The 64442-nt window shown below is 40.5% G+C and overlaps 1 protein-coding gene and 1 pseudogene across 1 annotated transcript; both read right to left on the bottom strand.

Moving 5' to 3' along the window:
• Positions 1-8125: 8125 nt before the first annotated feature.
• On the bottom strand, positions 8126-19410 carry LOC148128345 (vomeronasal type-2 receptor 26-like). The gene is made up of 9 exons (XM_087935137.1): positions 19335-19410; positions 17793-17906; positions 15314-15558; positions 15168-15187; positions 14958-15061; positions 13611-14461; positions 10191-10409; positions 9663-9792; positions 8126-9030 (listed from the first exon to the last, which is right to left on the bottom strand). The coding sequence occupies exons 1-9, from the start codon at positions 19408-19410 to the stop codon at positions 8126-8128; spliced, it is 2664 nt and encodes an 887-aa protein (XP_087791263.1).
• A 7123-nt stretch (positions 19411-26533) lies between these two features.
• LOC148128344 (vomeronasal type-2 receptor 26-like) lies at positions 26534-61305 on the bottom strand (annotated as a pseudogene).
• Positions 61306-64442: the final 3137 nt, after the last annotated feature.

Genomic DNA, 64442 nt, shown 5'->3' with positions numbered 1-64442 from the left:
GTAGAATCTCAACAATCAAGATGAATATTTTACCCAGAATTTTATATTTATTCCAAACCATACCAATTAGGCTTGGTAAAGATTACTTTGAAGATTTAAATAAAATTGTGTTGAAGTTCATATGGCAAGGCAAGAAAGCCAGAATAAAATTAAAACTTCTGCAAGATGCTAGAATTAGAGGAGGTTTTGGCCTTCCGAATTGGGAGTTGTATTACCAAGCGGCAAATTTAATGTGGGTTAAGGATTGGATAACATTAAAAAAGACTAGATTGTTGACACTAGACGGGCATGATTTATTAGTGGGATGGCATGCTTTTCTGTGGTATAAGGGAACTAAATTGCAGGGCTATTTTAGAAGGCAATATATAAGGGAGTCTTTATGGTTGAATTGGGAGAAAATTAAGAGAAAACGTTATTTGAAAATCCCAGTCTGGTAATCAACTATTGAAGCCTTTTCCTATCCTATAATATATGAGAAGGAACAAACAGTTAGATATGGGGAAATATTGGATGAAAAGAGTGAACTTAAAACAATGCAAAAACTAGAAGAACAAGGCATAAAGATGAATTGGCTTTCATATGCGCAAATACACTCAAGGTATCTTATAGATTCTAAAGCGGAGGGATTTTATGATAAATTGACTGATCTAGACAGGATCTTGACAGGTACTGATGAAAAAATGATTAAAAAATTATACACTTATTTGTTGGAAATTTTATTAGAGGAGGAACAAGTTAAAGAAACGATGATTGTTTGGGGGAAGAATTTTGGATATGGGATTGATTTGGAGAAATGGGAAAAATTGTGGTCTCAAAATTATAAAATGACAATGTCAACAGCTTATAAAGAAAACTTGTATAAGATGTTTTACAGGTGGCATTTTCCCCCGACAAGAATTGCAAGAATGTTTAAGAACAAATCTGAAAAATGTTGGAAATGTCATCAGATACCTGGCTCATACTACCATATGTGGTGGACTTGTGAGGACGCTAGAAAATATTGGACTAAAATTCGCATATGGTTGGAAAAAATGACAAAGACACATATAGACTTGAAACCAGAGATCTTTTTATTGGGAATCTTACCTGATATATATAATAAAAATTTGAAGTATTTGATTGTAAATATATTAACAGCGGCTAGGATTGTATTTGCTAAGAACTGGAAGAGTGAGAAAACTCCATCAGAAGAAGAAACTATTAAGAAAATATTGGATTGTGCTGAAATGAGTAAATTGACATTTGAAATCAGAGAACAAGAAGATAAACAATTTTATGAAGTTTGGGATCTTTTTTATCAATGGTTAGATAATAAAACGTAATGATAGAATATTCAGATTTAGCATAAAAAAATTTTTTTTCTTGATATTATCTTTATAAAACATTATTAAGGTAGATTTGGTATGATCTTATGATTCATTGCAAAATAAATTAAGTAAACTATAGTTATCTTGTTAAAATATGAATTAACAAAATTATAGATAAATGATTTTTTTTAGTGATGATATTAGGTTATACAATTATTGATTGATAATATGAGCTATTATGTAATATAATTATACTAGTGACTAGGAAATGGATGCACAAAAAAAAGTGGTAAACCAATCGATGCACTGTATGTAAATTCATGAAGAAGGATATTTTTTTTGTTGTATGTTTATGTTTATCTTGTTATGTATGTTTATGTTTATCTTGTTATTAAAAAATAAAAAAATTTTTTTTATAAAATAATAAAAAAAAAGATGCAAAGCAAAGGGAGAAAATCTTGAAGGCTGACATGCACTGATTTTGCAAGTTGCTTCAATTCTAGTAATTGATGGGTGCCTTTGTACCCTCTTCATGGATGCCGAAGGGATTTTCCTGCCCCTGCCCCTGCCCCTAACCCTAACTCCTGACCCTTGTCTTGATCACCAATCAAACAAATAAAGTACAGTCTGTTTATTTGTTTGCATGTTTATTTACATTGGCTATTTCAGTTCAGATGCTTTCTTAACAAGTCGAGTGTTCTCTTGTCATGTACTCACCACAAATGCAGCAGAAATTAAGGGTGCCTTTAATACACATTTCAGCCTATTGACTAAAGTGGGTTCTGATTCTATCAATCTTTGAGTGCCTTGAAGCCTGTGAAAGTTTTAGATCAACTACAGTCTTTGACTAATGTTGCTTCTGAAGTTCACACTCACTTCCCAGTGTCTTCTGGTTCTCTCTTCATATGATTCCAGTTGCAAAAGTTCAAGAGGAATAGAAAGTATTAAAGTATTCAAAGTTTTCAAAAATAGACTGGACAGCCATTTGTCTGGGATGACACAAGGTCTTCCTTGAGCAGGGGGTTGGACTAGAAGACCTCTAAGGTCCCTGCCAGCCTTATGATTCTATATTCCAGAACACATCAGGGCTGTTCCATCATTGGCGAGATGTTTCCAAATGGAAAGGTGACTTCAAAATGGAACAAGCTCTTCACTGATTTCAACCTTTGTGGGAAAGCATTACACAATGTGCAAACATGGAGAAGCATGGAGGACACCTGTGAGCCTCAAGAGAACCCAAAAATTTATAATGGAAGAATAATAGAGTTGGAAGGGACTTTAGAAGTCTTCTACTCCCACCCTCAGCTCAAGATATACATGATATTGGTATGTATCATGATATGTAAGAGTCTATGTTAAAAGGTAAAGGTTCCCCTCGCATATACGTGCTAGTTGCTTCTGGCTCTAAGGGGCAGTGTTCATCTCCATTACAAAGCTGAAGAGCCAGCGCTGTCCGAAGACGTCTCTGTAGTCATGTGGCTGTCATGACTAAATGCCGAAGGCGCATGGAATGCTGTTCTCTTCCAACCAAACGGGTCCCTATTTTCCTATTTGCATTTTTTACATGCTTTTGAACTGCTAGGTTGGCAGAAGCTGGGACAAGGAACAGGACCTCGCTCCATTATGTGGTGCTAGGGATTCAAACTGCTGAACTGCCAACCTTTCTGATTGACAAGCTCAGCTTCTTAGCCACGGAGCCACAGCGTCCTCAAGAGTCTATGTAGTAGGATCCACATTTATAAATTGCTGGGAAAAATGATTGAGAATCTGACCAAGGTAAAGACTGAATGATACACTGGCTGCATGATGTGGATTGAACTATCGAAATAGAGCAATGGAAATTCAGTGGATAACTCGGTCACAGCACCACCAACTGGCATAATTAGCGGAGAACAGTGTAAGACTCTTTTTTTCCTCTTCCAGCTATGATTGCTAAAATTGAAATGGCGTTAAAGATTTCAAGATTTATATAACTTTAAAATAGAGGAGGAAAATGTTAGGGAAAAGATGAGACATTGGAGATCATAAGCCAAATTTGATGAATCTTTAAAGAGTGTAAATCTGTTTCGTGGACCAGAAGGGAAGACCTGAAGATGAGTGTTACCTGCCAGGGCTTCACAGAGAAGTGAAGGTGTGGCTTCTCTCTGCCCCTCTTCAATGCCCGTTGTGATTCCCATGTATACGCAGCATGTAATGTGTGTGCCAAAGAATAGGCAGCATTGTAGATGCTGGAGCTGAAACCGGTCATCTTTCCATCAAAGACGGAGGCCGGGAGGGTGTCCAGGTTCTCCTCCCCTGTGCAAACCCTTCGGCCATCAGGTGAGCCCACACCTGCCTTCAAAACCTCACAGTCAAATACAACTTCCCACCAGCTGGAGAGAAAGACATCTCCATGGGGTTTGTGTGGATTCAAAGCCCAGAGATAGTCTTTGAATCCTGGCACTGGGTTTGTATGGACCGTGAAAGACAAAGCGCCATGGAGGGTTTTCAATTTAATCCAATCGTAATGATAGCCAATAGCTGAAAATTCCCACTGGGTGGTCAGGATCCAGACCTTCCCAGAAGTAGCTTGGTTCTCTTCTTCATAAAAGGAGAGGGATATTAAAAAGCTTTGCAGAGAATTTGAATCCCCAGAGATAATCACAACCTGAGCATCACTGTTCAAAATGGTCCAAAGCACATCTATTTGATCTCTGTGCAATATTTTGAATATTGAGATTTGGGGCAAGATCTGCTTTACAAATTGTATGCAAATGTCATTCTGGGCAAGGGTGGCATCAAAAATCTGGATGAAATGGTCACTGCTCTCTGACCTCTGGACAACCATCCCGATCCAGTTCCACTGGAAATAGAGAAGGAGCCAGACAATGATTATGGAATGATTATGGGAAGTGAGCTGGAGGTGTTACAAACCAGAACTGTATAAGCTGGGTGGGTGGGGGTACATTCTTGCTTAGGTTTCTATCCTATGCTATGCGCAGCTGCAACCCTTTACCAAACTATGTCAAGGTCAACAGACAGAAGCCCATCACCACCTGGAGATGCCCACATGATGATTTACACAGCTTTTAATTGGATGAGCCAATTGAACTATTGGGGTTGGGAACGTTGCCATTACTTTGTATATTTGATTTACGCACCCATTTTCTCAGATTCAGAATTCTTTTGTTGCTACCACTTGATTTCCAGTAAAATATATCTTTTCTCTGATTAAAAGAGTCCAAGTATTTCTTTCTTGGATTTTGAATGGAGCACCAGCTGACAGGAGTTCTCATCTCTAATGATCTAAGTGTGAAAGCCCACTGTAACTATATAGCCAAAAAGGCATTGAGAGATGTTAACCTAATCCTATGTAGCTTTTTCTCTGGTAATATCACCCTACTAACTAGAGCATACAAAACATTTGCTAGACCAATATTCGAATACAGCTCATCAGTCTGGAACCTGCATTACGTATCTAATATTAACACAGTTGAGAAAGTCCAGAAATATTTCACAAGAAGAGTTCTCCACTCCTCTACTGGTTGCAGAATACCTTATGCCACCAGACTCGAAATTCTAGACCTAGAAAACCTTGAATTACGCTGTCTTTGGTCTGATCTAAGTATGGTATATAAAATCATTCATTGCAATGACTTAAACAGGAGCACACAACAGATACAAACTCAAGGTAAACTGCACCAAATTTGATTGCTGAAAATACCACTTCAGCAACAGAGTGGTCAATGTCTGGAATACTCTACCTGACTCTGTGGTTTCTTCCCCAAACCCCAAAAACTTTAACCTTAGACTGTCTACTATTGACCTCATCCCTTTCCTAAGAGGTCTGTAGGGGGCATGCATAAGCGCACCAATGTGCCTACCATCCCTGTCCTATTGTTTCTTTTATTTTTCTTATATGTACCCATTTCATAGTATTCATAACTATGTATATACTTATACTTATTATCTTGTAAGCGATTGACAAAATAAATAAAATAAAATAAAAATAAATATTCATCTTTCATATTCAATTTCATATCTTATCACTATTTTAAGTATTCTTCATTAATTTTCCCCTCAAATACTTCCCTCAGGCTTATTTTGTAACTCTCTCATTCATTTCTAAATCTGTTACATATCCTTTTCAAGGATATTTTCAAAATAATGTTCATAATAATTATACTTATACTTTTATCTGTCCTGTGTACAATTTCAACCCATATCCACATTTCAAACATACCAAAGCAAGGTTTCACCAATAGTTGCCAATTAAAATGTGTCACCTTCATTTCTTATAGTTGATTCCCTTTCACATCCCATTAAATATTTTACTTCTAAATTATCCCATTAAACAATTATAATTTCCATCATCTAATAATTATATTATAACATAAATCCCTTTTTAGTCAGATTCTGCACAGTACTTCCCCTTTAAATTACCTCTAAACAATTTTAAGTTTAAAAGAAATAAAAAATAAATAAAATGGATGAAAATTATTAATCAATTCAAATTCATCCTAAAGAAAAAACTGATATTAATTCCCTTACAATCCTTCTGCTAATTCATTTCAATCACATTTTATAATTCCTTCATATACATTAATATAATTCAATTGTATTTTACAAATTTTTTTTATTATTTGATCTAGCTGTTATCATACATTCCATTAAGTAACAATCCCCATTTCATCTTCCATTTTAATTACATATATTTTCCTGTTTTCCACATAATTTCTTATTTCTAAAATATTTATACAATCCCTTATCACCATGCATACTCCTCTATTTTATTTGTAATTTCAGCCATTATCTCTGTGTCCATCAATCAAATTATTCCCTTTAATTCTTGTTCATTTCCTATATTTCTTTATTTCCTGATTCTGTTTTTTGTAACTTCTTTTCCCCTTCATTTCCTCCCCATTTCTCACTCCCTCTTTAATGCTTCCTACTGTAATCCTCCTTTCTGCTTTTTCCTTAGATTTTGTTTATTTCTCACAATGTTCCCTTTTCTAATTACCTCCTCTAATCTCCAGTTTTTAAGTCCTTTCCCCCCCACTTTTGAGTTTCAAACCTCGTCCTTCAGCTGGCATTCTCTCCTTTCTCAACCACCTCTACGGGGTGGCTTCAGCCCCAAATCAGGTAGATTGTGGCCCTCCAGCGGTGAGCACAAATGGAAACCGCGGATGGTCATGGATTCAGTCCACCCTCGAGGGAGCCTAACTGGAAGACTACATATCAAAAATATTCTAACTTTCACTTGTTTATATTTTTGATGATTTCCCTTGGCTTTCCCAGGTTGCTTATCACCTCCCCATTTTGTAAATTGTAAATTAAGAAGGCAATCATTGCTTAAAACCTTTATAAAATAATAAGAGTCCCCAACTCTGCTGTGATGAGACCAATCAATGCAACTAGCAAGAAGAGCGATAATGTTACTGTCCTACCAGAAACATGCATAACTTTTGTTGCTGCTTCAATTTGTAGCAGCTGAAGTTTCTGGATACCCTTCAAGGACAGCCCAATAGTAATAGTCCAAGCAGGAGGTTACCAGGGTGTCCAGCAGGACAGGACATGTAGAGTGCTGCTTAATTTACCAGAAGCAAAGTTGTACAATTGAGTATCATCAGCATATCAAGGATACCTCATTTCATGTGAAAAAATCAACTTCTCAGGTTGAAATCAACAGGAACAATATAAGACCTTTTTTTATTGAAATGTTTGCCAAGGCTGGACTCCTACTCTCATGTGGGTAGACACACAGGAGACATTTTACATTGGGATACATGAGGGTTAAATAAGGTTTCAAAACTCCAGCCCATTAATGCCCCTTATTTTTATTGGTTGATTTCTGGGTGGACAATCTTCCTCTTCCCAGCATTCCATCCCAGTAGTTATTCATTTCCAGTAATCTCCTTCCCCTTAGCAGTTGCTATATCCAACTATTGTCAGCATTATTAATTTTAGTATGACAACTGATTTCTTGACCTGTGAACTATCTTCTTTGACCTGCCAACCAGCTTTCTGAACAGAATGTGCTAAGACATTTATAACCTTGTTATTTCCTTACAGATAACATTCTTACACAATGTCTTACTTAATATCTTGTTATACTTTCTTAGATTACACAGAGGCTATACATGGAGTTACATTTGCTCTGTTCTTTAATGGAATAATTCTGATTTCTCTCACCTCCTGACAATGGATGAGCTTACTCTGGGGTCTTGTGTAGATGTGGAATAGGAGAGGGAACAGCACTGACCCCTGTGGTACCTCACATAAAGAAGGTCCAGGGTAGGGTCTCACCTACCCAGTCACCATTGAGTCAAATAAGATGAGGACAGACACAGTATCTTCGTGTGATGACCCAGGGTGGGATACAAAACAAACACAGTCACAGAAAACAGGTGAAGCCCCTTTTATTCCTTCATTTTGCTTCCACGCTCTGAATATCTTTGACAGAAGACAAAAAATTCCCACACAGTTACAAGAAGAAAGAAAAAAGCAACAAAAAGCAGGCAAGGCTGGAGGACGTCCACAGATAACACACACTGGGAAGGATGCCAAACTCAGAGAGGAACCATAAACTAGAGATATTTCCATGCTTTGTTTCCAGCACTCGCCCATATGCATGTCCGTCCTCTTATTCAGTTGTCAAAGCTGCAGCCCATGAAAAGGACCAAGCTCCTCTCCTCCTTTTATTGTTTCTACACAAAAAGAAGGACTTGGATATGTCCATGTTGAATTTTATTCCCCTCCTAATAAAAGGAATTTAGATGTTGTTAACTTATTCAATATCATAGAAGTTTTAAAGTAAAAATTACTACTTTCCACATAAATCAAACATTCTTATGCCTCATTATATTTTCTCTCTGATTCAGATCAGGCCTCAGTAGGATAATGTAGCATTTAGGGAGAAAGATACAAGCCAAGAGACCAGTCCCAGAGGCCAAGATGGAGAAGATCTCCACAGCCACCATGGACTTCCCTTTGGTGCTCAGGTAGCTGGGGAGGAAGGTGATCCAAACACTGCAAAAGACCAGCATGCTGAAAGTAATAAACTTGGCTTCATTAAAACTGTCAGGCAATTTCCTAGCCAGAAAAGCCACAGTGAAACTGATGAGGGCCAGGAAACCCAGGTAGGTGAGGACAGCATAAAACATTGAAGCTGAGCCTTCCTGACATTCAGAAATGATCTCACCAGTCAAGGAGTGGAAGTCCAAGTTGGGAAATGGAGGGGAGGTTACCAGCCAGGTGACACAAAGAATAGCTTGGATCAGGGGACATGCTATGACAATGGAATTGGTCAGTGATTTCCCTAAGAGTTTCCTTGACCTATTCCCCGGTTTGGTGGCCATGAAGGCCAGAACCACCATGACAGTTTTTGCCAAGACAGAGGAAACTGCAAGAGAAAAGAGAATGGCAAAGGCAGTTTGTCGGAAGAGACAGGTGAGCGTCCTGGGTCGACCAATGAAGAGGAAGGAGGAGAGGAAGCAAAGCAGGAGCGAGAGCAGGAGGAGGTAGGTGAGATCTCTGTTATTGGCCTTGACGATTGGTGTGTCACGATATTTAAGGAAAACTGCCAGGACTCCCAATGTGATCATGGAGAGAGAAAGAGTGAGAGAAACTAAAGCATATCCCAGGGTGTCTTGATAAGAGAGAAAGTGGAGCTTCTTGGCAATGCATTGGACCTTGTCCTTGTTGGGATACTGGTCTTCTGGGCAGGGATCACAGGAAGCTGCATCTGAAATAAAGTCACTTTACATTTGGTGGTATATAAAAAAGGGGAAAATCATCCTTCAATATTGATTTATTCAATATTGAAGGTGATTTTTCAAGAGGCAATTAGAAATTCTGTTTTTTTTCTGAAGACTTCAATTCTCATCCAAGAAGTTTAAAGCAAAACCAGAAAGTCCCGTTTCCTCTTGAAAAAGCACCTTTGGGACAAACAAGTTCTCTACTTTGGATTTTGGATTGACTCATTCTGACTATTTGCTTCTATAGGGAAGGGCAGGAAGAGAAAGTTAGGTAGATCTCCCCTTTCTCTAACAGGTCTATCAACTTCCTGGGAGACTTATAGCACTGACAAAAGATGCTCATCTTAAATAATAAAAATTAAAACTTGACCCTCAACAACCCACTCCTTCACGGAAAGTTTGATTGCTGGTTTTATTGGTGGGTTGCAAGAGAAGGACTAGAAAATCTAGAAAGGGAACCCATGAATTCTTCCCTGAAACTATCCTGCATTAAATTGCTGTGGAGCAGGAATGGTAGTTAGGAGGATAATTTAGATCCATCAACTCCAAGATTCTTCATAGTTGTTTCTACTGAATGGTTTCCTTCATCTTGGAAGACCTACACTGAAATGTGCTCTACCTGTCTGATTAGAAATAGTCCCTTCTGGACAAGGGGCGCATTGGTAGCAGCAAACTTCCTTGCCTTCTGGAACTCTCTTCCTCTCTCCTGCCTGGCACCTCTTGATGCCACACCTGGCAAAGGGCACCTTCTAGAAGGGAAAAGAGAAATGCTATAGGTGGTCTAAGCAATTAATATGTTAATATATTCATTTGTACATTTTCGTTTCCATTGTCAACATGTTTACAAAGGGTCTATTGGAACCCAGGAAATGCTATAGGGGGATTAAAGCCAGTGACACTCCATACCACCGATAGATTCTAGAGATTTGAACTGGGACTTGGCACATAAAAGAAGACTTGGGAATTGAACTACAGCTTTCCTAAAACAAACAGTCATGGGAATCTAATTGAATGGGAATCATCTATGGAAACAGGTGTTGGTTGCTCTAAGTGCATCCTGGATTTCAAGCAGAACGTCAAATATTTTACATGCAATCCCCAAAAGAGAATGAGTCTTTTGCTGAATTTCTTTGACCTTCCAGCTCACCTTTCTTGACCAGACAATTGCATTGGAGTTGATGGTGAAATCCTGGCCTGGGGGAGCCCCAGGATCTATTTGTCCAACTTTCACAGGGACAAACGATAAATTGGGGAGGAAAACCCAGTTCAGAAGATCATAACCAGCAGATCCCAGTCCATTTTCTGAGAAGGAGATTTCATCACCAGCACTGTTGTTGAACTGGACATTCCTCAAATAGGGAAGAAGCTGAAAGAAAAGAGATCTTCAGAAATTGGAGTCATTGGCTGAAAGCCCCAAATGAGACATAATGGCTGCTCTCATTCTGGGCTGGTCACCGTCTTAGGAGATCTTCATGAATATGGACAACTGGAGGACAGAAGGGAAAGGGGGACAACAACATGATTAAAACCTTTGAATAGATGAAGGGTATGAATAGGGTTCTAGAAGGCATTATTTTCGATCCTAAGCAAGAATGAGGAGCATGGGGGACATGCCCTCAAAGTGACAGGAGGGATGTTCAGAAATAATGTTAGAAAGGATTCCTTCACAGAAAGAGTAGAGGAAGCTTGGAAGCAACTCCCAGTGTAGGCTGTGGGTCAATCTTCAGTATCTGAGTTTAAACATGCTTGAGATAAACACATATCCATCATCCAACAACAAATGAAAATGAAATAAAAATAATTTGTAAAGAATAATAAAAAATAAATTAAAGAGAAATAAAAAAGATAAACTCAAAGGGCACACTTGATGGAGCATTAGGTTTTTTTCTGCTGTCCATTTTCTATGTTTCTGTCAGGGTTCCAAGTAATACACCGACAGCAAACAAAATTCCAAGGAAGGCATTTTCCTCAAAGAACAATTTTTTTGGATATATCATATTGGCACAGGCTGGTGAAAACCGACTCTGACTATTCCTGAAGTTTCCACCTAATTAAAAGTAAATGTTTTTCACTTTCCCAAAACAATTAGTCACATGGTCCAATCATGTTACTATCTAGTTGCTGGGTAACTCCTGTCCTCTCCTTCCGAGCACGTCCAGGAATGTCCTTAGTTCCGAAGAAAAAGTATTTTGTTTTGGTTACAACATGCCAATTATCTCCATTCTCCCCTCCCTGTTGCTCTCCTTTGGTGTGTCAGCATAAAAGTCTCAAAATGGCCTCAGACAGGCCAGCTTCAGAGTTGACAGTTTCTTTGTTTCTAATTAAGAATGTCAGAAAACGTTTCTTTAATTCTCTCTTAATCTTTCATCTCTTACTTCTTGTCCTGCCCTAAAGTGCTCTGGATTAGAAGTCAACCCCTCCTTCTCTGTGACAGCCCCTCAGATGGTGGAAGATAGCCATCATGTTACCCCTAATCTTACTAATTCATCAGGTACCTAGTTCTTGCAACATACAAAACCATGAAAACCAAACTCCACAGTGAGAAAGCACTGAGGGGCACAGGGGATGGGTGTAAGAGTGGAAGGACATTGAGGTGGAGAATGAAAAGAAGGAGGGGTATTTGGTGGAATCAGCAAGGTGGCTCTGAAGCTGCCACGGCTGAACTAAGTGGAACTGAGCCTTTCAGCCTTATGAGCCTTCCTAAGATGCAGACCAGTTATATAAATCTGGCCACAAGAACAAATAATCAAGGCTCACTACTTATTTTGTCGTTAAGATGCACCTTGGAGGAATTTTCTCCAGAAATAATGGGAGGTACGCCTTCAGAAAAAAGGATGAACTTATTATATTTATGCATTTCAGAAAGGAGGAGAAAATGATATTTTAATTCATACACATGTACAAATCCAAGTAAACATGGACTTCCAGTTTGAGCTTCTTCGGCAAGGAACCGAAATCCCCAATCATGTGTGGTTTTGATCCGTGCTCGCCACCGGAGCGCCCCGAGCCAGCTGGATTTCTGGCTAAGCCATCCCGTAGAGGTGGTGAAGAGGGGGGAGACCACCAGCAGGGTCAAGGAGAGACGCATCTCTCCTCCTCAGCTGGCCATTACTCCTTTTTCCAAAGGCAGCGGTGGTCAGAAATGGCCACCCCAAAGAAGAACTCGACCGGAAAAGAATGTGCAGGAGGGAGATAAGAAGAGAAAGTTTTGGTTGACTGAGTTAAACTGAAAAAGCAACAACGTAAGGTACCCTGGAATTTGAACTATAAAAAATGATATTGTTCCCAAAGAAGGCTTTGAGGCAGCGAAGGAGAGAGGTAAGGGAAAGGATTTGCCTTTTCTTTCTTCCCTTCCTTATACTGACAGCTAAGAGATTTAAGTAAGAAATTGACAAAAATCCACTTTGACATCAATAGGCATTTAAGCTGAAAATAAAATGTCAAAGGGATAATAAAGACTTTTGGATATATTAAAAGCACCTAAGCCATGCCCACAGAACCGGTTGTTAAAAATTTGAATCCCATCCGTGGCTGAGTGGGCTTCCTATGGGTCAATGCCAATATGTTGCTCCTAATAAATCTTTTGGATCCTTCTGAAGCTTGGCTCAAGGCTCATGATTTATTTAGGGCAATCTCTGGAACCCTGACACTGGTTTTATGCATATTTGATGCAGGGATATGATGCCATAAAGATATTTAACTCAAGAAATTGACGTGGGGAGCTTCCTCTTTAAATATCTCTGGCCTGAATAAGATCTGTCTTGACTTGAACTGTCCTGACCCAACCTAGCTGCCTTAAGACAAAGGCAGCAGCACAACCTTTGATTGGTTCAGCTAAGAATTCTATTTCTTCACAGATAAAAGGCTGCTTCCAACTAATCAGCTCTGACAAGAAAGAGCCTTGCCAAATTTTGGCAAGGCTGCCAAAAAACAACAGATAAGAAATAGTTTTCAGTACAATAGTCTTAAAATACCAACTGTAATGTCCACAAGGCTGAGTTTCAAAAGGTCTTTGCTTCCTACAAAGAATGTTCTCTGCACAGCTGCCTTTTATCTTCTTGAAGGAGGGGCCATTACCTTACAGCCTTACTCCCAAGTCGCCCGTGCTGTTGTAGCTGCTCTTTCCTACAAGCAACTCTGCGTTCACCCGTGCACTAGGCACAAGATCCTCGGAACCTCCTCATTGCTGCTGCCAGCCCCCACAATCTCTAAAGGCAGCAGTCCACTCCCTAATGGTTCTGGCCCCTCATCTGAGTCCACGCTCTCCTCAGCCATCTGCACCTGCTGTTGGATAACCACAACATCAATTCAAAAGGAAGAAACAGTACATTGACTTCATTTTTGAGGGCAAGGTAGTAGTTTTGCCAAAGTCAAAGGAAGTACAGAAAGGCAAAGCCAAGTTTGAGGATCCTGTGTCAATTCCCTCGTAAACTTCCCCTGTTTCCCAGGCCTGTCCTCCCCTTCCCCTTCCCAAAAAGCTTCCCTCCACTCCAGGATCTATGGCAGGCTGGCACTGAAGTAAGACAAAAGAAGAAGTGAGGTGGCAGATCTGACACTCAGAGATTACCTGCCAGAACTGGACATTTGAGATCCTCTCTCCAAGTCTCAGTATGGATGGTCGCCTTTTGGATCCATGCATTGCATGTAATGCATGTGCCAGAGCATAAATGGCATTGTAGATATTGTAGCTTTCTCCAGTCATGCTTGTTTCAAACCAGTAGGATGGCAGATTCTGTACATTCTCCTTTCCTGTACATGTTTTTTTCCCCTTTGGAGGGGTCTTTCCAGGCTTGTGGATGTTGCAGTCAAAGACCAATTCCCACCATAGTGGGAGAAAGACATCTTCTTGTGGGTTCAAAGGGTCTAAAGACAGGAGAAAACGGCTGAATTCTGAGACATCCCCAGTGTGGTGCCTAAAATTCAAAGCCCCATGGAAGGGCTTTATAACCTTCAATAGATGTTGAGATTTCAACACATTAAGTTTCCAATTGGATGTAAAGATCCAAACTTTCAGAAATGATGCTTTTCTAACTATGCCATAAACATGCACAACTGTGTGTACATTTGCAATAGTATTAGAGTCTCCAAAGAGAATAATCACTTCCCCTTTAGACCAAGTGTTAAAAATATGGTTTACTTTTGAATCTGAAGCAGTAGAAAGATCAAGTGTTATCATTTGAGTGAAGGCCAGGCAGATCTCCTTTTCCTTGAGCATTGGCACCAGAGATGAGGTGAAAAGTTCTCCATCATCATTTTCAGGGGCCACCAGCCCAACCCAGTTCCACTGGAAATACAGGAGCAGCTGGACTAAACCCTCAAACTGAGCAAATTCCTTGGGATTGATCCGGAAGAAGGAAGGATAAACTCTTCTCTCTCCTTGAGAAAACTCGAAGCCAACACCAAGCTGGAGAAAATGAAAATCCCCTTTTAGAGACAAAGTGTTGACTTGCAAAGTTTCCCTGACCTGCTCCTGAGTTTCCATAGGTCAGGGGATGGGCCTCACAGCTGCACCAAGGAATTCACACCTCAGTCAAAACAGGACACAGCCTTGCCAGCCAAAGTCAAGGCCATCTCCACGGAGACCCACAATGGCTGGAGGGAGCGACTTATACAACCCTCAATATTGCTTCGTTGGATAATTTGACTGGTAACACACTTTGGGGGGAGGGGAAAGAGGGTCAGAGCCAAGGTGCAAACTGAGTGAAGTGATAGCTGGCTTCCCATAGGAAGAGCCAACATGGCACTCCTAATAAACCCCTGGATTTTTCTTTCTAAATGGCTTGAGACTGCTAATTTTATGATGGAATTGGTCAGAACCCTGACACAATGTACACTTGAATGGTGACTTTAAGGGCCCCCATTGTGTGATTTCTTGCCCCACCAGTCAGATTTACTCATTGTGAGTGGAAAGCTTCATCTTCCTCCCTTCTAAGGAAGAGACATCGGTTACCTATTTTGCCTGGCTGTGATAGATCATAAGTCAAAGGAACAAAACATCCACATAGAGAATAAACTCCACTGAAAGGTGAAGAAAGATATTAAACTTCTATGAATGTCAGGAAGTAATTCCTCTTTCAGAAATATATCAATATTGCTTTGTGGTTATATAAAAATGTATCTTTACATAAAAAATACTGAAATCAACTATAGGACGAATGGTCAAAATCAAAGAATTCTGATGTGTGTCCTCTCGTAACACCTTTGTTTTCATCCTTAGCTTCTGTGTGTGTTTCTGTTCTTTGTGTGTTCCATATTGTATCCAGTGCTTACCTGTGGGATCTTGAAGATGCTGAAGATGGAAGCCATCAGCCTTGAGGATTTGGGCTCATCACATCCAATGACAGAGAGTAGAGGGTCCTTCATGTAACATTTATAACCTGGAACCATTCGGCCTGGTGTGGAGAGCAGGGAGAGGCTGATCCAAGAAATCCACCACTCCTTTTGGTAATTGTTTTGGATGTGGAAGCCAAGGGTGATGTTGGGGAGGAGAAACAGATTCTTGTTGACTTCTTTAACTGCAAACATTAAGGCCAGGAACTGTTGGAAGTTTTTGGGTATAGGCCTATAGTGAGAAAAAACAGAGGGGGACCTTGCAAGGAAATCCTGCCTGCAGGTGGACTTTGCCTTATTGTTTTGTCATATTTTTTGGGTTAGTTTTCAACAGCAAGTCCCAAGTTTCATTATTAGGATTAGTGAGAAAGGAGAAAGGCCCTATCTCCACATCATGGACAATTTTATACGATTCTACCATCCCTTCCTTCTTTATATGTTCATGATGATTTTCAATCATCCAGGTCATAATTGCATCAAAGGTGGCTTTTATTTTGGAAAGGCAACTGGACTGATTTTTGAGAAAAAAACAAAATGTTTCACCTTGGACGTTTCATGAATTGTATTGGATGTATGCGTATGGAGATGGAAGGACAGCTACTGCCAGTTGAGATTGGTTGGTGGGAGGGAGAATGGAAAGGTTGTGTTTTCTTTGAAGTCAACTGGTTTTAATGCTCTGTGGGTGCCATGGTGGGTACTTGGGGGTTTACTTGCGAGCTCAGGGTGACCTGAGGCAGAAGTGTGGAATATTCTTGGAACAGCCAAATGGACTGCAAATTGGGGGATAGACATTGTCTTATCCCTCCCCCTCTGTTGAGGATGGGTTGCTCAGTTCTAACATAGATGGCCTCTTTGACCCCTCTTTCAAACCAATGGTCCTCTCTATCCAAAAGGCAGACCTTGCTGTCCTCAAAAGAGTGACCCTTATCTTTCAAATGCAGATGGGCCACTGAATCTGGTCCTGATGGCTGAGATCTCCTATGTTGTGCCATGAACTGATGAAGTGGCTGTTTTGTTTCCCCAATGAACAGATCTGCACATGGCTCACTGCATTGTGTTACATATAACATGTTGCTCATTTTGTTTTTTATCCTTAAGTTTCTGCCTTAACATATTCTTGGTTGTTAGTCTCTCCCTCGTCTGTAGCAGTGGAGGTCATGCTGGGTCATTTTTTTGGATTTGATGAATACCCAGCTAGGATAGCCACAAGTTCTGGGGGATTCCTTGAGGTGTTTTAGTTCTTTTTCTTTTCCTTCTTTACTAGTAGGCAAACTTTCAGCCTGGTTGATCACTCCCAATTTGTGATACATCTTGTTTTTTCCTCAAAAAAAAAAAAAATCATCCCATTTGCCTTTTCAAAATAAAACCCCCCTTTTTTCAGTTTGCTTCCATGACTGGAATCCTCCCCAATTGCTTCTCTTCCACGCTAATCAATTTGAGTCTCTCTTGGAGCAGCTTCTTCAGGTCTGGCCACCATTGCTGACCCAAAGACTCCAGTGGGGGTCACAGCACAGATGGAGTGAAGGCCATTATTCATGAGAAATATTGATTCTCAAACTCAGGGATTTTGGCACTACCTCACATTGGAAAATGACTGAGCTTTTTGGGAGGGTTTAGACCATGCTTTTATGTCCAGATAAACATAAGTAAACCTCTTTACTAGGCCAGCAAAATCTCCAAGGTGTTTTTCCTCTCCAGTTTCATATGGTGTAAAATCATCCAGAGGAAGACTTCTGCAAAAACTAGGAATTCTAGCCTATTTCATTGATTTGGCTATTTATTGAGGAAAGGACAGAAATCTGATCTATACAAAGTTGTATACAAGGATCTTTGCAAACATCACTAGAAAAGTATTTCTAAAAGGAGTTTCTCAATCCAAAAGAAAGAAAACAATCATCTATATTTTTCCATTCAGGTGAATCTTACGAGATTCTATAATTATGAACTGATCCTGGTTCATTTTGAAAATATTCTATACTGGAGAAGGTGATAGCTGCCAGGGGCAAATTCCCACCAATAACCAGATCACCAGACATGTAATATTTCCATTTATTGTTAGCAGTCATTGGGGGCAGGAGCCAAAAGAGCAGCAGCAGCAGCAGGAGAGGCAGCCCAATCATTCTTGTCACCTTCCCTGCAAGATCAGAAGTCAAGGTTTGTGGAAAGCCGAATTGCAGGGAGCACTTGAAACCTCTGCAAGCTTACACAGTTATGGCTGCCTTGCCAGCTGGATGGCCTCAAGGCAAATTTATCTGAAGTCCTTTTGCATTAACACATTTGTATTTTATCTCTTTATTTGTTCCTATCTGGCCTATTCTGAAAGTAGACTATGTGTTGTATCTCATTATTTATTTTAATAATGAAGTCACAAGACTAATCAACCATAAATGAGCATTGTATCAATCATGCCTTCTCTTACCTGTTTTTGGCTTTGACACAAAGGGCAGCTGAGTCACACCAAAGCTCAGCGTTAGCTCTCTGGAAGACCAGGTGATGTCCTCCAGCAGGGCATATTTTTCAAAGCAAGTTTTACCTTGGAAGATTTTTGTGGGTTGAAATCTCCAGGGGAGACATTAAGAATTACTGTTCTTCTGATGATTTCAGGGAAAAGCAATTGTCCTACCCACTTTGCAATAGATGTCATTTGCACATCAGGTGGGGAAAAACATGTTTGTGTCTCTTGTGGCTAATCCACAGAACAGATAGACTTGAGACTTGAGATTTTAATCTACCTGAAAGTGAACACCTGTGCAGAAGATGGAGTTTGGCCTGTGTCATACTATGTTCAGATAGAATGGGTGCTAATGCTGTATGGTGGCAGTCAGGTGTACTCTAGGAAGTATGAGCAATCATGTCAATATCGAGATGGAATACCTGGTTTAGTTATACCCCAAGACAAGAAATGGAAAGGATTGATTGATTCATTGAACTGATGGAGATTTAATTCTGTCTCTTTGATTATCTAGTCTATTGACTGATTGTTTGATTCTTAGTAATAAGTTGATTGATTGATTTTAGTAACAAGTAACCTTTTGATTTTTTCTCTAACTTATCAATTAACTTTTATTAATTACCAACATTCATTAAGTAACTGTCTACCTATCATATTAATTAGCTATTGTAATTGTTTAATGTACTATTGTCATTGACCATGCCAGCCAGAAACTCCAGAACTCCAAATCCTTCATTACCAAACAACAACAACAAAAAATCTCTATCAATGACTTCCCAGACTCCTGTACATGCTTCAGATGTCTTAAAACCATCAATGAAAGCAAAAATAACATCAAATGCTACCTATGTGACAATCAAGCCCACCTTGCCTGCTTAAACTTAAACAAAGACCTAGCTGATCTCCTAAAAGCATCAGATACTTTCCCTTGTCTATGTCCATCATGTTTTCCTAAGCTAAACAAACCAAGTACCCTGCCTGACAGAGTTGATAGCATAGAATCACTCATGCACTCAATAGGAAAACGCTTAGCAACATGTTTTGAAACAATTATACAAGAAAGCCTAATTTCTCTTGAAAAAAAAATACAGCACTGATAAGCGACTACCTATCAGCTCAAAATCAAATCCCAACCCAACAACCACTACCACAACCACTACCTCAACTATAATCACAACTACAACCAAAAATAACCACCAGACCACAACCACAAATAATTACTATCCCATCAAATAATTCCACATAAGATATCCCCTTACTCATCAGAGACATCATGGAATGTGATCAGAAACATCCAAATGCCATCTTATTTGGTCTTGAAGACACCAACGAATCAGATGACATCACCAAAGTTCATAATATCATAAGCAACTCAAATACAACAAATATCTCTCCTGAAGATATCATTGAAATAACCAGAGATGGCCCTGAGTTCAAATACAATGATGGCTCCGTGGCCCCAAAATTTTGTAGAGTTGTTTGCAAAAATTATTTTTATCAGAAGGATACCTCCATACAAAGATTTTAATTCTGTATTCCAAATTTCCTTGATGGCATAGCTCCTGTGATACTGGGTTACATACATTTTGATGCGTTTATTTGGACTCACGTTTTTTTTAAAAAAAAATATTTGTTTTATTTTTAATACAATCATTCTATCTTCAGGTGAACAGTGTGTTGTTGAAAGAACATATTTGTTAAACAAATCGAAGTTACAACATCCTCAAAGTTACAATATCCTTCATTACATATTAATTCTGCAATATTTAACACAGTAATGTCCACCTATTAATTATATTGTGATCAGACAATATTAACGTAGGTAGTATTCAACATATTAGTCATCATATTATCTTGTCTCTTTTAACACATCATCTTTATTTTGTTTTCCTTTTTCTAACTTCCATTTTTATTATTAAACCATTGATAGAATAAATCCCATACCATATAATATTCAGTTTGCTCTTTCTCCTTAATTGTGTTTATTTGGACCCGCAGTTTTGTGAATGACAAATGCATCTACCTCACTTCGCTATCTAGAGTGGTCCAACATTTAGACTTTGGTAGGGAAAGATCTGATGAATTCCAGACCAGAACCTATTGGAACATCTTTGAATCCTACTCTATATGCTGAGGTTGACAGATATTGCTTTCACACCAGAAGAATAGCAGTACAACAAAGGTCAAACTAAACAAACAGGGTGGAACCACAAAGGATTCTAAGCCACAGAAGTATACATTAAGGTTAAAAAGAATTGAATTGAGTGTCTTTTCACATGCTACCTACTGAGAGAAACTGAGATGGTTCTGCAAATACAGTAGAACCTCTGGTCATGACCATAATTCTTTCCATAACTTTGGTCGCAACCCAATTTAGTCATGACCCAAACCTAATTTTGGAAATTTGGCACTTACAAAAAAAATGGTGCAGAAGTGGAAATGGCCACAAGAATAAAAATTGAATTTTTTGGTCAGAACCTGATTTATTTGTGGTGAGAAGCATTAGTGAGCAGAGGTTCTACTATATGCCCACTAGGATTTCAACTGACCTGTTGAAGCACCGTTTGGAAACACACCCAGATTTTTATTGGGGGTTTTACCTGAAAATTATAGTAAAGAAAAAACATATTTAATTATACACATATTAACAGCAGCTAAAATTGTATTTGCACAAAATTGGAAAAATGAAAAGATTTCAAAAGAGGAAGAGGTGATTATAAAAATATTTGGAATGTGAAGAAATGAGTAGATTAATACTGGCAATTCAAGAACAAGAGGAAGTGGAATATTCTATGATATGGGATTTATTTTATAAATGGCTGGAAAGTAAGAAATTAAATGATAACGTTATAATGATAAGATATATAAGGTTGAATAAGTTGTAAGATGAATGTAACTTGAGTAAGAAATGTGTACAAAATATATATATTTGCACAAGATATACATATGTACCCAGTCGACACACTGTATAATTGAAAGATGGATTTGTTGTTGTTTTTTGATTTTTTTAAAAAAGGAAACACACCCAGATTGTCATCTTGGTTTGGGTTGACATTTCTTCCCTGAAATGGTCACCCCTTGAAACTCAGGCAGCCATTGAGGTCCTTTCAGGACCTTCTATGGACGAGGTCTTTCTTTCTGGGGGATTTGAAGCACTTAAGTCTTAAAGTTGCCAAGTTGGAAGACCCTGATATAGAGAGTCCTATAAGTTACCTGCCATGACTGGACATTTGAGATCTTCTTTCCAAGGCTCATCATGGCTGGTTGGGCTCCTGATCCAAACATTGTATGTAATGCATGGGCCACAGCATTAATGGCATTGTAGATATTGTAACTTTCACCTGTCATGCTTGTTTCAAAAATGTGAGTTGGCACATTCTGTAAATTCTCTTTTCCTGTACATTGTTTTTTCTTCTTTAGAGAGATCTTTCCTTGTTTGTAGATCTTTCAGTCAAAGATCTTTTCCCACCATTCTGAGAGAAAGATGTCCCCTTCTGGGCTCAAAGGGTCCAAAGACATGAGAAAATGTCTGAATTCTGAGATATCTCCTGTGTGGACCCTGAATTACAAAGCCCCGTGGAAGGGCTTTATAACTTTGAATGTGTCTTTAGCTGCCACCATGTTGTGTTTCCATAGGGAAGTTAGGATCCAAAGTTTTTGAGGCAATGATTTTGTGGACATTACGTGAAAATGTAGAGCTGACTGTATATGTGCATTGGTTTGAGAATCACCAAACAGAATAATCATTTCAGCTTTTCAGCAGCTTTGTAAAAAAATAAGGCACCAGAGATGAGATGAAATGTTCTCCATTGTCATCATCAGAGGCCACCAGTCCAACCCAGTTCCACTGGAAATACGGAAGCAGCTGGACTAAACCCTCATACTGGGGAAATTCACTGGAATTGATCCGGAAGAAGGAAGGATAAACGCTTCTGTCTTCCTGAGAGAAGTCAAAGCCAACACCGAGCTGGAGAAAGGGAGAATCTTTTTTCAAGCACAAAGTATTATGGTGACTTTAAGGGCCACCGTTGTGTGGTTTCCTGTCCTACTAGTCAGTTGGACTCACTATGGGTGGCAAAGTTAAGCTTCTTCCCCTCTTAGGAAGAGCCACCAGTTCCATATTTTACTTGGTTATGACATGTCAGAAGTCAAAGAAACGAATGACCCACCTCATACAGAGAATAAACTGAATGGGTGGCTACACTTATATGAAGCATTAATTAGTTAGTTAGGAAGGAATTCCTATATAAAGAACTCCTCTTGGCAAATACAGCATTTAGGAAATATCTTCTCCAAAGCACCTGAGGGTAGGAAAAGAAGCAATGGGTGGAAACTACTGAAGAAAAGGAACAACTTAGAACTAAGAAGAAATTTCCTGACAATGAGAACAATTAATCAGTGGCACAACTTCTCTTCAGAAGTTGTGGGTGCTCCAGCACTGGAAGTTTTTAAGAAGATGTTGAACAAGCATTTGTCTGGATTGGTGTAGGGTTTCCTGCCTAGGCAGGGGATGGACTAGAAGACCTACAAGGTCTCTTCCAACTATTCTCTTCTCTTCTGTTCTGTTCTGTTCTGTTCCATTCCATTCCATTATTTTGTTTGGAGAAAGGACAAACTCATTTCCCACTTAGTACTGTAGTGGCCAGTTGGATTATTTTAATTTTCATTGCTTGATTTAGAACAATTAAGCAGTGGCACAACTTGCCTCCAGAAGTTGTGAATGCTCCAACACTGGAAGGTTTTAAGAAGATGTTGGATAACCACTTGTCTGGAGTGGTATAGGGTTTCCTGCCTAGGCAGGGGGTTGGACTAGAAGACCTCTAATCTCCCTTCCAACTCTGTTATTCTATTCTATCTTTATCTCTTTTAAATTGTATAAAAATGTGTCCTGACACATAAAAATAGAAAACAAATTCAAGTATCATGTGGAGTCTCTAAGTGACATTCTACTAATGGGTCCCACTAAGTACCTTTGGTTTTTGTGTGTGATTCTGTTACATAAATTATCAGCAAGATAATTGGGCTGACCAATTGCCATTCGCTGAGGTGGCATATAATAATTCAGTACATAGTAGTACTGGGTTTACTCCGTTTAAAGTAGCTTCAGGACAAGGCTTTGTACCCATACCCGAGCTTCCCTGGGAGAAACCTAACATTCAGTCATTAGATGAATGGATAACACAGCTCCAGCTTACCTGGCTGGTAACCCGTAAAGCATTAGACGATGCTCATCAAGCTCATAAAAAATTTGCAGATAAAAAGAGAACTCCACAAAAACCATGTCAAGTGGGTGACAGGGTCTTCTTATCCACCAGATATTTGTAGACTACACAAAAGTCAAAAAAGCTTGGACCTAAGCATGTTGGACCTTTCTCAATTGAACGAATTGTGAACCCTTTCCAGCTGAAATTACCAAAAACTCTTCGATGGATCCACCCTGTTTTCCATGTTAGTTTTTTAAAACCTGAACAAACCCTCTGACTTGAGACCAACTCAGGTTGATCCCCTTGTACCATTGCAAATTGAACGTGAACAATATTTTGAAGTTAAAGAAATTTTGAATTCTTGAAAACGAAGGGTTCGAATCCAGTACTTGGTTGCTTGGAAACATTTTCCTCCTTCCCAGATTGAGTGGGTGAGTGAGAAGGATGTTAGAGCTCCTACACTTATCAAGGCAGTTCGTATTAAATATCCTGATAAATTCTAAAAATTAGTATGTTGCTGTTACATGGATATTTCCTATTACCTTCTATTTTTATCTTTTTTAGGACTAACGTCACTTTTCTGCGAGGGCCGAGTGGTGTTAAGAGTTGTTAACCTAATCCTACATAGCTTTTTCTCTGGTAACATAACACTGCCAAACTAGAGAGTACAAAACATTTGCTAGACCAATATTCGAATACTGCTCATCAGTCTGGAACCTGCATTATGTATCTGATATTAGCACAGTTGAGAAAGTCCAGAAATATTTTACAAGAAGAGATCTCCACTCCTCTACTCATTGCAGAATACCTTATGCCACCAGACTCGAAATTGTAGACCTAGAAAACCTTGAATTAGGCCGTCTTCGGTCTGATCTATGTATAGTATATAAAATCATACATTGCAATGTCCTACCTGTCAATGAATACTTCAGCTTCAACCATAACAACACAACAGCACACAATAGATACAACCTCAAGATAAACTGCACAAACTTGATTGCAGAAAATACCACTTCAGCAACAGAGCGGTCAATGTCTGGAATACTCTACCTGACTCTGTGGTTTCATCCCCAAACCCCCAAAACTTTAACCTTAGACTGTCTACTATTGACCTGACCCCTTTCCTAAGAGGTCTGTAGGGGGCATGCATAAGCGCACCAATGTGCCTACCATCCCTGTCCTATTGTTTCTTTTATTTTTCTTATATGTACCCATTTCATAGTATTCATAACTATGTATATACTTATACTTATTATGTTGTAAGTGATTGACAAATCAAAATAAATAAAACAAAATAAAAATAAATATTCATCTTTCATATTCAATTTCATATCTTATCACTATTTTAAATATTTAAATATTCCTCTCAAATACTTCCCTCAGGCTTATTTTGTAACTCTCTCATTCATTTCTAAATCTATTACATAGCCTTTTCAAGGATATTTTCAAAATAATGTTCAAAATAATTATACTTATACTTTTATCTGTCCTGTGTAAAATTTCAATCCATATCCACATTTCAAACATACCAAAGCAAGTTTTCACCTATAGTTGCCATTTAATATGTGTCACCTTCATTTCTTAAAGTTGATTCACTTTCACATCCTATTAAATATTTTACTTCTAAATTATCCCATTAAACAATTATAATTTCCATCATCTAATGATATTATAACAAAAATCCCTTTTTAGTCAGATTCTGCACAGTACTTCCCCTTTAAATTACCTCTAAACAATTTTAAGTTTAAAAGAAATAAAAAATAAATAAAATGGATGAAAATTATTAATCAATTCAAATTGATCCTAAAGAAAAAACTGGTATTAATTCCCTTACAATCCTTCTCATAATTCATTTCAATCACATTTTATAATTCCTTCATATACATTAATATAATTCAATTGTATTTTACATATTTTTGTTTATTATTTGATCTAGCTGTTATCATACATTCCATTAAGTAACAATCCCCATTTCATCTTCCATTTTAATTACATATATTTTCCTGTTTTCTACATAATTTCTAATTTCTAAAATATTTAGTCAATCCCTTATCACCATGTAGACTCCTCTATTTTAGTTGTAATTTCAGCCATTATCTCTGTGTCCATCAATCAAATTATTCCCTTTAATTCCTGTTCATTTCCCATATTTCTTTATTTCCTGATTCTGTTTTTTGTAACTTTTTTCCCCTTCATTCCCCCTTTTTCTCACTCCCTCTTTAATGCTTCCTACTGTAATCCTCCTTTCTGCTTTTTCCTTATATTTTGTTTATTTCTCACAATGTTCCTTTTTCTAATTACCTCTTCTAATCTCCAGTTTTTAAGTCCTTTCCCCCACTTTTTAAGTTTCAAACCTTGTTGTCCCTCAGCTTGCATTCTTTCCTTTCTCAACCACCTCTACGGGGTGGCTTCAGCCCCAAATCAGGTAGATTGCTGCCCTCCAGTGGGGAGCACAAACGGAAACTGCGATGTTCATGGATTCAGTCCACCCTCGAGGGAGCCTAACTGGAAGACTACATATCCAAAATATTCTCACTTTCACTTGTTTATGTTTTTGATGATTTCCCTTGGCTTTCCCAGGTTGCTTATCACATCCCCATTTTGTAAATTGTAAATTAAGAAGACAATCATTGCTTAAAACCTTTATAAAATAATAAGAGAGTCCCCAACTCTGCTGTGATGAGACCAATCAATGCAACTAGCAAGAAGAGTGATAATGTTTCTGCCCTACAAGAAACATGAATAACTTTGTTGCTGCTTCAATTCGTAGCAGTTGAAGTTTCTGGATACCCTTCAAGGACAGCCCAATAGTAATAGTCCAAGCAGGAGGTTACCAGGGTATCCAGCAGGACAGGACATGTAGAGTGCTGCTTAATTTACCAGAAGCAAAGTTGTACAATTGAGTATCATCAGCATATCAAGGATACCTCATCTCATGTGAAAAAATCAACTTCTCAGGTTGAAATCAACAGGAACAATATAAGACCTTTTTTTTAATTGAAATATTTGACAAGGCTGGACTCCTACTCCTATGTGGGTAGACACACAGAAGACATTTTACATTGGGATACATGAGGGTTAAATTAGGTTTCAAAACTCCAGCCCATTAATGCCCCTTATTTTTATTGGTTGATTTTTGGGTGGACAATCTTCCTCTTCCCAGCATTCCATCCCAGTAGTTATTCATTTCCAGTAATCTCCTTCCTCTTAGCAGTTGCTACAACCAACTATGGTCAGCATTATTAATTTTAGTATGGCAACTAGTTTCTTGACCTGCGAACTATCTTCTTTGACCTGCCAACCAGCTTTCTGAACAGAATGTGCTAAGACATTTATAACCTTGTTATTTCCTTACAGATAACATCCTTACACAATGTCTTACTTAACATCTTGTTATAGTTTCTTAGATTACACAGAGGCTATACATGGAGTTACATTTTCTCTGTTGTTTAATGGAATAATTCTGATTTCTCTGACAATGGATGAGTTTACTCTGGGGTCTTGTGTAGATGTGGAATAGGAGAGGGGACAGCACTGACCCCTGTGGTACCTCACATAAAGAAGGTCCAGGGTGGGGTCTCACCTACCCAGTCACCATTGAGTCAAATAAGACAAGGACAGACACAGTATCTTAGTGTGATGACCCAGGGTGGGATACAAAACAAACACAGACACAGAAAACGGGTGAAGCCCCTTTTATTCCTTCATTTTGCTTCCAAGCTGTGAATAGAAGAAAGAAAAAACCAACAAAAAGCAGGCAAGATAAGGGCTGGAGGACGTCCACAGATAACACTCAATGGGAAGAATGCCAAACTCAGAGAGGAACCATAAACTAGAGATATTTCCATGCTTTGTTTCCAGCACTCGCCCATACGCATGTCCGTCCTCTTATTCAGTTGTCAAAGCTGCAGCCCATGAAAAGGACCAAGGTCCTCTCCTCCTTTGATTTTTTCTACACAAAAAGAAGGACTTGAATATGTCCATGTTGAATTTTATCCCCCTCTCAGAAAAAGGAATTTAGATAGGTGTTGTTAACTTATTCAATATCATAAAAGTTTTAAAGTAAAAGTTACTACTTTCCACATAAATCAGACATTCTTATGTCTCATTATATTTTCTCTCTGATTCAGATCAGGCCTCAGTAGGATAATGTAGCATTTGGGGAGAAAGATACAAGCCAAGAGACCAGTCCCAGAGGCCAAGATGGAGAAGATCTCCACAGCCACCATGGACTTCCCTTTGGTGCTCAGGTAGCTGGGGAGGAAGGTGATCCAAACACTGCAAAAGACTAGCATGCTGAAAGTAATAAACTTGGCTTCATTAAAACTGTCAGGCAATTTCCTAGCCAGAAAGGCCACAGTGAAACTGATGAGGGCCAGGAAACCCAGGTAGGTGAGGACAGCATAAAACATTGAAGCTGAGCCTTCCTGACATTCAAAAATGATCTCACCAGTCAAGGAGTGGAAGTCCAAGTTGGGAAATGGAGGGGAGGTTACCAGCCAGGTGACACAAAGAACGGCTTGGATCAGGGGACATGCTATGACAATGGAATTGGTCAGTGATTTTCCTAAGAGTTTCCTTGACCTGTTCCCTGGTTTGGTGGCCATGAAGGCCAGAACCACCATGACAGTTTTGCCAAGACAGAGGAAACTGCAAGAGAAAAGAGAATGGCAAAGGCAGTTTGTCGGAAGAGACAGGTGAGGTTCCTGGGTCGACCAATGAAGAGGAAGGAGGAGAGGAAGCAAAGCAGGAGGGAGAGCAGGAGGAGGTAGGTGAGATCTCTGTTATTGGCCTTGACGATTGGTGTGTCACGATGTTTAAGGAAAACTGCCAGGACTCCCAATGTGATCATGGAGAGAGAAAGAGTGAGAGAAACTAAAGCATATCCCAGGGTGTCTTGATAAGAGAGAAAGTGGAGCTTCTTGGCAATGCATTGGACCTTGTCCTTGTTGGGATACTGGTCTTCTGGGCAGGGATCACAGGAAGCTGCATCTGAAATAAAGTCACTTTACATTTGGTGGTATATTAAAAGGGGGCAAATCATCCTCCAATATTGATTTATTCAATATTGAGGGTGATTTTTTAAGAGGCAATTAGAATTTCTGTTTTTTTCTGAAGACTTCAATTCTCATCCAAGAAGTTTAAAGCAAAACCAGAAAGTCCAGTTTCCTCTTGAAAAAGCACCTTTGGGACAAACAAGTTCTCTACTTTGGATTTTGGATTGACTCATTCTGACTATTTGCTTCTATAGGGAAGGGCAGGAAGAGAAAGTTAGGTGGATCTCCACTTGCTCCAACAGGTCTATCAACCTCCTGGGAGAGTTATAGCACTGACAGAAGATGCTCATCTTAAATAATAAAAATTAAAATTTGACCCTCCACAACCCACTCCTTCATGGAAAGTTTGATTGCTGGTTTTCTTGGTGGGTTGCAAGAGAAGGACTAGAAAATCTAGAAAGGGAACCCATGAATTCTGCCCTGAAACTATCCTGCATTAAATTGCTGTGGAGCAGGAATGGTGGCTAGGAGGATAATTTAGACCCATCAACTCCAAGATTCTGCTGCAAAGGATGAATATTTTGAAAAATGTCAAATCCATTAAAAAAACTTCATAGTTGTTTCTACTGAATGGTTTCCTTCACCTTGGAAGATCTACATTGAAAGTGTGCTCTACCTGTCTGATTAGAAATAGTCCCTTCTGGACAAGGGGCACATTGGTAGCAGCAAACTTCCTTGCCTTCTGGAACTCTCTTCCTCTCTCCTGCCTGGCACCTCTTGATGCCACACCTGGCAAAGGGCACCTTCTAGAAGAGAAAAGAGAAATGCTATAGGTGGCCTAAGCAATTAACATGTTTCATGTATTCATTTGTACATTTTTGTTTCCATTGTCAACATGTTTACAAAGGGTCTATTGGAACCCAGGAAATGCTATAGGGGGATTAAAGCCAGTGACACTCCACACCACTGATAGATTCTAGAGATTGGAACTGGGACTTGGCACATAAAAGAAGACTTGGGAATTGAACTACAGCTTTCCTAAAACAAACAGTCATGGGAATCTAATTGAATGGGAATCATCTATGGAAACAGGTGTTGGTTGCTCTAAGTGCATCCTGGATTTCAAGCAGAACGTCAAATATTTTACATGCAAACCATGTTTTTCTAAACAGATGTTGGCCAAATTTCTGATTCAGTGACCTGTTTTCCAGTAAGGAGGAAGTTTTGAATCCCCAGAAGAGAATGAGTCTTTTTCTGAATTTATTTGACCTTCCAGCTCACCTTTCTTGACCAGACAATTGCATTGGAGTTGATGGTGAAATCCTGGCCTGGGGGAGCCCCAGGATCTATTTTTCCAACTTTCACAGGGACAAACGATAAATTTGGGAGGAAAACCCAGTTCAGAAGATCATAACCAGCAGATCCCAGTCCATTTTCTGAGAAGGAGATTTCATGACCAGCACTGTTGTTGAACTGGACATTCCTCAAATAGGGAAGAAGCTGAAAGAAAAGAGATCTTGAGAAATTGGAATCATTGGATACAAGCCCCAAATGAGACATAATGGCTGCTCTCATTCTGAGCTTGTCACCATCTTAGGAGATTTTCCTGAATATGGACAACTGGAGGACAGAAGGGAAAGGGGGACAATGACATGATTAAAACCTTTGAATAGATGAAGGGTATGAATAGGGTTCTAGAAGGCATTATTTTCAATCCTAAGCAAGAATGAGGAGCATGGGGGACATGCCCTCAAAGTGACAGGAAGAATGTGCAGAAATAATGTTATTAAGGATTCCTTCACAGAAAGAGGAGAGGAAGCTTGGAAGCAACTCCCAGTGTAGGTTGTGAGTCAATCATCAGTATCTGAGCTTAAACATGCTTAAGATAAACACATATCCGTCATCCAACAACAATTAAAATGAAATAAAAATAATTTGTAAAGAATAATAAAAAATAAATTAAAGAGATATAAAAGAGATAAACTCAAAGGGCGGACTTGATGGACCATTAGGTTTTTTTCTGCTGTCCATTTTCTATGTTTCTGTCAGGGTTCCAAATAACACACCCACAGCAAACAAAACTCCAAGGAAGGAAATTTCCTCAAAGAAAATTTTTTTTGGATATATCATATTGGCACAGGCTGGTGAAAACTGACTCTGACTATTCCTGAAGTTTCCACCTAATTAAAAGTAAATGTTTTTCACTTTCCCAAAACAATTAGTCACATGGTCCAATCATGTTACTGTCCAGTTGCTGGTTAACTCCTGTCCCCTCCTTCCGAGCACCTCCAGGAATGTCCTTAGTTCCGAAGAAAAAGTATTTTGTTTTGGTTACAACATGCCAATTATCTCCATTCTCCCCTCCTTGTTGCTCTCCTTTGGTGTGTCAGCATAAATGTCTCAAAATGGCCTCAGACAGGCCAGCTTCAGAGTTGACAGTTTCTTTGTTTCTAATTAAGAATGTCAGAAAACGTTTCTTTAATTCTCTCTTAATCTTTCATCTCTTACTTCTTGTCCTGCCCTAAAGAGATCTGGATTAGAAGTCAACCCCTCAGATATTGGAAGACAGCCATCATGTCACCCTAATTTTAATAATTCATCAGGTACCTAATTCTTGCAACTTACAAAATAATGAAAAACAAACTCCACAGCGAGGAAGCACTGAGGGGCACAGGGGATGGGTGTAAGAGTGGAAGGACATTGTGGTAGAGAATGAAAAGAAGGAGGGGTATTTGGTGGAGTGAGCAAGGGGGCTCTGAAGCTGCCATGGCTGAGCAAAGTGGAGCTGAGCCTTTCAGCCTTATGAGCCTTCCTAAGATGCAGACCAGTTATAGAAATCTGGCCACAAGAAATTCTTTCCTCCCAAGGAATGTTTGATGGAGAAGCAACTCAGTCAAATGGAAAATTGCATGGTTATAACACAAGAATCAAGGCTGGAAGGGAGAGGACGCTATAGGTTGAAGTGTTGGGTAAAGGGGAGTTAAACCCTGGAAAATGGACCAGAATTCCCAATCCTTAGAAGTGAAGGCTGGCAAGGAAAAGTGGTTATGCTGCCTTCCTGGCTAGAAAAAAATAGAACCTATCATGAAAGAGCAACTGGTAACTCATTTAGAAATAGTTGTGGGACCAAAATGCAGGACCCAAACAAACAATCAAGGCTCACTACTTAATTTGTCATTAAGATGCACCTTGGATGAATTTTCTCCAGAAATAATAGGAGGCACGCCTGCAGAAAAAAGGATGAACTTATTATATTTATGCATTTCAGAAAGGAGGAGAAAATGATATTTTAATTCATACACATGTAACAATCTAAGTAAGCATGGACTTCCAGTTTGAGCTTCTTCGGCAAGAACCGAAATCAGCAATCGTGTGCGGTTTTGATCCATGCTGGCCAACAGAGTGCCCCGAGCTGGCTGGAATTGGGACTAAGCCATCCCGTAGAGGTGGTGAAGAGGGGGGAGACTACCAGCAGGGTTGAGGAGAGCCGCATCTCTCCTCAACTGGCCATTACTCCCTTTCCCAAAGGCAGTTGCACCCGTGGTCAGAAATGGCCACCTCGACACTTCCAGCTTGTGGTGCTTCGGTGCAGGCAGGATTCCGTGACTGTGCACGGTTTCTGCCTGTGTTCACTGCCTGAGTGCCTCGAGCCTTTTGGCTTCGGGGCTAAGCCACCTTTGTAGAAGGTGGTGAAGACTGGGGGGTTCTGGCAGGGACGAGAGGCATCGTATCTCTCTTCCCTAGCCGGCTAAATCTCCCTCTCCGATGGCAACTGAACGGCGGTCTTAATGGCTGCCACTTAGAAGAGCTCAGCCGGGGAAAGGAATGTGCTGGAGGGGTTTGTGAAGAAATGAAACTGATTTTGCTGACTGGGACCAAGGAACAGTGAAAATATCCTGGTATTTAACACCCACTAAAGACACATTGTACCCAGACTGAGTAAGCAGTGAATGGATATCAAATGGAAAACTTTTTTTCTTTTCACTCTCCTTCCAAACGGAACAGCTTTGAGAGAAATCGGAAACCCGCATTGAAGGTATGCTAAATGCTAAAGATTATGCTAATGCCAAAGGGATATGGATTTCTAAATATTTAAAGAAATTTTTTTCTTCTGCTGTGAATGGGAAGGGAGAGGAAGAAAATTGAAGTAGAAGTTGAAAATAAGGAGCAGACTGCCTAGAATTTTAAAGAGCCATTTGAACATTAATAAGACTTCAAAAGACATATTATAATTGGAATTTTGTGATTTAATAGCAACCCCAGAAAAAGAAATGGAAGAAGGGAAAAAGTCCTAAATGAAATAGTCTATCTGGATTGTTTGGTGACTTTGCATCTTTTGGGAAACTTTTTTTTTCTTTGTTTAAAAACACTTGGGTGGTTGTTTTGGGAAAATTTTTTTCCTCTTTATAATGGCACCATTTTTGGATGAATTTAAAACTGAATATCTAAAATATAAAAAGGAAGAACAAGACTGGAAAGATACCTTGGACATTCTTTTTCAATCTCTAGAAAAGGTGGTGCATTCCTATGGAGAATTGATTGCGCAGCAGGATAATTGGGACAAAGAAGGAACCATTTTTGATGAACATGTGACTCTATTGGGGGAGAAGAAGGAGGAAGAGGAAAAGGAAAAAGGGATTTTAAAACCCCAAAAAACAACCAAAAAAAGATAAAAATGAGTTGAAGGGTGGATATAAGATTAGAAAACAACAGGAAGGGGGAAAGCACAAAAAGAAAAGGGAGGTGGAAAGACAAAGGGGTAAATTGGTTAAGGAAAAGAATAAGCAAGGGAGAAAGGAAGGGGTGAGAAGTCTCAATGATGAGAAGCAAGATTTGAAGAAACAAAACTTATTTAGAGACAATGGGTAAATTTAATTGAAAAAGGGATTCTGTAAGGTACATAAGATTGTGTTATTACAGGCATTTATAGAATAAAATGTTTAAAATATAAATATATAAATAAGTATCAATAGGTACGATTAAAATGGTTTTGACAGGGGTACTACCTATATTATATATCTATAAATTGGTTTGTTATTGTCGTTCTTTCTTTTTTCTTTTTCTCTTTATATAATATATTGTGTGACTTTAGGATGTGCTAAACAGAATCCCAACACAAGTTATGTGTGATATTAAGTATTATTAGGTTAGGGGAAAGAGTTAAAGGCGTCATACTCTAATTAGTGTACAGGAGAGGTTTTGTTTAAAGAGAAAAAAATGAATGGATAGTTGAGAACAGACAAAGAATGTTAAGTATTATGACTTGAACTGAGATAAGTAGAATAAAATTAAGAGAGTAAAAAAGGAAGAAGCTCTATAGAAAATGGAAAATGGTAATAAGATATGGAATGATATATAAAAGGAACATGATTTTTGAAGAGGTGTCTGTACGATGAGTTTTAACCCGGGATCAAGCAACTTTCAGAAAAGATGTTTATGTTTTTATGTTTTATGTCTTGTTTGTTTTTTTATTGGAATTGAATAATGAAAATGTATAAGACAGATGGATATAAAAAATGTACACAATCTAAAGTTAAAGAGATATAATTTGAATAAATAGAAGGAAAGGAAGTAATAAAGAGAAGTTTGGGATAAGATATGAAGATGAACAGATAAGGTAAATATATATATCAAATTGCGCTTGTTTGGAAATGTGATAACTTGGAATAATTCTGTCTTTAAATAAGATGTTGTATTGGCTTTTTAAGAAAAAAAACTCTTATGTCATTATATTTTATGTTTTGTTTGTCTGTGTATTGTTTTGGAAAATCAATAAAATTTGTTCAAAAAAAAAAAAAAAGAAATGGCCACCTCAAAGAAGAACTCAACCGGATAAGAATGTGCAGGAGGGAGATAAGAAGAGAAAGTTTTGGTTGACCGAGTTAAACTGAAAAAGCCTGGAATCTGAACTATAAAAAATAACATTGTTCCCAAAGAAGACTTTGAGGCAGCGAAGGAGAGAGGGGAAGGAAAGGATTTGGCTTGTTTTTTTCTTCCCTTCCTTATACTGACAGCTAAAAGACTTAAGGAAGAAATTGACAAAAATCCACTTTGAAATCAATAGGCATTTAAGCTGAAAATAAAATGTCAAAGGAATAATAAAGACTTTTGGATAAACAAAAACCTTTAAAAGCAGGAAAGGAGAGAAAAGGAAAGAATAAAAGGGCAGGATCTGGAAAAATGGCGGAGAGTGTCTGGAACTAGAAGGAACTTATAGTGAAACCTTAACAAGATTCCTAAAAGATACATTCTAACTGAAACTTTCTAACAAAATAATAGAACACCAGAAAGGATTTAAATGAGTAAAATCATTCATTCATATATATATATATATATTCATTCATATATATATATATATGGATCTTTGGTTGTTCGGGTTTTCTCCCGCGTAAGATTCGAAGTATCTAGGCAACGTTTCGATGAAGTCTCATTCATCATCTTCAGGCTTCTGTCTCCGGCTCTGTGCTTCTCAGAGTAATGTGAGATTGCAGCTGCTTCCTCCTTTTAACTGCCAGTGGGGTGGGACTTGATTGGGTGGGGGCTTGGCTGTGTTCTGATTGGGTGGGGGTGTGTTCTCATTGGTAGGGGTTTGGCTGTGTTCTGATTGGTTGGGGGTTAGCCGTGTTCTGATTGGTTGGAGGCGTGTTCTGTTCAGGTGGGGGCTTGGTTGTGCTCAGGTTAGTCTTAGTTGCTGGGGGATTTGAGCTGGTGAGTTGTGATCTTGCTGTTTGGCTTCGAGTTCGTGGTCCTTCTGCATCTTCATAGTGGGTGTCGGTTTGCTTCATGTATGGCTCGGAGGGGTTTGAAGTGGGTAGTGATGCAGCTGCCGTGCAGCTTCTGGTCCATGGTTGTGTCTCATCTTCTGAGTGGGTGGGAGTCTGTTTTCTACATGGAAGTGTGGTGGTGGCATCTTGTGTGGCTCTCATGGGTGTGGGTCTGGTGTCCTTCTTCATGTTAGGTACTCGTCTGTTCATGAGGGTGGGTTTCCAAATGGCTGGAAGGTGGGAGGTGTCATCTCGTTTGTTCATGCTGTGTGGGCGTTTTTCTATCTCTATGGCTTCTCTGATTATTCTGCTGTTGAAGTGTTCGGTTTTGGCGATAGTTCTGGTATTTTTAAAATCAATTTCATGTCCTGTGGCTTTGAGGTGTTGGACCAGGGAAGAGGTCGTTTCTTCTTTTTTGATTGAGTTCTTATGTTCTTCAATGCGTGCACTTATTCTTCTGTTAGTTTGTCCAATGTATGTGGTAGGGCAGGCAGTGCAGGGGATTTCATATACTCCTTGGTTTTCTAATTCGATTTTGTCTTTGGGGTTTCTTAGGATGGTGGATATTTTTCTATTTGTGCAGAATGCTGTTTTGATGTTGTGTTTTTGGAGGATCTTGCTAATTTTGTCTGTAGTGCCTTTTATATATGGGAGGAGGGCTTTGCCGTTTTCTTGTTCTCTGTCTTGGATTTTGGTTGGGGTTTCTTTTTGGATTAGGTGCGTAATCTTCTTTCTTTGGAATCCATTGGCTGCAAGTACGTTGGTGAGAGTGTGTAGTTCGGTTTTTTGGTGTTGTTCATCAGCTAAGCATTTTGTTCTGGAGATGAGTGTCTTGGCTACGGAATTGATCTGTGCTGGGTGGTGGTGTGAGAGTGTATGTAGATAGCGGTTAGTATGTGTTTTCTTCTGGTAGATGGTGTGTCCTAGGGAGCCATTGGATCTTTTGTATACCAAGACATCTAGGAAGGGAAGTTGGTTGTTGGCTTCTGTTTCCATGGTGAATTGTATTTTGGGGTGTAGGCTGTTGAGGTGTGTGAGGAAGTTGTTCAGTTTTTCTTTCCCGTGTGGCCAGATTATGAAGGTGTCATCTACGTATCTGAGCCAGAGTTTGGGTTTGTGGTCGTATTTTTTTAGAGCTTGTGTTTCAAAGTGTTCCATGTAGAGGTTTGCGATGACAGGTGAGAGGGGTGATCCCATGGGTGCTCCTTCTATTTGTTTGTATTTTTGTCCATTGTAGGTGAAGTATGTATTGGATAGGCAGTGGTTGGTTAGATCTAGGATGTGCTTGGGGGGGTTGTAGTTGTTTTGGATGGCTGTCAAGGCTTCTTTTATTGGCATTTGGGTGAAGAGGGATATGACATCGAAGCTTACTAGTAGGTCGCTAGGTTGTAAGTTTTGTTTCTTTATGATCTCGATGAATTGGAATGAGTTTCTTACATGTGAGTTGATGGATTCTGCATAAGGTTGTAGTTGTTTGGCGAGAAATTTGGCTAGGTTTTGTAGAGGTGAGCCTATGGAGCTGACTATTGGTCTGAGTGGGGTTCCTTCTTTGTGTATTTTGGGGAGACCATAAAGCTTGGGGCATCTGGATGATTTTTCTCTGGGTATGATTCGTTGCTGGATTTCTTCACTGATGGGGGGAGGCTTTTATTTTGGATTTGGTAGTTTTTTCTAGGTAGGTGGTGGGGTCTGTCTTTAGGGGTTTGTATGCGGGGTCTTGGAGTAGGTTGGTTAACTTGGTTTGGTAGTCAGATGTGTTCATAACCACTGTTGCATTGCCCTTGTCTGCTGGTAGAATTATTATGCTGGTGTCTTCTTTCAGGTTAAGTAGTGCAGTTTGTTCTTCTTTGGATAAGTTGCTTTTGGGTGGTTTGCTAGTGCAGAGGATGTTGGTGATTTCAAGTCTGATTTTGTTAGCATCATCAGGGTTGGTTTTGGTCAGGCTGGTTTCAACTCCGCATATGATGGTTTCTGTGGGGATGTGTTTGGGAGCGACAGCAAAGTTGAATCCTTTTGAAAGGACCTTGGTTTCAGCTTCAGTGAGGATCTTGTCTGAGATGTTGTGCACTGTTTGTTTCATGTGTGGCTGTGGGGGGGGAGGAGTTGGTTTCTGGCGTTGTTGTAGTATATATGTTTTCTGAGGTTCTCGCGGGTATATGTATGTGGATCTTTGGTTGTTCAGGTTTTCTCCCGCGTAAGATTCGAAGTATCTAGGCAACGTTTCGATGAAGTCTCATTCATCATCTTCAGGCTTCTGTCTTCGGCTCTGGCTTCTCAGAGTGATGTGAGATTGCAGCTGCTTCTTCCTTTTAACTGCTAGTGGGGGTGGGACTTGATTGGGTGGGGGCTTGGCTGTGTTCTGATTGGGTGGGGGTGTGTTCTCATTGGTAGGGGTTTTGGCTGTGTTCTGATTGGTTGGGGGGTTGGTCGTGTTCTGATTGGCTGGAGGTGTGTTCTGTTCAGGTGGGGGCTTGGTTGTGCTCAGGTTAGTCTTAGTTGCTGGGGGATTTGAGTTGGTGAGCTGTGATCTTGCTGTTTGGCTTCGAGTTCGTGGTTGTGCTGCATCTTCATAGTGGGTGTCGGTTTGCTTCATGTATGGCTCAGAGGGATTTGAAGTGGGTAGTGATACAGCTGCAGTGCAGCTTCTGGTCCATGGTCGTGTCTCATCTTCTGAGTGGGTGTGAGTCTGTTTTCTACATGGAAGTGTGGTGGTGGCATCCTGTGTGGCTCTCATGGGTGTGGGTCTGGTGTCATTCTTCATGTTAGGTGCTCGTCTGTTCATGAGGGCGGGTTTCCAAATGGCTGGAAGGCGGGAGGTGTCATCTCGTTTGTTCATGCTGTGTGGGCGTTTTTCTATCTCTATGGCTTCTCTGATTATTCTGCTGTTCTTCCCTCAAGACAGACACACACACCAACAAACTCATAAAACTACAACAACGCCAGAAACCAACTCCTCCCCCCCACAGCCACACATGAAACAAACAGTGCACAACATCTAAGACAAGATCCTCACTGAAGCTGAAACCAAGTTCTTTTCAAAAGGATTCAACTTTGCTGTCACTCCCAAACACATCCCCACAGAAACCATCATATGCGGAGTTGAAACCAGCCTGACCAAAACCAACCCTGATGATGCTAACAGAATCAGACTCGAAATCACCAACATCCTCTGCACTAGCAAACCACCCAAAAGCAACTTATCCAAAGAAGAACAAACTGCACTACTTAACCTGAAAGAAGACACCAGCATAATAATCCTACCAGCAGACAAGGGCAATGCGACAGTGGTTATGAACACATCTGACTACCAAACCAAGTTAACCAACCTACTCCAAGACCCCACATACAAACCCCTAAAGACAGACCCCACCACCTACCTAGAAAAAACTACCAAATCCAAAATAAAAGCCTCCCCCATCAGTGAAGAAATCCAGCAAAGAATCATACCCAGAGAGAAATCATCCAGATGCCCTAAGCTTTATGGTCTCCCCAAGATACACAAAGAAGGAACCCCACTCAGACCAATAGTCAGCTCCATAGGCTCACCTCTACAAAACCTGGCCAAATTTCTCGCCAAACAACTACAACCCTATGCAGAATCCATCAACTCACACGTAAGAAACTCATTCCAGTTCATTGAGATCATAAAGAAACAAAACTTACAACCCAGTGACCTACTAGTAAGCTTCAATGTCATATCCCTCTTCACCCAAGTGCCAATAAAAGAAGCCTTGACAGCCATCCAAAATAAATACAACCCCCCAAGCACATCCTAGATCTGACCAACCACTGCCTATCCAATACATACTTCACCTACAATGGACAAAAATACAAACAAATAGAAGGAGCACCCATGGGATCACCCCTCTCACCTGTCATCGTAAATCTCTACATGGAACACTTTGAAACACAAGCTCTGGAAAAATACGACCACAAACCCAAACTCTGGTTCAGATACGTAGATGACACCTTCATAATCTGGCCACATGGGAAAGAAAAACTGAACAACTTCCTCACACACCTCAACAGCCTACACCCCAAAATACAATTCACCATGGAAACAGAAGCCAACAATCAACTTCCCTTCCTAAATGTCTTGGTATACAAAAGATCCAATGGCTCCCTAGGACACACCATCTACCGGAAGAAAACACATACAAACCGCTATCTACATGCACTCTCACACCACCACCCAGCACAGATCAATTCTGTAGCCGAGACACTCATCTCCAGAACAAAATGCTTAGCCGATGAACAAAACCAAAAAAACTGAACTACACTCTCACCAATGTACTAACAGCCAATGGATTCCAAAGAAAGAAGATTACCCACCTAATCCAAAAAGAAACCCCAACCAAAATCCAAGACAGAGAACAAGAAAACGGCAAAGCCCTCCTCCCATATATAAAAGGCACTACAGACAAAATCAGCAAGATCCTCCAAAAACACAACATTAAAACAGCATTCTGCACAAACAGAAAAATATCCACCATCCTAAGAAACCCCAAAGACAAAAGGAATGAAAATTAAAAAGGAAGAATTTAAACTACAAGCTTTTGCAGATGACCTAGTCTTTATCCTGGAAGACCCTATAGAAACAGCCTTGAAGCTGTTGGAAAAGATAGAGGCATATGGGGAGGTGGCCGGTCTGAAAATAAACAAAGATAAAACAAAGATTTTATCAAAGAATATGTTGCTGAGACAAAGAGAAGAACTGGCAGAATTGTTAAAAATTCAAGTTACAAATAAGGTTAAGTATTTGGGGATATATTTGACGCCAAGATGTAGTACATTAAAGGAGAACAATTATATTAAACTTAAACAACAGATAGCCCAAGATTTGAAAAAATGGGAAAACCTACAATTGTCATTAATAGGAAGGATTTCAACAATTAAGATGAACATTCTACCCAGAATTTTATTTTTGTTTCAAACAATACCAATTAGGCTTGGAAAAGAATATTTTGAGGATTTAAATAAAATTGTTTTGAAGTATATATGGCAAGGCAAGAAAGCAAGGATAAAGTTAAAGCTTTTACAGGATGCTAGATCTAGAGGAGGGTTTGGCCTGCCTAATTGGGTGTTGTACTACCAAGCTGCAAATTTGATGTGGGTTAAAGAATGGATAACATTAAGGAAAACTAGATTGTTGACATTAGAAGGTCATGATTTGTTGTTGGGTTGGCATGCATTTTTATGGTATAAGGGAACCAAAACACAGGGGTATTTTAGAAGACATTATATACGGGAGTCTCTGTGGTTAAATTGGGAGAAGACAAAAAAACAATGTTATTTGAAAATTCCAGTTTGGTTATCGACGATAGAAGCGTTTTCTTACCCTATAATCTATAAAAAGGAACAAACAGTTAGCTATGGGGAATTACTAGATGAAAAGGGTGAACTTAAATCGATGCAAAAATTAGAGGAACAAGGTATACAGATGAATTGGTTTTCATATCTGCAAATACATTCAAAGTATTATGAGGATTCCAAAGCAGAGGGATTTTATGATAAACAAACTGATTTAGATAAGATTTTGATGGGTACTGATGAAAAGGTGATTAAAAAATTATATGGTTATTTATTGGAAATTAAGCTGGAAGAAGAATAAGTTAAAGAAACTATGATTGCTTGGGGGAGGAATTTTGGATATGGGATTGACTTAGAGAAATGGCAGAAATTATGGTTGCAAAATTATAAAATGACAATGTCTACAGCCTTTAAAGAAAATTTGTATAAGATGTTTTACAGGTGGCATTTTCCCCCGACAAGGATAGCAAGAATGTTCAAGAACAAATCCGAAAAATGCTGGAAATGTCATCAGAAACCTGGTTCATACTACCATATGTGGTGGACTTGTGAGGATGCTGGAAAATATTGGACTAAAATCCACATGTGGTTGGAAAAAGTGACAAAGAAGCACATAGACTTGAAACCGGAGCTTTTTTTATTGGGAATCTTACCAGATGTATATAGCTGATATATTTGATTGTAAATGTATTGACTACGGCTAGGATTGTATTTGCAAAAAATTGGAAAAATGAGAAAATTCCATTGCAGGAAGAAGTTATAAAGAAAATATTGGAATGTGCTGAGATGAGTAGATTGACTTTTGAAATCAGAGAGCAAGAAGATAAACAATTTTATATAGTTTGGGATCTTTTCTATCAATGGTTGAATGATGAAATACAAAAATAGAAATGTTAGACAATAAGGAATAATATTGATTTCATTTTTCTTTTCTCTTTTTTGGTACTGGATATTATATTTATATAATAGTTTTCTTTTTCTTTTTTTTCTCTTATTTAGGATAGAATTGGCATGATTATATGATTTGTTTTAGAATAAATTACTTAAAATATAGTTATCTCACAAAGGCATGATCGAATAAAAGTTTAGTCAAACTTCTTTTTTTTAATAGTGATATTATGATTTATAAGTTTGTATTGACAATAAGAGTTATTATATAAGGTAATTGTAATTGTGACTATGAGATGAGTGCACAAAACTGATGAACCAGCCGACTCACTGTTTGTATATAAATATGGGGGAGCTGATATTTTTATGTTTTGTCTGTTTGTTTGTATGTCAAAAAACAATAAAAACTTAAAAAAAAGAAAGAAAATGGCAAAGCCCTCCTCCCATATATAAAAGGCACTACAGACAAAATCAGCAAGATCCTCCAAAAACACAACATTAAAACAGCATTCTGCACAAACAGAAAAATATCCACCATCCTAAGAAACCCCAAAGACAAAATCGAATTAGAAAACCAAGGAGTATACGAAATCCCCTGCACTGCCTGCCCCACCACATACATTGGACAAACTAACAGAAGAATAAGTGCACGCATTGAAGAACACAAGAACTCAATCAAAAAAGAAGAAATGGCCTCTTCCCTGGTCCAACACCTCAAAACCACAGGACATGAGATTGACTTTAAAAATACCAGAACCATCGCCACAACCGAACACTACAACAGCAGAATAATCAGAGAAGTCATAGAGATAGAAAAACGCCCACACAGCATGAACAAACGAGATAACACCTCCTGCCTTCCAGCCATTTGGAAACCCGCCCTCATGAACAGATGAGTACCTAACATGAAGAATGACACCAGACCCACACCCATGAGAGCCACACAAGATGCCACCACCACACTTCCATGTAGAAAACAGACTCACACCCACTCAGAAGATGAGACACGACCACGGACCAGAAGCCGCACTGCAACTGCATCACTACCCACTTCAAACCCCTCTGAGCCATACATGAAGCAAACCGACACCCACTATGAAGATGCAGCATGACCACAAACTCGAAGCCAAACAGTACGATCACAGCTCACCAACTCAAATCCCCCAGCAACTAAGACTAACCTGAGCACAACCAAGCCCCCACCTGAACAGAACATGCCTCCAGCCAATCAGAACACAGCCAAAACCCCTACCAATCAAGTCACACCCCCACTAGCAGTTAAAAGGAAGAAGCAGCTGCAATCTCACATCACTCAGAGAAGCACAGAGCTGAAGACAGAAGCTTGAAGGTGATGAATGAGACTTCATCAAAATGTTGCCTAGATACTTCGAATCTTACACGGGAGAAAACCCAAACAACCAAAGATCCATATATATATACATATGTGTGTGTGTGTGTGCGTGTGTGTGTGTGTGTGTGTTTCCTGAGGTTTTTATGGGTATTTGTATGTGGATCTTTGGTTATTCAGGAGAAAAATATGAATAACCAAAGATAGATAGATAGATAGATATATCATATTGGCACAGGCTGGTGATATATATATATGTATATATATAGCACCCAAGCCATGCCCACAGAACCAATCGTTAAAAAATTTGAATCCCATCCCTGGCAGAATGGGCTTCATATGGGCCAATGCCAACATGTTGCTCCTAATAAATCTTTTGGATCCTTTTGAAGCTTGGCTCAAGGCTCATGATTTAATTAGGGCGATCTCTGGAACACTGACACTGGTTTAATGCAGATTTGATGCAGGGATATCATGCCATAAAGATATTTCACTCAAGAAATTGACGTGGGGAGCTTCCTCTCTAAAGATCTGTAGCCTGAATAAGATCTGTCTTAACTTGAACTGTCCTGACCCAACCTAGTTCCAAGAGAGCAAACACAAGACAAAGGCAGCAGCACAACCTTTTACTGGTTCAGCTAAGAATTCTATTTCTTCACAGATAAAAGGCTGCTTCCAACTAATCAGCTCTGACAAGAAAGATCCTTGTCAAATTTTTGCAAGGCTGCCAAAAAACAACAGATAAGAAATAGTTTTCAGCACAACACTCTTAACATACCAACTGTAATGTCCACGAGGCTGAGTTTCAAAATGTCTTTGCTTCCTACAAAGAATGTTCCCTGCACAGCTGCCTTTTATCTTCTTGAAGGAGGGACCATTACCGTGCAGTCTTACTCCCGAGTGGCCCGTGCTGTTGTAGTTACTCTTTCCTGCGAGCAACCCTGCGTTCACGTGGGAACTTGGCACAGGATCCACGGGAACCTCCTCATTGCTGCTGCCATCCCCCACAATCTCTGAAGGCAGCAGTCCATACCCTAATGGTCCTGGCCCCTCATCTGAGCCCTCACTCTCCTCAGCCATCTGCACCTATTGTTGGATAACCACCACACCAACTCAGAAGGTAGAAACAGTCCATGGACTTCATTTTTGAGGGCAAGGTATAGTTTTGCCAAAGTCAAAGGAAGTACAGTAAGGCAAAGCCAAGTTTAAGGATCCCGTGTCAATTCCCTCGTAAACTTCCCCAGTTTCCCAGGCCTGTCCTCCCATTCCCCTTCCCAAAAAGATTCCCTCCACTCCAGCATCTGTGGCAGGCTGGCACTGAAGTAGGAGAAAAGAAGAAGTGAGGTGGCAGATATGACACCCAGAGATTACCTGCCAGGACTGGACATTTGAGATCCTCTCTCCAAGTCTCAGCATGGCTGGTCGCCCTCTGGATCCATGCATTGCATGTAATGCGTGTGCCAGAGCATAAATGGCATTGTAGATATTGTAGCTTTCTCCAGTCATGCTTGTTTCAAACAGGTAGGATGGCAGATTCTGTAAATTCTCTTTTCCTGTACATGTTTTTTTCCCCTTTGGAGGGGTCTTTCCAGGCTTGTGGATGTTGCAGTCAAAGACCAATTCCCACCATAATGGGAGAAAGACATCTTCTTGTGGGTTCAAAGGGTCTAAAGACAGGAGAAAATGGCTAAATTCTGAGACATCCCCAGTGCGGTGCCTAAAATTCAAAGCCCCATGGAAGGGCTTTATAACCTTCAATAGATGTTGAGTTTTCAGCACATTAAGTTTCCAATTGGATGTAAGGATCCAAACTTTCAGAAATGATGCTTTTCTAACTAGGCCATAAGCATACACAATTGTGTGTACATTTGCAATAGTATTAGAGTCTCCAAAGAGAGTAATCACTTCCCCTTTAGACCAAGTGTTGAAAATATGGTTTACTTTTGAATCTGAAGCAGTAGTAAGATCAAGTGTTATCATTTGAGTGAAGGCCAGGCAGATCTCCTTCTCCTTGAGCATTGGCACCAGAGATGAGGTGAAAAGTTCTCCATCATCATTTTCAGGGGCCACCAGCCCAACCCAGTTCCACTGGAAATACAGGAGCAGCTGGACTAAACCCACATACTGAGAAGATTCCTTGGGATTTATCCGGAAGAAGGAAGGATAAACTCTTCTCTCTCCCTCAGAAAACTCAAAGTCAACACCAAGCTGGAGAAAATGAAAATCCCCTTTTAGAGACAAAGTGTTGACATGAAAAGCTTTCCTGACCTGCTCCCGAGTTTCCATAGGCCGGGGGATGGGCCTCGCAGCTGCACCAAGGAATTCACACCTCAGTCAAAACAGGACACAGCCTTGCCAGCCAAAGTCAAGGCCATCTCCAAGGAGACCCACAATGGCTAGAGGGAATGACTTATATGACCCGCAAAATTGATTGGATAATGTGACTGGTAACACACTTTGGGGGGAGGGGAAAGAGGGTCAGAGCCAAGGTGCAAATTGAGTGAAGTGAGACCTGGCTTCCCATAGGTAGAGCCAACATGGCACTCCTAATAAACCACTGGATTTTTCTTTCTAAATGGCTTGAGACTGCTAATTTTATGAAGGAATTGGTTAGAACCCTGACACAATGTACACTTGAATGGTGACTTTAAGGGCCCCCATTGTGTGATTTCTTGCCCCACCAGTCAGAATTACTCATTGTGAGTGAAAAGTTTCATCTTCCTCCCTTCTAAGGAAGAGACAACGGTTACCTATTTTGCCTGGCTGTGATAGATCATAAGTCAAAGGAACAAAACATCCACGCAGAGAATAAACTCCATTGAAAGGTGCAGAAAGATGATAAACTTCTAGGAATGTCAGGAAGTAATTCCTCTTTCAGAATTATATCAATATTGCTTTGTGGTTATATAAAAAAAGCTTTTACAGGATGCTAGATTTAGAGGAGGGTTTGGACTGCCTAATTGGGAGTTGTACTACCAAGCTGCAAACTTGACGTGGGTTAAAGAATGGATAACATTAAGGAAAACCAGATTGTTGACATTAGAAGGTCATGATTTGTTGTTGGGCTGGCATGCTTTTTTATGGTACAAGGGAACTAAAACACAGGGGTATTTTAGAAGGCATTATATACGGGAGTCTCTGTGGTTGAATTGGGAGAAGATAAAAAAACAGTGTTATTTGAAAATTCCAGTTTGGTTATCGACGATAGAAGCGTTTTCTTATCCTATAATCTATAAAAAGGAACAAACAGTTAACTATAGGGAATTATTAGATGAAAAGGGTGAACTTAAATCGATGCAAAAATTGGAAGAACAAGGTATACGGATGAATTGGTTTTCATATTTGCAAATATATTCAAAGTACTATGAGGATTCCAAAGCAGAGGGATTTTATGATAAGCAAACTGACTTGGATAAGATTTTGATGGGTACTGATGAAAAGGTGATTAAAAATTGTATGGTTATTTATTGCAAATTAAGCTTGAGGAAGAACAAGTTAAAGAAACTATGATTGCGTGGGGGAGGAATTTTGGATATGGGATTGATTTAGAGAAATGGCAGAAATTATGGTCGCAAAATTATAAAATGACAATGTCTACAGCCTATAAAGAAAACTTGTATAAGATGTTTTACAGGTGGCATTTTCCCCGACAAGGATAGCAAGAATGTTTAAGAACAAATCCGAAAAATGCTGGAAATGTCATCAGAAACCTGGTTCATACTATCACATGTGGTGGACTTGTGAGGATGCTAGAAAATATTGGACTAAAATCCACATGTGGCTGGAAAAAATGACAAAGAAGCATATAGACTTGAAACCGGAGTTTTTTCTATTGGGAATACTACCAGATACTTATAGTAAAGAGTTGAAATATTTGATTGTAAATGTATTGACTGCTGCTAGGATTGTATTTGCAAAAATTGGAAAAATGAGAAAATTCCATTGCAAGAAGAAGTTGTAAAGAAAATTTTGGAATGTGCTGAGATGAGTAGATTGACTTTTGAAATTAGAGAGCAAGAAGATAAACAATTTTATTTAGTTTGGGATCTTTTCTATCAATGGTTGAATGATGAAATATTAAAATATAAAAGTTAGATAATAAGGAATAATAATGACTTTATTTTCCCTTTCCTTTTATTGGTTTTTGATACTATATTTATATAATAGTTTTCTTTGTTTCTTTCTTTTTCATATTTGGGATAGAATTGGTATGATTATAAGATTTGTTTTAGAATAAAATATTTAAAATATAGTTATCTCATAAAGGCATGACCGAATAAAAGTTTAGTCAAATTTTTTTTTTTTTTTCTTTAATAGAGATACTAGGATTTATAAATTTGTATTGATAAGAGTATTATATAAAGTAACTGTAATTGTGACTATGAGGTGAATGCACAAAACCGATGGACCAACCGACTTACGGTGTGTACAAAAATATGGGGGAGCTGATACTTTTATGTTTTGTTGTTGTGTTTTTTATGTTAAAAAAATAATAAAAATTTATATATATAAAAAAAAATGTATCTTCACATAAAAAATACAGAAATCAACTCAATTGTAGGATGAATGGTCAAAATCAAAGAATTCTGATGTGTGTCTGCTCGTAACACCTTTGCTTTCATCCTTAGCTTCTGTGTGTGTTTCTGTCCTTTGTGTGTTCCATATTGTATCCAGTGCTTACCTGTGGGATCTTGAAGGTGCTGAAGATGGAAGCCATCAGCCTTGAGGATTTGGGGTCTTCACATCCAATGGCAGAGAGAAGAGGGTCCTTCATGTAACATTTATAACCTGGAACCATTCGGCCTGGTGTGGAGAGCAGGGAGAGGCTGATCCAAGAAATCCACCACTCCTTTTGGTAATTGTTTTGGATGTGGAAGCCAAGGGTGATATTGGGGAGGAGAAACAGATTCTTGTTGACTTCTTTAACTGCAAACATTAAGGCCAGGAACTGTTGGAAGTTTTTGGGTATAGGCCTATAGTGAGAAAAAACAGAGGGGGACCTTGCAAGGAAATCCTGCCTGCAGGTGGACTTTGCCTTGTCATATTTTTTGGGTTAGTTTTCAACAGCAAGTCCCAAGTTTCATTATTAGGATTAGTGAGAGAGGAGAAAGGCCGTATCTCCACATCATGGACAATTTTATACGATTCTACCATCCCTTCCTTCTTCATATGTCCATGAAGATTTTCAATCATCCAGGTCATAGTTGCATCAAAAGTGGCTTTTATTTTGGAAAGGCAACTGGACTGATTTTTGAGAAAAAAACAAAATGTTTCACCTTGGACGTTTCATGAATTGTATTGGATGTATGCGTACGGAGATGGAAGGACAGCTAACGACAGTTGAGATTAGTTGTTGGGAGGGAGAATGGAAAGGTTGTGTTTTCTTTGAAGTCAACTGTTTTTAATGCTCTGTGGGTGCCATGGTGGGTACTTGGGGGTTTACTTGTGAGATCAGGGTGACCTGAGTCAGAAGTGTGGGATTTTCTTGGAACAGCCAAATGGACTGCAAATTGGGGGATAGACATTGTCTTATCCCTCCCCCTCTGTTGAGGATGGGTTGCTCAGTTCTAACTGTGGAAAGGGAACTTCACGAGCACAGTGGTGTCACCCAAGCAGGAAAAGCCCACAGGGAATATCAAGCCAGCCACAAAACAAACTTGCATAGGAAAAGAAATCAAATAAAAGGTTTTAAAGAGCCCCTTAGACAAAAGCCCAAATAATTAAGAAAACTAAGGAAACAAGAAAAGAAAACCCTTACAAACACAAGACATGCCAAATCAGCAAAACAAACAGACAAAAGACACAAAATCTATTGCAAAGGAGACAGACAGGAGATTGCCACAAAACAAATATAAGAAACCTTTAAGCAAAAAAAAGATTAGGATGAAACCGATAATCCAATCAAACTATCCCGCAAAGTTTGCCTTCTGCACCCTGCAGAGTTTACCCTCTGGCGGAAATGAAGACAACCCCTGACAGGATTTAAAACATTAAGAAATACAAACACAAGCACACACACACACAAAAGGAGAAAAGGTATAAAAAATCAGGGACTAATCATAAAAAGCTAGCTAGCCCCAGGAAGGCAGACTTCTTGCTATCTCTCTCCTTCCTGAAAATAAAAAGATCCAGCTTTCAAGCAGTTGTCTGTATCCTTGCACCGGAGCTCTCCCAGCAGGAAGATCGAATCCTCAGAAGAAAGGTGTTATGTCCCTGGAACTGGCAAGAGTTCCCTCTCAGGTCCGCTCACGCTGCGGGGGCGTTTGTTGTTCCCCATTGGCTGGTGTCCCCCGGCAGCCGGCTATAAAAGCAGGCTGCTGGGTTCGACCAGCCGCTGATCGCTGCGAGCCAGTTCCAGGCTTGGCTAGCACGTTCAGTCCTTTATTGCTTCAATAAAGTATAGTTGCACCCATGCCCTGGTCTAGCCTCTCATTGCACAACTACAACAAAAGGCATTTTCCAAGCCTTTCAGCATAACATAGATGGCCTCTTTGACCCCTCTTTCAAACCAATGGTCCTCTCTATCCAAAAGGTAGACCTTGCTGCCCTCAAAAGAGTGACCCTTATCTTTCAAATGCAGGTGAGCCACTGACTCTGGTCCTGATGGCTTAGATCTCCTATGTTGTGCCATGTGCTGTTGAAGTGGCTGTTTTGTTTCCCCAATGAACAGATCTGCACATGGCTCACTGCATTGTGTTGCATATACCATGTTGCTCATTTTGTTTTTTATCCTTAAGTTTCTGCCTTAAATGTATTCTTGGTTGTTAGTCTCTCCCTTGTCTGTAGCAGAGGAGGTCATGCTGGGTCATTCTTTGGATTTGATGAAGGCCCAGCTAGGATAGGCAAAAGTTCTGGGTGATTCCTTGAGGTGTTTTAGTTCTTTTTCTTTTCCTTCTTTACTAGTAGGCAAACTTTCAGCCTGGTTGATCACTCCCAATTTGTGATACATCTTGGTTTTTCCTCAAAAAAATAATAATCCCAGCTGCCTTTTCAAAATAAAACCTCCCTTCTTCACTTTGCTTCCATGACTGGAATCCTCCCCAATTGCTTCTCTTCCACCCTAATCAATTTGAGTCTCTCTTGGAGCAGCTTCTTCAGGTCTGGTCACCATTGCTGACCCAAAGACTCCAGTGGGGGTCACAGCACAGAGGGAGTGAAGGCTGTTATTCATGAGAAATGTTGATTCTCAAACTCAGGGATTTTGGCACTACCTCACATTGGAAAAGGACTGAGCCTTCTGGGGGGCGGTTTAGACCATGCTTTTATGTCCAAATAAACATAAGTAAACCTCTTTACTAGGCCAGCAAAGTCTCCAAGGTGTTTTCCCTCTCCATTTTCATATGGTGTATAATCATCCAGAGGAAGACTTCTGCAAAGATTGGGAATTCTAGCCTATTTCATGAATTTGGCTATTTACTGAGGACAGGACAGAAATCTGATCTATACAAAGTTGTATACAAGGATCTTTGCAAACATCACTAGAAAAGTATTTCTAAAAGGAGTTTCTCAATCCAAAAGAAAGAAAACAATCATCTATATTTTTCTATTCAGGTGAATCTTACGAGCATTTATAAATATGCGGTGATGGTTCATTATGAAAATATTGTATACTGAAGCGGATGAGAGCTGCCAGGGGTAAATTCCCACCAATAACCAGATCACCAGACATGTAATATTTCCATAGATCGTTAGCAGTCATTGGGGGCAGGAGCCAGAAGAGCAGCAGCAGCAGCAGGAGAGGCAGCCCAATCATTCTTGTCACCTTCCCTGCTAGATCAGAAGTCAAGGTTTGTGGGAAGCAGAATTGCAGGGAGCACCTGAAACCTCTGCAAGTTTACACAGTTATGGCTGCCTTGCCATCTGGATGGCCTCAAGGCAAATTTATCTGAAGTCCTTTTGCATTAACACATTTGTATTTTATCTCTTTATTTGTTCCTCTCTGGCCTATTCTGAAAGTAGACTATGTGTTGTATCTCATTATTTATTTTAATAATGAAGTCACAAGATTAATCAACCATAAACGAGCATTGTATCAATCATGCCTTCTCTTACCTGTGTTTTGGCTTTGACACAAAGGGCAGCTGAGTCACACCAAAGCTCAGAGTGAGCTCTCTGGAAGGCCAGGTGAGGTCCTCCAGCAGGGCATATTTTTCAAAGCAAGTTTTACCTTGCAAGTTTTTTGTGGGTTGAAATCCCCAGGGGAGACATTAAGTATTACTGTTCTTCTGATGATTTCAGGGAAAAGCAATTGTCCTACCCACTGAGCAATAGATGTCATTTGCACATCAGGTGGGGAAAAACATGTTTGTGCCTCTTGTGGCTAATCCACAGAACAGATAGACTTGAGATTTTGATCTACCTGAAAGTGAACACCTGTGCAGAAGATGGAGTTTGGCCTGTGTCATACTATGTTCAGATAGAATGGGTGCTAATGGTGTATGGTGGCAGTCAGGTGTACCCTAGGAAGTGTGAGCAACCATGTCAATATCGAGATGGAATGCCTGGTTTAGTTATACCCCCAAGACAAGAAATGGAAAGGATTGAATGATTCATTGAACTGATAGAGATTTAATACTGTATCTTTGATTATCTAGTCTATTGATTGATTGATTGATTCTTAGTAATAAGTCGATTGATTGATTTTAGTAACAAGTAACCTTACTTTTGATTTGTTCTCTAACTTTTGATTTGTTCTCTAATTAACTTTTATTAATTACCAACATTCATTAAGTAACTGTCTACCTATCATATTAATTAGCTATTGTAATTGTTTAATGTACTATTGTCATTGACCATGTCAGCCAGAAACTCCAGAACTCCAAATCCTTCATTACCAAACAACAACAACAAAAAATCTCTATCAATGACTTGCCAGACTCCTGTACATGCTTCAGGTGTCTTAAAACCATCAATGAAACCAAAAATAACATCAAATGCTACCTATGTGACAATCAAGCCCACCTTGCCCAGAGATGGCCCTGAGTTCAAATACAATGATGGCTCCGTGGCCCCAAAATTTTGTAGAGTTGTTTGCAAAAATTATTTTTATCAGAAGGATACCTCCATACAATGATTTTAATTCTGTATTCCAAATTTCCTTGATGGCATAGCTCCTGTCATACTAGTTTACATACATGTTATGGCGTTTATTTGGACTCACGTTTTTTTTAAAAAATATTTGTTTTATTTTTAATACAATCATTCTATCTTCAGGTGAACAGTGTGTTGTCTGGGTACAAACATATTTGTTAAACAAATCAAAGTTACAACATCCTCAAAGTTACAATATCCTTCATTATATATTAATTCTGCAATATTTAACACAGTAATGTCCACCTATTAATTATATTGTGATCAGACAATATTAACGTAGGTAGTATTCAACATATTAGTCATCATATTATCTTGTCTCTTTTAACACATCATCTTTATTTTGTTTTCCTATTTCTAACTTCCATTTTTATTATTAAACCATTGATAGAATAAATCCCATACCATATAATATTCAGTTTGCTCTTTCTCCTTAATTGTGTTTATTTGGACCCGCAGTTTTGTGAATGACAAATGCATCTACCTCACTTCGCTATCTAGAGTGGTCCAACATTTAGACTTTGGTAGGGAAAGATCTGATGAATTCCAGTCCAGAACCTATTGGAACATCTTTGAATCCTACTCTATATGCTGAGGTTGACAGATATTGCTTTCACACCAGAAGAATAGCAGTACAACAAAGGTCAAACTAAACAAACAGGGTGGAACCACAAAGGATTCTAAGCCATAGAAATATACATTAAGGTTAAAAAGAATTGAATTGAGTGTCTTTTCACATGCTACCTACTGAGAGAAACTGAGATGGTTCTGCAAATACAGTAGAGCCTCTGGTCATGACCATAATTCTTTTCCATAACTTTGGTCGCAACCCAATTTAGTCATGACCCGAACCTAATTTTGGAAATTTGGAACTTACAAAAAGAAATGGTGCAGAAGTGGAAATGGCCACAAGAATAAAAATTGAATTTTTTGGTCAGAACCTGATTTAGTTGTGGTGAGAAGCATTAGTGAGCAGAGGTTCTACTATATGTCCAATAGGATTTCAACTGACCTGTTGAAGCACCATTTGGAAACACACCCAGATTTTTATTGGGAATTTTACCTTCTGGTGACCCCGACGTGATCTGCTGAAAAGAAGCAGCCCTGCCCACCTTCAACCTCCCATCTCACCCGGCCGGACGAGCCAGTTGCAACCCAGGGACGCTGTCTAGTGTCACGGATCCCTCCCCAGGGGAAAATCCTCCCTTCAGGTGAGTATGGGCGGGAAATTCTCTAAAGCACAGATGGTGCATCTGCAAGAATTAAGGGAATTAATGAAGAGCTAAATTTTGATTCTTAGGAGTCAGGGCAAAACGCTCCCGGCTCCAACTAAAAAGGACCTCATAGCCCTTTTAAAGTACATCCACATGCAATGTCCGGCTTATCCGGAAAAGGGGTCCTTAAAAGTCTCCACATGGCAACGTTTGGGTGACTTTTTTCATGATACTCCCAGGGCTCTGCCAAAGATTTTAACCACCTGGCGGATAATTATGGAATGTTTAAAAGTTCACAGCTCAGCGCTGACTAACGCTGGCACACACACCCCGCGGGACGTCCCCCTCCCTATGCTGCTGAGACCAAAACCAAAGATGCTCTCCCACTGGAAGCCTCTTCCCCCACAGCTCCTGAACCCTCGGTTCCTCCTAAATTAAATCCTGCGGGGGATCAGACACCCATGGGAGCAGTTGCACAAGCCATGGCCCAGGGGCGCAAGGAGGGCTCCCTTACCCTAGAGGAGCTCTCCCTCTGCCCCATAGAATATGTGGGGGATGGACCTGGGAATATGGTGCCTAGGCTTGAACCCTTATCCATGAAATTATTTAGAGATTTAAAACAAGCTGTGGCCATGTATGGCATTCAGGCACCGTATGTCAGAGGTCTTATTAACACCATCAGCACCTCCTTTTTTATGCTACCCCAAGATTGGAAAGACCTCTTCCAAATGATACTGACAGGACTGCAGTATGTTGTGTGGGAATCAGACTTTCATGCCGAAGCTGAGAAAGTTGCTCACGATCATGGCTCAAAAGCAGATCAAAATTTTGGCATGGGCCGATTCGCTGACTTAACATCCCAGACAACGATCCCACAGCGAGTTCTCACTCTTGTCAGTATCATTGCTATCAAAGCCCTTGATAAGGTCGATGATCCTGCCTCTGTGGCCATAGGCTCCTTTTCCAAAATTACCCAGGGATCACATCAGCCTTATGCCGAATTCATAGAGGAGCTCCAAAAGGCTGTCCAGAGGCAAATTTCAAATGGAGAGGCCCTCAGAGAGCTTCTGTTGAAATTAGCCTTTGAGAATGCAAATGAGGATTGCAAAAGGATTCTGCAGCCTCTGGCTGCCCGAGGGGGGGCTTCCCTCTTGGACTATCTAAAGGCTTGCAGAATTGTGGGGACTGTTTCCTACAATATGGAACACCTGGCAATGGCCCTGCAGCAAGCAAATTCTCAAAACAGGCCAGCTGGGAATTGCTTCAATTGTGGGAAACCAGGCCACTTCAAAGCACAATGTAGGGCTAGGGACAATCCACAAAACAACAACAAGCCAAAAACAATTTGCCCAAGGTGCAAAAAAGAGTACCACTGGGCAAACCAGTGTTGCAGCAGCACCCCCTAACCGCAGGGAAACTAGAGGGGGGGCAGTCAGTCAGCCCCACTCCAAAGGCTGACACCATATCTTTCCAATTAGTTGCTTCTGAAGATATGGAAATTGACATCCCAGGCACTGTGTACTTTCTCCCCACGTCTGAAAACCATCCCTCCTGCCATGACGCCCCTCATAATTTATCCCATCCGGGACCTCATGGCAAAAGGAATTATTGCATCTCCATTTCTGAGAGATTCCGATGACTTTTCCTCAGTTGCCATAGCAGTAATTGGAAATACTCCCACAAAATTTAGCAAGGGAGAACTAGTGGCAACTGCTGTTCCAGTACCTGTTAAAACTGAAGATGCCTGGGCGTTTGCTGTCCATCAATCTATGGAACGAGCCAGGCCTGTATTACAATCCACAATCAATGATAAGGTCTTTTCGGGTCTCTTAGATACTGGAGCTGACCTTAGTGTCATCCGAACAGCTGAGTGGCCGGACGATTGGCCCCTGGAAACTGCCCCGGCCGTTCGGGGAGTGGGAGGAGTTCAGCACACCCACCATAGCAAACACTGGCTACCGGTGAGTTCATCTGACGTCTCTCGCACTGCCTACCTCCAACCCTTGGTGCTTCCACTACACACTAACCTGTGGGGCCGTGATCTCATGTCTCAACTTAATGCAAAACTCATCATAGACTAATGGCATCCTCCACTGAAACCCCACTGCGGCTGCAACTAAAAACCACAGAGCCTGTTTGGGTGGATCAGTGGCCCCTCACTATAGACAAATTAGAAGCCTTGCAATCACTTGTCCAGGACCAAATTGTCAAAGGGCATGTTGAACCATCTGTCAGCCCATACAACACCCCCATTTTTGTTGTAAAGAAAAAATCAGGGAAATGAAGGCTCTTACAGGATTTGAGGGCCTTGAACATGATTATAAAACCAATGGGGGCATTACAATGTGGTCTGCCAAATCCCAATATCATCCCTGAAAAATTTGATCTCCTGGTTGTTGACCTAAAGGATTATTTTTTTTCTATCCCACTGCATGAACTTGACCGCGCCTTGTTTGCCTTTACTCTGCCTCGCTTGAATAACTCCTCTCCCTCCTCTCGCTTTCAATGGAAAGTCCTACCTCAGGGCATGCTCAACAGCCCCACCATGTGTCAGCACTATGTAAATAAGGTCCTGTTACCCTATCGTTCTGCCTATCCACAATTTCTGGTGTATCATTACATGGATGACATCCTTGTTGCTGCTCCTGGACCCCCAGGTACAGTGTTTGCTTCGTTCTCTTTCCTGAAAGCCATCCTCGCAAAGGGAGGCTTGCACATAGCGCCTGAAAAGGTACAAGTGCTGACTCCCTATGCATATCTAGGCTTTAAAATGCTCTCAACTACTGCCTATCCTTCACTCCCCTCACTCTCTCTGCCTCCTCAACCTACCCTGGTTCAGCTTCAACAATATCTGGGCACCATTAATTGGGCCCGACCTTTCCTGTCACTAACCACTGATACTCTTTCTCCGCTGTTCGAAGCCCTTACTTGGGGAAAAGGGCCCGCTGACAAAATATCCTTGCAGCAACTTCAGCTTCAAGCACTGACCCATATAGAAGAGAACATACGTAGAATATGGGTGGATAGGGCCGCTGCCAATACTCCTCTAGATATGGTCATTCTAGCCACCCCAAGGCTCATGACCGCGGCAGTGACCCAAAAGGACCAAAAGCTCCACATCTTAGAATGGATCCATCTCTCCCACACGCCCCGATGCTCCATCACTTCCAAACCAGGTCAATTGGCTCAATTAATCGTAAAGGGCAGGAGCCGCACAAAAGCACTCATGGGGATAGATGTCTCCACACTTTTTATCCCCTTCTCGCTGCAAATTTGGGAACCTCTATTCCAAAACTCCCAGGAGCTTCAGTTGGCCTTATCCGACTGGCCTGGGCTAATCTCCTGCCACCCACCCGCTGACCCATGTTTTCAGATCATTCGAACCATACCCATCTCCTTCTCCTCTCCCATCAGCAAACAACCTTTGGTCAGTGCCCTGACTATATTTGCTGATGGCAGCAGGGAACGAGGGCATGCGCTGGCAAAGAATGGAGCATGGCACACCAAAACCACCCCTGTGCAGACTTCACCACAAAGGGCTGAGCTTGCTGCAACCATACTAGTCCTCCAAAATTTCAGCGAACCCCTCAACTTGATCTTGGACAGCCTGTATGTTACCCAAATAGTCTCTACCATCCACGACTCTTACCTCTCTCCCGCTATTGACAAGAACCTTCTCTCTCTTTTTGTTACACTGCAACAGCTTGTTGCGCAACAACAACACCCTCTCTTTGTAGCCTACATTCACAGCCACCAGCCTTTCCCAGGAATTCTCCAGGAAGGCAATGACGTGGCTGATCAAGCAGCTGCAGGTATTATGACCACGCACACCCTAACTCCCTGGGAAAGCCATTCTTACTTTCATCAAAATGCCAAAGCCCTCATGAAACATTTTAACCTTACCATGGCAGAAGCCTCAGCCATCAGACAGCAATGCCCCACCTGCAGTCAGCAAGCCAATTCCATCCCCTTAGGAGTAAATCCCCGCGGGTTGAAAGCCTGTGAAATATGGCAAATGGATGTTACTCAGTTTCCTCCATTTACCCCCTGGAAGTACCTGCATGTCACAATTGATACTTATTCAGGGTTCATAATGGCAACCCCGCAGAGAGGAGAAGCCTCTAAACATGTCATTAACCACTGCATTCGCACCTTTGCATCGTTGGGACGCCCAAATGAAATAAAAACAGACAATGGTCCTGCATACACTAGTGCGGCTATGTCAGAATTTTGCTCTAAGTGGCAGGTCACCCACAAATTTGGGATCCCTTACAACAGCCAGGGACAAGCCCTGGCAGAGAGAGCCAATTTAACTTTAAAGACAGCGCTAGAACGACATCTGACCAAAGGGAAAAAACCCCTTGGCCTCCCGGCGATGCAAAACACCCTTAATCTTTGCCTTTATATGCTTAATTTCCTCAATCTCTCTGACACCCCTGCTATGACAGCAGCGGAGCGACACTTTTCCTCCCCCGCTCTCCTGATTCTCCCAAACCACAGTATACTACCACCAACTGCCAGATCCTGCTTGGAAGGGTCCTGCTGATCTCCTCACCTGGGGTCGCGGCTACGCAGGTATCCAGCTTCCAGATCGTGTCCTGTGGGTTCCTGGACGGCACGTCAGACCATACCACCCCAAGGTAGCAAAACCACCGGCTGCAGACATATCAACATGATCTGCCCTGCTGCTTCGCTGACCCTCCTCCTCCTCCTCTTCCTCCTTGCTGCACACGCCTCCAAAGTTTCCATTCCATCCAGAGTAACATACTTCATGCCAGACACCCCCCTCCTGCTGACCTGCACTGCATCCGGGGACGTTTTTCCCCCTTATCTCAGATGGTCAACGCTTCCTCAGCCATGGTCCTACATCTTCAGCAATGCCTCTTTCCAGGTCAACACCTTTGAACAACCCCCTCGAGCTACACTCCTCATATCCCATCCTACTGCAACCACCTACTATGGTTCAGGTCGATGCCTCCATGATTCTACGCGCAACACCTACAGCTCCTGGACAATCCTCAGACCTCGCTCACCTCATCATCATCACAGACAATTCGTGAATCAGCCTGATACTCATATTCAGAACCCCCCTTTGCTGCGTAGGATTAAAAGATCACAAAAACCCACCAAACCAGATGACTCACCCCCTGCTTGACCAAAACCACACAAGCAGGCTTCACTTGACTGACTCTCATTTACCATACCCAGCAACCACAGAGATGCCTTTCTATTGGGAAAACTTGCCAGAATAATGGGACTATGTATCAGTTATGCAAAATGAACTCAAAAACTATTTGCTATGACCCCAAGATGGCTGTTCGCCTCAATGTTACTTTGTGGGCCGGACTTCCAAAAGCCTCTGGCAGAGCCGATCCTGAAGGGGAGGGAAAACTTTACTACCTAAATCACACCACTGTGCTTAAGGATGGTACTGACCCAATTGTCTTAACTTTTGATGTTTGCATTGCTTGTTCCAAACCAGGGGGATATCCTTGTGGGTCAGATGATTGGAAAACCAAATATGCTCATGATCATAAGTATTTGTGTCCCATGCCCATCAATTGGGCCATAGGAAACCCTAATCATTGGATCCTTTGCGGGGGCTCCATTGAATGCTCGGGTTGGTCTTGTGTCTGTGATTACACTGGGGGAGGGTACTCAGGCTGCAATCATCTGTCACATTTTAAATGAGTATCAGGGTCTATCAAGGACAACAAGGTAGAGATCACTATCTCCAGACAACACCCCGCCATGGATACCTATGGTATAGGGATCGATGGCATAGGAGCAGACCCAAACACCTACATTACTATAAAAACAGAAGTGATATATGAGGGTAAGGAAACATCATTAGGCTGGTCGGTGTATAATAATTTAAGAAAGTTAGATAAAGCCCCTGATACCAGCATAATAGCAAAAAACCTATTCATGGACATGGCAGAAAAAATTGCAAAACAACTTGCAATAACCAATTGCTTTGTCTGTGGGGGAACCACCACAGGAGAACAGTGGCCATGGCAAGCCTTAGAAGCCTCGCCATCACTGTTCAACAACATGTCTTCTATAGGAAACATAACAGCCAGAACTGCCCCCGACCCCCTTATCTGGACAATTACTACCAATCTAATCGGTAGAAACTGCTTTTCCCGAAACGGGTCCATTCCGGTAGGACATCTCCTTTGTTTAGGTACGTGGGACATCTCCTACTGGAATTGGACAGCACCTGATAATGCTACTACCACATCCACAAAATTCAACACAACCCTCCTCCCTTATCCCAGGGACACTTCATCCTCCCAGAACTGGACTGCACCTAATGACATGTATTGGATCTGCGGCAACCTAGCCTACCCATCCCTCCCAGCAGATTGGCAAGAGTCATGTGTATTGGGATGGATAAGACCTTCCTTCTTCCTCTTTCCAATCTCAGTGAAGCAGGAACTAGGCATCCCTGTTTATGACATGTTGTCTCGCAAAAAAAGGGAAGCCGACAATGCTTTTGCAGGCTTCCCCTGCCAATCAGAATACACAGGGGACACCTGGACCTCAGAAAGAATCGTCTGCACCTATGGCATGGCTATGGGTACAGGACCCCCGTATATATGCTTAATAGAATCATTTGTTTGCAAGCTGTCTTAGATTTAGCAGGTCAACGAATAGATAAGGCTCTAAACACTCTTGCAACTGCTACAGACAAATTACGCACAGCTGTCTACCAAAATTGCTTGGCTTTGGATTATTTATTAGCCAAGGAAGGGGGGGTATGTGGAAGGTTTAATCTCACAAATTGCTGTCTTCAAATGGACAAGGTTGGCAAAGTCGTAGCGCAGTTAACTACTGAGATGTGACAATTAACCTACAATCCGGATCAAGTATGGCGAGATATGGACCTCAAAAATATCTTTGGCTCCTGGCTCCCAAAACTGCCAGGATTACAAGCTATAGTAGCGCTCATAGGTATTATTGCTGCTGGGTGTGTCATTCTTCCATGTATATTACCAATCTTTGTTCGCACCATCTCCAATAGTCTGTCAGTGCTAGCAGAAAAATGCGCCATTGCACAGGTCAATGCCCTCTGGGAAAAAGAATCTCTGTACAAAGCTATACCCTCAGAGGACCCCGATGAGAACATGCACACGGGCTTCAGTATAGGCTATAGCGAAGAACCAGAAGAAATCCCTCTGCGTAAAACTAAAACAGAGGAGATGCAGCAGCGAATCCACATCTAACAGCCTGGGCATATGCCAAAGCCTCACGTAGGCAAAGGAGTTTTGATATAAGCCAAGCCTCACGTAGGCAAAGGAGTTTCGATACCTGCAAGACCTCACGTAAGCTGAAAGCAGGTATCAGGAACAAAAGGATGCTGCCCACCTTGGGCTACTGGCTGGATTGCAGGCGCGGATTGGTTACTTTGTATCCCTTAAGCACTGTGATTGGGCACTACAATGTATCCACTGAGACCCCCCACTCTTTTAACATGTAAAGTAGACTGAACTTTCTCTCTTGTGACGTTTAACAATGTGTGCTCAATAAAAGAGCTTCCCTGAACGCGTGTTCGGGGCTGCTCATCCAAGACTGAACCGGCTTGGTCTCTTTCTTGATGCATTGGACTCAATGAGAAGCCCTCCTAATGCAGAGCAAAGCCGCACTCAAAGGGTCCAAAGACATGAGAAAATGTCTGAATTCTGAGATATCTCCTGTGTGGCCCCTGAATTGCAAAGCCCCGTGGAAGGGCTTTATAACTTTGAATGTGTCTTTAGCTGCCACCACTGTTAGATCTGGGAGGATAGTTCAAGAATGGAGGCAAGACTCAGATAGCAAAAACAGCTCTTTATTAGTGACTTCAGATCTGAGCAAACTATCCCAGCCACAGCAGCCCCTTATATAGGGCTGGCTGCGGCTAGGCAGCCAATGAAGGTGATTTGAGTTTGCCGCTCTTAGCAGGGCCAATCGTGGAAGCCCATTTACTGGCCAATCGCATCAGTCTATGGCGACCAATCACGATCGGTTATTCACGGGCCAATCAGAGTTGCAGGCTTTTGAGCCTGCTAGTCTGGAAAAACCACGTTGTGTTTCCATAGGGAAGTTAGGATCCAAAGTTTCTGAGGCAATGATTTTGTGGACGTTACGTGAAAATGCAGAGCTGACTGTATATGTGCATTGGTTTGAGATTCACCAAACAGAATAATCACTTCAGCTTTACAGCAGCTTTGTAAAAAAATAATGAATTCCTTCATTGCAAGAAAATGACCTGATTTCAATATTTCAGTGAAGGCGGGGCAGATCGCCTTCTCCTTGAACATTGGCACCAGAGATGAGATGAAACGTTCTCCATTGTCATCATCAGAGGCCACCAGTCCAACCCAGTTCCACTGGAAATACAGGAGCAGCTGGACTAAACCCTCATACTGGGGAAATTCAATGGAATTAATCCAGAAGAAGGAAGGATAAACTCTTCTGTCTCCCTGAGAGAACTCAAAGCCAACACCGAGCTGGAGAAAGGGAGAATCTTTTTTCAAGCACAAAGTATTATGGTGACTTTAGGGGCCACCGTTGTGTGGTTTCCTGCCCTACTAGTCAGTTGGACTCACTATGGGTGGCAAGGTTAAGCTTCTTCCCCTCTTAGGAAGAGCCACCAGTTCCATATTTTACTTGGTTATGACATGTCAGAAGTCAAAGAAACGAATGACCCACCTCATACAGAGAATAAACTGAATGGGTGGCTACACTTATATGAAGCATTAATTAGTTAGTTAGGAAGGAATTCCTATATAAAGAACTCCTCTTGGCAAATACAGCATTTAGGAAATATCTTCTCCAAAGCACCTGAGGGTAGGACAAGAAGTAATGGGTGGAAACTACTGAAGAAAAGGAACAACTTAGAACTAAGAAGAAATTTCCTGACAATGAGAACAATTAATCAGTGGCACAGCTTGTCTTCAGAAGTTGTGGGTGCTCCAGCACTGGAAGTTTTTAAGAAGATGTTGAACAACCATTTGTCTGGAGTGGTGTAGGGTTTCCTGCCTAGGAAGGGGGTGGACTAGAAGACCTCCAAGGTCTCTTCCAACTATTCTATTCTGTTCTGTTCCATTCCATTATTTTGTTTGGAGAAAGGACAAACTCATTTCCCACTTAGTACTGTAGTGGCCAGTTGGATTATTTTAATTTTCATTGCTTGATTTAGAACAATTAAGCAGTGGAACAACTTGCCTCCAGAAGTTGTGAATGCTCCAACACTGGAAGTTTTTAAGATGTTGGATAACCACTTGTCTGAAGTGGTGTAGGGTTTCCTGCCTAGGCAGGGGGTTGGACTAGAAGACCACTAATCTCCCTTCCAACTCTGTTATTCTATTCTATCTTTATCTCTTTTAAATTATATAAAAATGTGTCCTGACACATAAAAATGGAAAACGAATTCAAGTATCATGTGGAGTCTCTAAGTGACATTCTACTAACGGGTCCCACTAAGTACCTTTGGTTTTTGTGTGTGATTCTGTTACAATAAATTATCAGCAAGATAATTGGGCTGACCAATTGCCATTCGCTGAGGTGGCATATAATAATTCAGTACATAGTAGTACTGGGTTTTCTCCATTTAAAGTAGCTTCAGGACAAGACTTTGTACCCATACCCCAGCTTCCCTGGGAGAAACCTAACATTCAGTCATTAGATGAATGGATAACACAGCTCCAGCTTACCTGGCTGGTAACCCGTAAAGCATTAGACAATGCTCATCAAGCTCATAAAAAATTTGCAGATAAAAAGAGAACTCCACAAAAACCATATCAAGCGGGTGACAGGGTCTTTTTATCCACCAGATATTTGCAGACTACACAAAAATCAAAAAAGCTTCAACCTAAGTATGTTGGACCTTTCTCAATTGAATGAATTGTGAACCCTGGGGCTGTCCAACTAAAATTACCAAAAACTCTTCGACGGATCCACCCTGTTTTCCATGTTAGTTTTTTAAAACCTGAACATAACTCCGACTTCAGACCAACTCAGGTTGATCCCCCTGTACCATGGCGAATTGAAGGTGAACAACATTTTGAAGTTAAAGAAATTTTGGATCCTCGAAAACGAAGGGGTCAACTCCAGTATTTGGTTGCTTTGAAACATTTTCCTCCTTCCCAGGCTGAGTGGGTGAGTGAGAAGGATGTTAGAGCTCCTACACTTATCAAGGCATTTTGTATTAAATATCCTGATAAATTCTAAAAATTAATATGTTGCCAATTGAACTATTGGGGGTGGGAACGTTGCCATTACTTTGTATATGTGATTTACTCACCCATTTTCTCAGATTCAGAATTCTTTTGTTGCTACCACTTGATTTCCAGTAAAATATATCTTTTCTATGATTAAAGGAGTCCAAATATTTCTTTCTTGGATTTTGAATGGAGCACCAGCTGACAGGAGTATTTGTCTCTAATGATCCAAGTGTGAAAGCCCACTGTAACTACATAGCCAAAAAGTAGATCATACAAAACATTTGCTAGACCAATACTCAAATACAGCTCATCAGTCTGGAACCAGCATTAGGTATCTGATATTAACACAGTTGAGAAAGTCAAGAAATATTTTACAAGAAGAGTTCTCCACTCCTCTACTCATTGCAGAATACCTTATGCCACCAAAATTCTAGACCTAGAAAACCTTGAATTACGCCGCCTTTGGTCTGATCTAAGTTTGGTATATAAAATCATACATTGCAATGACTTACCTGTCAATGAATACTTCAGCTTCAACCATAACAACACAAGAGCACACAATAGATACAAACTCAAGGTAAACCACACCAAACTTGATTGCAGAAAATACGACTTCAACAACAGAGTGGTCAATATCTGTATACTCTACCTGACTCTGTGGTTTCTTCCCCAAACCCCCAAAACTTTAACCTTAGACTGTCTACTATTGACCTCAGCCCTTTCCTGAGGAATTTGTAGGGGGCATGCATAAGCGCACCAACGTGCCTACTGTCCCTGTCCTATTGTTGCTTTTATTTCTCTTATATGTATCCATTTCATGTGTTCATAACTATGTATATACTTATACTTATTATCTTGGTTTCAAAACTCTAGCCCATTAATGTCCCTTATTTTTATTGGTTGATTTCTGGGTGGACAATCTTCCTCTTCCCAGCATTCCATCCCAGTAGTTATTCATTTCCAGTAATCTCCTTCCCCTTAGCAGTTGCTACATCCAACTATGGTCAGCATTATTAATTTTAGTATGACAACTAGTTTCTTGACCTGCAAACTATCTTCTTTGACCTACCAACCAGCTTTCTGAACAGAATGTGCTAAGACATTTATAACCTTGTTATTTCCTTACAGATAACATCCTTACACAATGTCTTACTTAACATCTTGTTATAGTTTCTTAGATTACACAGAGGCTATACATGGAGTTAAATTTGCTCTGTTGTTTAATGGAATAATTCTGATTTCTCTCACTTCCTGACAATGGATGAGCTTACTCTGGGGACTTGTGTAGATGTGGAATAGGAGAAGGGACAGCACTGACCCCTGTCGTACCTCACATAAAGAAGGTCCAGGGTGGGGTCTCTCCTAGCCAGTCACTATTGAGTCAAAAAAGACGAGGATGAACACAGTATCTTAGTGTGATGACCCAGGGTGGGATACAAAACAAACAGTCACAGAAAACAGGTGAAGCCCCTTTTATTCCTTCATTTTGCTTCCAAGCTCAGAATATCTTTGACAGAAGACAAAAAATTCCCACACAGTTACAAGAAGAAAGAAAAAAAGCAACAAAAAGCAGGCAAGATAAGGGCTGGAGGTC

This window comes from Pseudonaja textilis, chromosome 1 (assembly GCF_049901715.1).
Source record: "Pseudonaja textilis isolate UNSWEBS1 chromosome 1, rPseTex1.2, whole genome shotgun sequence".
NCBI classification, from domain to species: Eukaryota; Metazoa; Chordata; class Lepidosauria; order Squamata; family Elapidae; genus Pseudonaja; species Pseudonaja textilis.
The sequence above is the reverse complement of the archived record's forward strand: the minus strand, read 5'-3'. Positions and strand labels throughout refer to the sequence as shown.

Coding starts and splice junctions, on each gene's coding strand:
- LOC148128345 (XM_087935137.1), bottom strand. CDS start 19,410: ATGTATGTAACCCAGTATCACAGGAGCTATGCCATCAAGGAAATTTGG. Junction 15,188..15,313: donor GCATCTTCAAGATCCCACAG/GTAAGCACTGGA, acceptor TTCGTCCTATAG/TTGATTTCAGTATTTTTTAT. Junction 10,410..13,610: donor CAAATGTCCAGTTCTGGCAG/GTAATCTCTGAG, acceptor CTTTTCTTTCAG/CTTCTTCCCTATTTGAGGAA.